This window comes from Drosophila gunungcola (genome assembly GCF_025200985.1).
Source record: "Drosophila gunungcola strain Sukarami chromosome X unlocalized genomic scaffold, Dgunungcola_SK_2 000038F, whole genome shotgun sequence".
In the NCBI taxonomy this organism is placed as follows: Eukaryota; Metazoa; Arthropoda; class Insecta; order Diptera; family Drosophilidae; genus Drosophila; species Drosophila gunungcola.
The window spans coordinates 682,948-755,036 of NW_026453189.1; the positions used below are offsets into that span (position 1 = coordinate 682,948).

General features: G+C 37.0%; 1 protein-coding gene across 4 annotated transcripts; it reads left to right on the forward strand.

Moving 5' to 3' along the window:
• Positions 1-2,840: 2,840 nt before the first annotated feature.
• On the forward strand, positions 2,841-54,310 carry LOC128260753 (uncharacterized). 4 transcript variants are annotated; one of them, XM_052993977.1, is made up of 5 exons: positions 2,841-3,095; positions 4,350-4,640; positions 38,274-38,421; positions 48,059-49,826; positions 51,269-54,310. In XM_052993977.1, the coding sequence occupies exons 4-5, from the start codon at positions 48,144-48,146 to the stop codon at positions 53,468-53,470; spliced, it is 3,885 nt and encodes a 1,294-aa protein (XP_052849937.1). In that variant the 5' UTR covers positions 2,841-3,095; positions 4,350-4,640; positions 38,274-38,421; positions 48,059-48,143; the 3' UTR covers positions 53,471-54,310. The 4 variants fall into 4 exon arrangements, with proteins under 4 accessions (XP_052849937.1, XP_052849936.1, XP_052849939.1 ...); XM_052993976.1 differs by having other exon boundaries at positions 2,841-3,047; XM_052993979.1 differs by having other exon boundaries at positions 2,860-2,927.
• Positions 54,311-72,089: the final 17,779 nt, after the last annotated feature.

The window sequence follows — 72,089 nt, forward strand, 5'->3', positions numbered from 1 at the left end:
ACCTCTCTCTCAAGTGCATAGTAAAGAGAAAATTTAATATACAAAAATTAACCGTCATTAACATTAATAGCCACTTAAAAAGTGGCTAAATTATGGTAGAAAAAAAGAAGTTCTTTCGGGATTTTTCTATTGAGCTTCCAAATCATAATATATATCGAATCGAAGTGGTTTTGGAGCCTGTCCTACCAGTCAAACCTAGTAAGGTATAGTTTTGGAAGGATGAACATTCAAACTGAGGTCCACCGTAAAGCAGTTTACGACCTTAAAATCCAGAAGAAATTATTATTATGACGTTAGAAACAAATTTTAGAGATAAATATATGTTAAATGTGTTGTTCTAGTTGAGCATGTATAATGCCTATATACATATCAATGTATAAATAAAATTAACCCTGAAACAATAAATTTGTCCTATATTTGTTTTCAATTTCACCAAAAATTTTAATCTACAATTTTCGAAAACTAATGGCGCTTATTTCTATCACTTTGTGCAAAAAGCCCTTGAAGCAGGAAAAACTTTTCTAGAACTTATAAAAAAATGTGTCTTAATTGTAGGGCAGCCTACCATACATTTTAGGGAATATTTTTCTATAAATTATAAAAATTTATGAAAATAATCTTAATTGTCGTCTATATACCACCACACCACATACAGATCACATTTGCTTTTATTTTAATGTAAGTATTGTTGGGATATGAAAATTCCATTGTCAGCTGGAAGACTAGAGGAAATGAAAATGTGGGATAAATAAATAAATAAATTCTGAAAAGCAAAAAAAAACTTTCATTTTTATTTGGCCGTCGATGGGAATCGAACCCTGGCCTGTAGGGCGCGAGCTGGACGACTTCGCACTGCGCTATGGACTCTAATGAAGGAACCGCGGCAAGACGAAAGACTGTATTTTATTTTTGGGATTCGTTGCGACTAAGCTGCGGAAGTTCATGGTTTAGACAGTCGAAGCAATAGACTTTTTTTTTATGGTTTAAACAATTTGGCAATTTAAAAAAAAAAAAAATCTTTTTTATTCATAAAATGTCATATATTTTGACAGTCCAAACTTAGCTTTAACAAAAAAACAATGTAAAACAAAATAAAATAAAATCTGACGGCCGAAGGTTTTAAGTTTGTTGTTTTAATTTTTCTTTTAGTTCTTCGAGATATAGTCACGGTTTGATTTTAATTTGTCCTTAATCGGACGACTATACCATATAGCTCCCATGGGAAAACGGTATATTACAGAACAAAATTTAAAAAAATATTGTAACTTCTCTATTTTGGACCATTTTTTCGTTTCATTTTGATATAGTAATTAAAGATTAAATTTAAAATATATTTTGTTCGTATTTTAAAAAAATGCCCCTTTAGATAATTTACCTTTTGTTTCCAAAACGATTTTGTCTTAAACTTTTGCGTTAAAAATTTCCTTCACAGAAATCATTGGGGTCTTGAAATCACTTATACACTCAGAAAAAGAACCGTTCCCAACGGTCTCAAATTCAGTAGTTTCTTGCTCAAAAGTATATAATTTTTTCCCAGATCGATTCTTGATTTCAAAATTATTTTTTTCTTGACTTTCAAAAGTGAAGCCTTCTCGTTTCCAAGAGTACTCTCTTCTTGATTTTAAGCAAATCCGTTCTCAACCCAGATGCCAGATTCCAGAAACATTTTAAATTTTTAAATACTTTTTTTTATACAATTATTTAAATTAAATTATTTAAATTGAGTTTGTTTAATGGTCTTGAACTAACATCTCAGATTTAGTTTCAGATGTGTATAAAAATAATTTTTGTCACCCCTTGAACTTTTAAATTACCAAAAAGATGCAAATTCAATTATTGAAAGGACTACGACAACATATATATGAACTGATTTTTAAATCCTTCTCTACACCTAAACAAAAAAAAAAATAACTGAAAATTTCGGTTTAAGAAGGAGTCTAAAACTGTAGTTTTATGCCGTATTTTTAAACCACAAAAGTTTTATTTTGATACTTTCGTGATATTCACTTAATATTTTAAATAGTTTTTAATTCATGTACCAATAGTTTAGTTTCTAAGACAATTTTCCTTTGGCTGCAGTCACCATTTTGGCAGTCAATTAAAGACGAAAACAGCAAATCAGCATAACAATCCGGGGTACTACACAAATGCCTTTGAACCGATTCCTATCGAAAGTAAATACCAATTCATTTGAAAGAGGCCATTTTTTAGCTTTTAACAAGCATATCTTGAGCGTTATACATTTTGTCTTAAATATTTTCAATTTAAAATTATATTTTCTCCATCCAAACTTTAAATTGATTAAGATTTATACCAAAAAAATTTTTTTTTTTATTTTTAATTTTATTTTACCTTTTTATTTATATATGAGGATTGTGACTGGAAAAATAACCATTATTCGAAAAATGTCTTTCCATAAATAATTTGTAATGATAAATAATTATAAACCATAAAATGAACTGATAAGGAAAAATAATAATGTGACGCTATCGACCGAGGACTCTCTCTTTGGGTAAAGAGAGCGGTGGGGGTCGCTCTTTTCGGTTAATGCCTCTCTTAAGACTCATGCACTGCTTATCCACTGCTTGCTTTGGCTCTCAACTTGGGAACTTTGTGCAAGTGCGAGAGAGCCGGCAGTACCCAGCGAATGGACAGCCAGCGGGTGCGAGTGTGTGTTTGTGAATGGGGTGCGCGGCGAGTGCCGGTGTGTGTGTGTGTATGCGAGTGTCCAGAGAATATCGCATGTAAATAGAGGCGCTTCGTTTGTGTAAGTGCTTTGTTTGGCTCCCAGATGTTTTTTCTTTTTTTTTCTTGCGAGCGGAGCGCCAAGCGGCAAAAGCAGCAAAATCGACGGCGACGTGATTTCAAACAGTGAAGTCGACTTGCCGCTGCCGCATCGCATCGCACCGCACACCGAAATCGAATCGGTAATCGGAAAAAGCAAAAAGCAAAAAAATCGGATCGGAATAGCCAGCGGTCAAGTTTTGTTTATACAACCAACAACAACGACATCGACGACAACAACAACTCCAACCACAACAACAAAAGTAAAACCACACCTTTTGCGATGCGTTTGTTTTGCCGTCGCTAAAAGCGTTAGTTTATGTTTTGAGTTTTGTATTTTTTTTTATTGTTGTTACTGTTTCTCCAGTGCTAAACCGAAAAAGAACGAAAATACAAGGATTCGCGTGCAAAAGTATTGGTAAAGTGCTCCGCCCTTCGCAGGACATTGTGTGGGCGTGAGAAAACAGTGGGAGGGGATGGGATGGGGGCGCATGGTCAGGATACCAGCGAATGTCCTGCTTCGTGTGCCTGCCGTTTATTCAGTTTTTTTATCCTCTCGTTTCTGCATTCCGATCCCCGAGGCTCGCCGTCCCGCTCGCACTCGCTGCAAAGTGTCGCCGTCGTCGTTTGTCGCTTGTCGTTTTGTCGCTTGTCGTTGCGTCTTTTGGATTGGCTTCCTTGGTTTTGCACGGTGCGTTCGTTTTTTAACCACCCCACCCACGCCCACTTCTTGGATTGGATTACATAGCGCCCCGCTCTCTTTATTTTTTTTCCTGTTTTCCCTTTTTTGTTTCCCCGCATCTGCCGACTGCTCTGCCGACGCCGCAGTCGACGACGACGTCGTCATTCGTTTTTTGTTACTCGTTTTTTGGGTACATGTGTGCGTGTGTGTGTGTGCGAGTGCGTGCCAGTGTGTCCGTTTGCCTGTGTGTGTGCTCGCTAATATTGTCGTCGAGTGTCATTGGTCGAAAGGCAATCGTTGTGGCCGGGGAGGGGGGGATTTTATTAGAACGAGAGAGAGTGGGCAAAGGGGGCGTGGGCGAGTAGCCGAATGGGTTTTTGATTGTGTGTCGTCAGTGTATGTGTGGGTGTCAGTGTATGTGTGGCTGAGTGTATACTGCTTGTTTGTGTCGCAGGGCGTGCGAGAAAGGGAGCGCACCAACTGCATATGTAGGGGCACGTGCGAGTGCGAAGGAGCGAGGGCGAGTGCAAAGTGCATAAAAGTTTTGGCCAGCGAAAAATGGCGACATCGGGCGCAAAAGCACCAAAAAGCAGCAAAGGCGGCGGCGACAGCGGCTAAAAGCAGCGCCAATTTCGTGTCGTTGTCGCGCGATTTTATAACCGTTCTCAAAAGCGGCGGCACAGCGACCTCCGCCTGTCGCTTGTCCTCTTCGCACGGAAGAAAGAGAGGGGCAGAAGGACTCGAGCCCGGACCCCGAAAATGGTCACAGAATCAGGGGCTTTTAAGCCTCGCAATGATTCCGAAACCAAAACCAAAACCAAAACCAAATCGAACTCAGTGCCGGGACTTAACAATAACATGCCTACTGTCCATATATTTTTAGCCGAGTTATAAGTTGATCAATATGAACAGCAGCAGCGAAAAAGAGGAAGAAACCGAAGACGTGTTCTAATAAAAATAAGAGAACAAAAAACCAAAACCCAAAATTAAACAAAAATAACTAAAGAGAATATCGAGAACAACAAAGAAATCTCGTGCACACGCACTTCGGGTTGCATGTGTGCGTGTGTGCATCTGTGTGTGTGTGTGTGTGAGAAAGAGCAACTAAAACAGCATCTACAACTACAACCACAAAACTGCAGCAACGCACCAACGCACACCAACACCAATTCAGGTGAGCTTAGCTATGAAAATCCATTTCGCCAATTAAAACTAACTTATAAGAAAATTTAAGATTAATTTAAAGAATTGACTACACACTCCATTAAGAATTAAACAAGAGCGATTTACACATTTAGAGAAATAAAAGTTCGAGTGCATCTAAGGGATTTTAAGCATTAAATTTGGTATTAAATATTTTCATTGTCTTATCTAACCTCTATGACAATTACTTAGTGGGCTTAGAATTTATATAACTAACCTACAGCTACACTCAAAGAAAAAAGTCCAGAATTTCGGTGTCAAATCAAGTACAAATGGTGTCAAAAGTAGAAAAATTCGAATTTTTTTTTGATTCAAGTACGAAAGGCAATATTCAAGTACGAATTTTTTAATCCCGAAGTTCTGCATTTGAGAATCAGTTCCAAGTACCTAAAAGTGCTTGAAGTGCGAAAAATATTGGTTTGACTAGTTTAAGTTTAAAAATTAAAAAAAATTGTCTCTTTCCTTTTTTTTTATTTCTCTTTGATTCCATAAGAAATGAGAATGATAGGAAACATGATAGACTCTGATAAGGAAAGGAAACAAAAACCAAACTTATTTTGTTTGTTGCAAATCGACCCAACCGGGATTCGAACCGAGGCCTTTGGATTCGAAGACCCATTAGCCGGATACTATTTACTAAGCGCGTATAATAATTCAAACCAATTTGTATGCAATAGCTTTTATTAGCTATACTTTTGAGGTCAACCACATACAAATTTAAATAAAAGCAGAATGTTTGCAAAATAACATAAAAACTTTGTCTGGAATCTGAGCCCGAGATCTTAACAGATTACCCAATGTTTGATGTTCCAAGACAATTGCACCCTAGTCCAATCATTATAAGAACGAAATGTTCTTGTTTTAAATCAATAGTTTTTTTTTTTGGTAAATTAATAGAGTTTACTGTTTTTAATAATTCTGGGATTATTTACAAACACTATAAGCAGGATTAAAGCGAAAAATATCGTTTTCTCTGTGTATTATTTTTAAGTACGTCCGTACTAAAATTATTCGTACTACTTTTTTCTGAGTGTACTGTAATATAGTAAATTATGTATGGTATGGCTTGTTTTGTAAATTTGTTCTGTTGATCGCTGATTTAGCGAAAAAGTTCAAATTTATATTTGAACATTGGTATATTTTGGAAATACAAAATCCCTTTAAACTTGACAGCAGAATAATCTTAGATCCCGATTACTTAAAGAGAAAGAAACGGACATTGGCCAATAATATTTTAATCCGAATTAATTAATATAATTTAAAAACAAAATACTTCCGAGTTCTATGTATATAATTTCATTTATATTTGACATATGGGTATTTCCAGGATCGAGAACGCGACATTTGTACGTTATTAAAGAAAGAAAATTAAAATTAATGTTTCCAAAAATTTTTTTTACGCGATACATTCCCAAGTCTTATGGATTTGTAATTTTTGTGTTATTAAAAGAAAAAAATTGGGAAAGTCACCGAATTGTTGAAACATAATAGAATAATGTAGCTTTCCCGGATCATTTTGGCGTCTATTGTTGTGGTTGATTTTCCTTGCCAATTCGTTCAATTTATCGAGCCGTATTCTCAATCTCATTGCAACGTGTTTTAGGTACTTTTGAAGCTTGGTTAGATCTGTTTTAATTTTTTCTTTATATTGTCGTAATGCTTTTTTATGTATGTTTAAAATGTCCAAATTGCTATGGTAAGCGCAAAAAGCTTTTGATTAAAAAAAACATAAATTTTCAATAACTATCTTATCATCAATAAGAGGCTGACGGGTTAGCTTGGAAGTAACAAAATGCAGATGTTGAGGTGAAGTCATTAAACGACTTACACTATCGGCAGAATTACGATACATACACATGCAACTGGCTCCGCGTTTCATGTCAACTTTTCAATATCATGTGCAGCTAATGAGCCTATTTACGTATGTTGTTTCATTTGTTGTTGCTGCTAAACCGGCTTTTCGGGATCAGTGTTTGTCATAATGTTAACCTATCTCTTTAGCCCTTTCCTCGCTAGAGCTCAATGTAAAATTTAGACTTTTTTGGTCAAGTGCTACTTATTTTCCATTTGTATTCAAGGGGAATTACGCCTTTCCAAAACATTACTGAGTTGTCTGCAGTAAAAAAATTCCAATAAGTTTTAATACAATAAGTCCACCAGTTTTGTCAGAGGACCGTAGACAATTCCCTTATGACCATAGAAGGACTAAAAAGAAAAACGCAAAAAAAACTATGAAAAACTTGTTTGAATGACAATGTTCAAATGCAATTACAATTGACAAACAACAAAAATTACACCGTTATATGAAAGTGACTTTTCTAAAACATTTGGTTTAAAAAATTTGTTTAAATAAATGTCTAAATATTTAATAAGCAGTTAAAGGAAATAATTTGTATGCGCGAAATACATCAAAGGAAAACAATTTAAATGAAATGGATATACGGTCGATTTGGTCACCAAACTCCACCACTTTTATTTAAGGATATTCTTGTATTTCTCTTCACTTGCACAAAAGCGCAAAAATCCTTTTTATTTGTATGAAAACATAAACAACCTTTTTTTACATTTTCCAAAGATTGTCGTCTTGAGACTGAACAGGCCGCTTTATGCCAATTTGCTTGCTGGTTTCTGCCTTTCATGCTGTTTTTTTTATATCATTGTCCCTTAAAACCCCCCAAAACTTAGGTATTAAGTATTCCGCATAATGTGGTATCATATTTTCAAAGATATCAACACAGACATTTGATTCTTTATCAACTTACTCCAAGATAATGGACCTTCGCTAAAGTAAGAAAACACTAACTTTATCGTGTTAGATTTAAATGAGGTGTTATGTTCTGCATTAGTTGGTCGTATAAAGTACAGGCGTTGGCTTCAGAAATTAACTTTTGAACTTCTATATTATTTTCCATTACACCCAGAGAAAAGTCATGGGTAATCTAAATATTTTCACTTTGAATTAAATGTTTTCGGTACTGATTTAGCCCCGAGGATTGTTGCGTTTAAATCAAAGTGTGTAAAACTTTAATTTTTATTTTTAAGTATGAAAAAATTGAGTTTTAATTTAAAAAAAATTCCCTGTTGGATAAACCAATTAAATATGTTAATAAATACATTATCATTCTTTTTTTTTAGTTTTTTTTTAAGTACGTTTATATTTTGAAAAACAATGTAATATTCCAATATTGAAATGTTTGAATTTACTGTGCGTTGCATGACCCATAAGCAAACTTATTTTTTCTGGTATTTAAGCAACTTAATTCAATACTAGTATTTCCAATGGTGGAATAAAAAGCAAAAAGTTTTAAAGGGTTTCTGCTTTAATACAATAACTGTTAATGGTATCATTTTTTGTGCGGTTTCATTTTGCAACATGTTTGATAAATATTTTTATATATTGTAAAAACTGTTGGCATTGTCGCAGTAATGCACCTTTCTTTAGTAAGAAGCTATGCAATGCATGTGAAAAGAAAAGCAAATAATGTTAATACTGAACATTTTATAGCGCCAAAATAATTTTCCTTACAATGGTTCTATTTATTTTGCCGCAACTGTGTGTCCAATAATAAATAAACTTAAAAAAAACAAAAATATTTGATAATGTGTACCTGGTCAAAAGAGTTAAACACTTTAAGGTCTAGCAATTCTTCCGTGTTCATATAGTGTTGTTTGCCAAGGGGTGTTATTTTTAGTCTGGTCAAAAAATCTCTTTGAAATTATAAACTAGCTTGGTAACATTTTATGAAGTTTTCGTGCACGTTCCGATTTGTTGCTGTCTATTTTCCATAGACTAGTCGACATGAAAATACATATTTTAAACATTCAATGGAATTTGTTCATGGCTCAAAATATTGCTTAGGAAATAGCGTTTAAAGATTTGCATATTAGTGGCGATAGACCGAACTCATATATGTCACAAACTACATTGGATATCGAAAATTAATGGCCACATATTCCCAAAGGCATTGCAAAAATATGGTTATTTTTTTTTACTGCGTTAGCCTGGAATCCTCTTATAAGTCCCGTTATAAGCCTTAAACGCACATTTCCTTAGTGCCTCTTCGAAGCTCTTTCGTTCAGCCTTGAGTTTCCCTGAAACGAACACTCCCCATTTTTCCCAGCCATATCTTCCATCTGGATTTTCTCATGAATTAAACAGGTCATTTTCGTTTTATTAATTCTCTTTTTATTAATCTCAAGGTCGGTTCCGCGCATATTTTTGTATGTGTGCTCCCGTGTGTGTTTGTATTTGGTGGAGGTTTTGCCTAAACATTGATTTCCTATTCGCAGAAGTGATGAACAATAAATGAAATGTGGAAATATCTGAGTTCTTCATTCGGTAATGACAAATGAAGACACATGAGCTTCAGAACGGTAGCAACAGAATGAAAATGAGTTTGCCGTGCCTGTGTGAGTGGGAATATACCAGACAACAGTTCCAACATTTGCCTTTTGTCTTCTTGTTTGTCTCAACCTTTGTCAAATATATATGGGTATACGTTAAATGGTAAACATATTTATAGGTATGTTCATTTATATACATGTTTGCGGGCTTGTGTGTGGGCGCGAGTGCCAAGTCACAGCGGAGGCCATAACTATATAGTCATATAATCGGTAGTTCGTGAGCTGTAAACACAAGCATTGTAAATTTACACCATGCTTATAATTAGCAATAGAACGGCAGTTGAATTTTCCAGCTTTATTTACAACGCGGCACACACCTAAGCCTATAGTCACTGAGCCCTAAATTTCGCATCTTTTTACTGCAATCGCAATCGAGTACAGACATTCGCGTACAATGGACCGTTTTATCTTTGGTCATTTAATTATAAAATCAAATTACTCACTAAACATAAAAAAATTCTTCTTTTATCAAAAGTAATTATTTTGAGCTCTCAACTATTTATTAAAATACAAATTTTATAACTCTAAATTCTTATAATCATAGCATGGCAGACAAACTTGTAAAAGATGCGCGTTTACGTTTGTGATGTGATTTTTGTTTATTTCGATTTACGGATTTTTCTACATTAAATCGTTTGGTTTAGTTACAAAATTGGCTTGCACCTCACCTTTAAACATATTTAGAAAAACTTAATGTTTAAGTGGAGGTGGAATTTTGGGGGGATTCTTATTTCAGTGAGCAGTTTTAAAACTTATATTTTCCAACTTAAAGGCGCTTAAAGCATCATTTTTTTCTGAGTGGAATGGTAATGAGACTAAAAGCGAAAAGCGAATGGAGGGCTGGAACTGCATTGAGCACCCCGATTTTCCCCTTCCCATCACCTGAGACCATGCTTGGCTAACGGCAAAGATTGTCGCTCAGGCGTCGACAAAGGGCGCCAGTTGAGGCTGAGGCCAATGGCTCAGTGGCTCCAACTCCAAAAGACCAATCCGAAATCGCAAGGTAAACAGTGTTAAAGACGCCCTGACACTTGTCTACACTGCAACTAAATAAACCGGATTTCGTAAGATCTCTTTTGTTGTATGGTTAATTTGAAACTTTTGCGACCATTATTATTTTTACCATTACTAGATACTGACATCCGTTGTTCAGTATTATGTTTAACTAAAAAATGTTAAATACCAAACTTACGTGATATAATAGCTAGCTAAGGAAGAAAAAACAATTCAATTGTTTTTAAAGGATTTTTAAAAGACTTTACAAGGCCGTTTAGACTCAAAAATAACCAATTGTCCACAGATTGTCGTCTGGAGACTGAACAGGCCGCTTAATGGCAATTGCTTGCTGGTCTATGCCTTTCATGCTGTTTTTAATATCCTTGTCCCCTAAAACCACCCAAAACTTAGGTATAAAGTATTCCGCATAAAGTGGTATCATATTTTCAAAGATATCAACACAGACAACAAAACACTTCAATCGTTTTTAAAGGATTTTTAAAAGATTTTACAAGGCAAAATAAACCAAATAAATAAGACCAAAATAAACAAAAATAACCAAATTTGTTTAATGTTGGATAATTGGTAAATTTTATCTATTATTTTATTACGTTTTCCATAAAAAGTTTCGTTAGACTTTAAACATTACTAGTAAGCTGAAGGAAACTTTTATTGTTGCCGACTGTAATTACCAACAAAGATAGTCGGTTCAATTTACTTTTAAATTTGTTTCTGAGTAGAAAAAAAACTTGCTAAACATGCTGAAATTGTTTGCTGTGTAGAAAAAGAACTTGCTAAACGTGTTGAAATGGCTTTATGTATAGAAAAAGAACTTGCTAAAGATGCAAATTACGTAACAAAATGCTTTTATCTAAGCTTGGAAAATGCTTTGAGCAGAAGTAATTGTGTCTTTCACCTAGGTGTTCAAAGAACGCAATTTTTTATCAGTACACCTGGAAAAAACTAAAGATTTTCAAATTTAAAAGTTTTAATTCAAGGATATGCCAAAAGAAGGTCACTAAATCCTAACCTCTTTCACGAAAGTTTATTTTATGGATCCAGCTACCTACAATAATGTTTGCTGTTACAGAATATTTACTCATGATCTCCCATGAAGATATTTCGAAAATACAATTACTTCCCAAAAAGCGTGAAGGCCTAATTATTTAATCAAAGGTACACGTTTATTATTTTTTTCAATTTTAAACTGACTTTTTTATTTTAAAACATCATTGTTTTTGGAAAACATATATTGCTTTTCTGAAGGAAAACTTTTATTCAAAAGTATGGGTCGAAACAAATATTTTGCCAAAGTAGAGTAAGCTTAAAATGAGAAGGAAAGCCCGTTTAAATAGGAAGTGGGGCAGATATAGATCCGGCGATCTCAGTCACTCCTTCACTCTCCAGGACAGTAATAATTTTGTTCGCTTCCCCCTCTCTGAACACACGAAGTATGACTCCATGGTCCCTTGCCTGCGGTGGCATAAAATAAGATTGCAAAGGCAACGGCAGCGGCAACAGCAAAAGACACGAATGTGCAGATGCAATGGAGGACATGGGACATTGTTCTCACATCCACATCCACATCCACATCCACATCCCCATTCTCATCCTCATCCACATCCACATCCCAGACCGACCTCGTCATCGTAATTGTTGCTGCCCAGCGCCAGATCGTATAATCCGCCGAATCCGCTGGCCATCCCACCACCCCCGCCAGCCATAGCGTATAATTGCAAAGCAGCCACCGCAGCCGCACAGTGGTTCGGAATCAGCTTATTGCAATTTAAAGTTGCACCAATTTTGTCAACACTTATAATAAGAAACAACACTCAGGCCATGATATTTATGGTATTTGGATGGTTGAAGTTGCTGGCTTACACAGAAATTAAACAACAACAAAATGTATTACATGTATAACTATTTATATAATTGGGCAGTGATATTCAATAATCACAAAACATAAACTTTGCTTACAATTGCCCAGTTCACAATATAAAGCTAACTGTTTCTTCGGTGAAAATGCTAATTGGCTCCAAAAATAAAACCATTTTAAAATAAAAACTAGAATGGAAGCAATTGCAGCTATTGCAAGAATTAAATGTTCTTTAAAACATCTTAACTTGGAAACATTAAAAACAAGAAAGAAAGCAAACTTCGGCAAGCCGAAATTCATATACCCTTGCAGATATTCCAAAAATTAAATATTCTTGAAAACATTAAAATAACGATTTACTTGCGAATATGTCTAAAAATATTGAAGCTATAATGATGTGCAGCCCAATTATGCGATAGTTCCTATGGCAGCTATATGATATCGTTTTGACTAGCCCCAACATTGCGGTTTATTTGTGGAAACCCACTTCATTCATATGAATGCGATTTGCGGTAGGTCATCCGATCGACACAATTTGTCAGCACATTTTTGATAGTATGGTCTTAAATGGCCTTAATGGCATCTTCAATCGCTAGCTTTAGGTCGTATATCGTCTCTGGATGGTAGGCATAGTACTTATCCTTGACAAGACCGCTCAAAAACTGGTCCAACGGGGTCAAATCGCAGCTGCGAATGGGCCAGTTGACATCGCCTTTTCGGCAGACTATTCGATTTTCAAAGACCGACGTACGGGTTTTCGGAGCCCCAAATGCGGCAATTCTGCTTATTGTCGTAACCACCGAGGTGAATATGAGCTTCATTCAAACATTTGATCTTTCGAACGGCCACCAAGCGCTCATCTGCCCATTCTTCGACCGTTGACTTAATCATATCGTAAGCCGTAAACATATTACTATGTATTTGAAACATTGGAAATGTCATTCAAGCTGACAAAGTCGAAATAGTAGGTACTTCAAGAATCAACCGCCACCCTGTACAAATATGTAAATGGATCCAAATCTGCACAAACTAGACCATCGAAAGCTTTGCAGTATGCCCGTTGGGAATCGAAATGGGCCTGCGATCGAAAATAAGGCCCACTGTGATCCAATAGGCCGCCGCCTCCGCTACCTCACAGCAAGCCACCAGATGTTCAATCTCCCGGTCGAATTGCTCGATCGACTGACTTGCCAACAGTTTTGGCCAGATCGCAATCGGAGGGTTCGGGTTCGGGTTTGGGTTTGGGTTTGGGTTTGGGTTTGGGTTCGGGTCGGGAGTACAGACTTGTGTATCTCGAACTCCAGGTCGATCTCCAGGTCTCTTTCGGGGCTTTGGCCAGGCAGATAAAGACGACAAGTCGGAGCTTATGTGTCAGGTGCGCGTCGTGCCGCGAATGTAACAATTTATTGCACTCGCTTCGGCAGTGTTTTTTGGCCTTTTGGTAGGGCCTGTTTCTGCTGCTCCCGCTGCTGGCACCAAATTGAATTTTCTACCGTCAGTGGTGTTTTCGGAGTGGTTGTTTCTTTAACAAGACTTTGGCGGCCAGGAAGCTTCGGTTTTGTACTCGACCGTTCTGCCACTTATTGTCCAATTTTCATTACCATAACGAACTCTGAAATAAACCCGATTAAAGGAATTGTTGGACTGCATGGCGGCGCCCCGAAGAACAAACGCAAAGAAGTGGCAAAATATAAGTGTTATTCCCAGACGTAAGATCGATTCGAAAACGGAAATTAGTCTGATGATGAAATACGGAGAGATGTAGAGCAATCTAAACGTTGTAAAATTTAATTGAGTTACGTTACAATATACTTCATTTGAAATGAAAATGATGAAAATGTTTCCTTCAATTTTTGTTCAACTAACATAAATAAAAAGTTGTATGCTGTTATGTAGTTTTGTTGAAAAATGTGTTTTAGTTTATCGGTAAGCTAGTAATAATTTTACTATAAAAGGGCTTAGTAAATGTTTAAATATTTAAAATAAATTATTAACTTCTGACGGTTTGAACAAACTGACGAAAATCGATGATGAATATGTCTGCTTTACAGCGTTCCAAGCTTGTGATCAAATTAATAAAATATACAACTGAAAACTAAGATTTGAGGAAATTTTTAAACAATACTTTTGTATACTGAGTAATTTGTTCACCAAAACTTGATATCCAATATATTTTTCGTATTTTTCTTTCCCGCTTTTTTATTTAACCATCACAGTGCTTGATGTGTATTAATAATTAAGGCATGTTTGACCTTGCCGACTGGCTGGTCAGAGATCTTTCTCAGCCTCGAAACTGGCCTGCAACTGTGATCGGTTCCTCCAGACAATGGAACAATTTGATTTTCTTGAAACGAAAGAAATAAATATATAAGTGGCTCCACGATTGCGTCTGAGGTGGGTTTTATAATTTCGCGACTACTATTGCGTCCGATTATTATTATTAGACGTTCCTTAAACAAAAAAAAATTATGGGCTAGCAGTGACCAAGAATATTATATAAGTGCCGCGCAGCATAAATTTTAGTTATTTGGGAGCATATCTACTAAGACAATACGTACCTATGGTAATATATAAGCTGCAGTTATTAAAAAATTTCTACTGAATATCCTGTAAATTAATGTCCTAACTTTGTTAGTGGCTAGTCAGAACCAGGTGGGTATTATAAATTTACAAGTAATGAAAACACACTCATTACGTAGTGCAATTATTTTGATAGTTTTTTACAGTAAAAAAGTAAACAAAACAACAACAGAATACTACATGCGATGCAAAACAAAAATAAAACTACTATGTAGGGTCGCAAACACTTTCCACCTTTTGTTTTCTTGTGCCGGTACACCAATAAACGCTTTTTACCTTCTGAAAATGGGGTTGCCGGGTTGAATTGAAACGGAACTTTATATAACGGGAAACTTCCCCTCCGTCTTACATACATTGCAACTAATATAGCATATCCTTGCACCGAATACATTCATTAAGCAACACTTTTCCCTCTCTGCACGGTGATTAGTTTTTGTACATGAAATTGACATCCAAATCAAGGCTTTGCCGTTCCTTGAATAAGATCCATTGCATTGTGTTCGGACATATTTTTGGCGAGAAGAGGATCGGTTCGTAATTCAATTAGCATCAGGTGGCTCGATCGTTTCCCATTGATATCGCCATCAGACCGGTGATCCAACAGAAAACCTAGGAATCAACGCGATCGCCTTAACTTATCTCGTCAGGTCTTCTTTTTTCCATCTCTGCCCCTCGTAAAAGTCAATCTATTTGTAGCAACTGAGTGGCGTGAGTGGAAAAATCTCACAGAAGTGGTCATTCGAATAGGGCTTTGTTTCTAGGTTACCAAATGTTAAAGCTTAGTTTTAATTTTTTTAAGTAAAAATCGACCGGACTGTTATAAAAGGCATATTTTTTGTAGCCTACGAACCCTTGTTTTATAATAATAATACGCAACTGCATCACTAATGTGGATAGAGTTACAATTTTAATTTGCTTATTGTTAACTACTTAAATTTCTTGAAAACTAAAAATTTTTAATCAATTCATAATCCCTAAAATATATTTTTATTTATTTATTAAACATGAACATAACGAGGATTTTTACCCTTAATAAAAATCATTTATTACCAGAAGGTTTTTGGGTAGCTTTGATCAAGGTCAACCATAGATTGTGAACAGAAATTTGCGAAGTTTGAAAGTAATATTCTCCAAATCATATATGTTTTATAGTAAATATTAATCTGTGTTAGCTCTAAAATAATTTGTATTAATAGTTTACCAATAAGGGAATAAGTTGCTATTAAACAAATATCTATCTTAATATTTTAAGTGTTAGGGAAATAAGTATTTAGCTGAATTTTAAAAAAGTTTCAAGTAGGCAACACATAGTTCAACAAAGTTGTCAGTAGTCAAATAAGCATAAATGATAACTTCTAAAAATAAAGGTAATTGTAATATAAAATATTGCTCTTTATGATCTAAAATCATTCTTGCAATTGCAGGCAAAAAACCTGGTTGTACCTTTAACCGTTTTATTCCTAAACAAATTTGCAGTCTACATTGCATTGTTGAATGTCGCATTCGATTAATTTATTATTTTTTAAAAAAGTTTACTTTTCAATTGCTGACCGTGCTTACGTTGTGATGCTAATCGTGTGGCGGGCGGTATGCTTTTGTTTGTCGGCTGGGTGTCTCTATTCTGATGACTTATTCTGCTTTGTAGCTTTTTGTGGGTTCCGTGTGATGTCGGCTGCGTCGCGATCTTCTGTCTTCTTCACTTTGGTTGGGCACGAAAGATTAAATGTTTTTAATTTCGGCTAATTTGTGACATGCGCGACCTTAATGGCTTCTTTTCACATAGTAAACCTCGGCGAGCTTAATTGCTCTCGAAAAAATCATTGTCCCTCAGTCTCTTCGACTGTCTCCCATGTGCAGGCCCAAACCCCAGTTGACAATTCTCTGGGAAACTTTGGGAACTCTGGCTAGCCCGAAATGAATTAATCATGCATTTGAGGCCTGAGAAGTTAATGCCTGGACTTGGAAGCGCTGGTGTAGTCGTCATCTTGCGCTGCAACGCGTTTTAATATGTTTTTATATTTAAATTATCACGCACGCCAAACAGTTTCCATGAACGCAACTGCCGTAAAAGTGAGCTTTTTTTCACACAGATTATAATGTTGGCCCTGATATCAAAATACGAATCGAATGAATAATACGTATAGTCACTTGTTATGCTTATTTTAATCTTTCTTAAATATCCTATAAATAAACATTAAAAATATGTACACCTATTTAAAGGAAAGGTACCCGCAATTCACTGACTTTTTACAAAGAAGTCTAAAATAATAACAAGAATACAAATAAAAAAATTGTGCCAATGAGGCATCTCACACCCTATTTTCCAATGTTCTAGCTTATAGGTATTTTTCTCCACTAGTACGAGTAAGAGCATATGCTTTTTCGCTGTTCATATGGCATATCAATAATAAGTTTGGGACTTTGAGCGCCGTGGAGTCTCGCCTTAATGAGCCATACTGATGAATGCCATAGGCTAGCGGCCGGTGTTCATGTTTATGTTAGAGCCAAAGATTTTTGATTGCCCCGACCGTTTCCCTCACTCAGACACCTTTTCATAAAACCACGGGTGCACTCGGTCCAAGGTCTGCACTCAGAGAAATAAGTGATTGGGATGTTGGCTCAAGGAAAAAATAATGGCTTAAAAGTGTCATGAGTAATAAATAAATTATTCGAATAAAATCTAATCAAATGTTAGGATAGATGGAAGATATTTCTACATATCATCGATCAGTTCAAAATAATAACATTGAAAATTGGCTTCCAACTTCATCCCACAATGGGGTAATGCAGGTACATTTTGGGAGCGATGCTTCAAGCCAAATTAAAACGGGGAATATACCGAAAAGCACACTCCATGGTTTACACTGCTTACGAATCAGTACTTATTGTTATATTTAAGTGATAATTTTGATTTGATCTACGGTTAATTGGATCAACACTTTTAGTCTGTGTTTCCCCACTGTGCAGCGGACGGCGCACATTTCGCCTCCATTTATTGATGTGGACAATTTGTAATGGCATGCGATTTCCTGCCGACCTGCACAACCAGTACCAGTCCGACTCAGCTTTCGAGGTCTGGACCCAGCCTGTAATTGAACGCTGGCAGCTGTGAGCTAATGACAAGCCGAGTCCGAGCAAAGCGTATTAGCTGGGCCCAACTTTGGCCCGTGATCCGCAGCCCGTTCCTTCACCTTTCGCCTCCCGGTATTCCGTTCCCAGTTTCAGTCCCTGATCCAGTCCCATTCTTAGTTCCAGTCCCTGGTCCAGTCCCAGTTCCAGTCCCTAATCCAGTCCCAGTCCCAGTTCCAGTCCCTGCATAACTAGCATCTTCATGCTTATACCCAACCCCCTACATCGTTTTTTGTTAATTAACGTTAATTTTTCAGAAAATGTCAAGCAATCAAAATAGAAATATTAGTATAATAGAAAATACATTAAAACATATTCCGCTAGATAGTTTCTTCAATATATAATGCATAGCTGTCATTGGGAGGATCGGGTCATCCTAATTCGGTAAAGACCAAAGATTTAAGCAACCTAAAGCTACGGAAAAATATGTGGACTTGGTCAGATGGCTACTGTTCTGATCCAGAAATGATTTCAATTATAATACTTTACTACTATAATAACAATATAAAAATCATACTTATCAGCATAATCTTGACCTGGCAACTTTTTATTCATCTAATAACGACCGATAATTTTGTATGGAAATACGGAAGTAAACTATTCATGGATTGTGGCAGGTTGAACAATTAGTAGCTCAATAAACAATTTTGTTTTTGCGTGCAGTGCGATTGAACCTTTTCTTGATGTTTATTAAAATTCTTTCTTTTCCTGCAAAGTAGTTGGGTGGCATATAGTTATATATATAGCATATAGTTATATATATATATAGCACCATCTTTTTCCGAATTTTCCCTTTGAAACTTGCATTGGGAGAGTTACTATTATAATGACAATGACAATTTGGGCTGCAGAATATGGCGGATTTTCTGAACAGAGAAGTGCGATTCAGGGCGGCTTTCGTCTGCGTAAGACTCAATGAGCATCAGTCATCAAACTCAACAACTGCGGCAGCAACCAGTTAGCCAGGCGAAGCTTGGGATTAAGAGGAGAAGAGTGTGGAAGAGTGGCGGCTGAGGAAGGTGCATGTGGCATGGCAGGGCATTCTTGACATCGGTCGGTGGATACTGTACGTTTTCGCACTGGCCGTTGTTTAATATTTACACCTCGAACAGGCAAATCCATCAAAATATAGCAACTCGTTATGTGCCACGACGACGACGGAGTAGATGGAACTGTGGGATTAGCGCTTCCCCGAGAGGAGATGGGGGCGTGGCCCCAGGGGCGGTGACGGGTCGCCGGAAGGAGGGGGCGGACACAGTGGCGGACTGAGTTGGCCAACTGGAGGGAACATCGGACCAAGTTCAGTTTCAGTTTCTGTTTGATTTTATTTAATGGCATGACAAGGTCAAGTCGCCACCACCACTACCACTTGGCCCGACTGCACAGCCTCACCACGACCGCAAAAATAGGGACACTGCGAAGGAAAGAGTTCTGGAAGAGATGGTGGACGAGGTGGAGGTGGAGGGGGAGGGGGAGGCTGAGGTGGAGGTGGAGGAGGGACCTTTTGAGTGGAGTCGGCAGCTACCTGCCGACTAGCAATCGGTAAAGCGGTGAACGCGCAAGTTGGGCCGGGCCATAAGTCACAAAGCAATTACAGTGAATTGCTTTTTACAGGCTCAAGTCGAAGTCGAAACCGAAGTTGCAGGCCGGGATCCCGACTCCAGCTCCAGCTCCAGCTTTAGCTCCAGCCATCTAAAATAAATGGAGGAGCAATAGAGCAGAGCCCAGCGGCATGGACGGCGAGAACGTCCAGAGAAATATTGAGAAATGGAAAAGCGGGTGGACCACACTAAACAAAATTTTCCACTCGTCTGGGAACTTGGACAGTAAACCAAATGACATGACACATTTTAGATTGTCACTTATGATACAATAAGAACAACAGAGCAAAACGAGACCAGCTTTAGATTAAGTTACTTTTCGTTGGACATGCATCACAAAACTAACAAAAGGATGTTTAGTACACAGATGTGTGTACTTTAAAAACAACACATTTTTACATCCTTGCAGAGTAATATATTTTTTTTAATGATGGAGAAATCGCTTCTTTTTAGAAAGGAGGAAAAGAAGTGGCAGTCACGCCACACTCAAAAAAAAAAAACCGCCCTAAATGTTAGAAAAACTGCCTTGGATTTTATTTCTTAAATTAAGTGCGAATCCCTGAAAAAATTTTTCATTTGGTACATTCTTAGCGTCGTATTGCTAGTTAAGCCGTCCGAACAATAACCTAAAATTACTAAGGCCCAGGTTTTAAATCCTTTCTGTGTGACTTTCAAATTATAATTTCTTTAACAACAAAATTAGCTTTTTTTAGCATTTCGTTATTTTCCTTACTTATTTTTTTTTCTTGTCTTGGATACAACCTTTAAAATATATGTAATTGGTATGCCCCCCACTGGTCGAGAATACTTGTACATCCAAATAAAATTTTTTTTTAAATAATTTTACATTTTTTTGTTAGCCTTTCGTTATTTTTCTTATTTATTTATATCTTTTTGTTCAGTTTAACTCCTCGATAAAAACTTTTAAATATATTTAAATTGGAATAAAATGTAAATGGAATGCGCTTCCATTGGTCGAGAATACTTGTACATTATTTAGGCACCTCGTTATAAGAAGCCGGCATGGTCGATTGGTTTGAAACGTTTTCTTCTGGTACGGGCGGTCGCGAGATCAAAATAAATTATTAAATGTAAATATAAAACGTTTTAAAAACGCCCTTGTTTTTAGAAAAGCTTTCTTAATTTAAAGAATGTTTTTGTAAATTGTTTGATTATTTGCCGTACATTTGAGATAATGTTAATGTTAATGTTATTGTTATTGTTAATGTTATTGTTAATTCTAATGTTAATGTTAATGTTAACGTTAATATTAATATTAATGTTAATGTAATGTTATTATGTAATTTCTAAAATCAAGGGAGATATTTTTTTTCTGAGTGTATAAAGTATATATAATTATAATCGTGATGCACTGTCTGTTCGTCTGTCTGTTTCTACGAAAAATAGTCTCTTAGTTTTAAAGCTATCTTGGAAACTTTTGCAAAAGTCTTTATCCTGACAAGGTGTTTATAAGTCGAAACGGGCCGTATAGGAATAACTTCCATTGAAAAAAGCCAAAAAATAAATTAATAAAATTTTAGCTTCATTGTTTTTAATTTAGTTGGATAAACTTGGAAATACAGTACTATTTCACAATTACGGTATTAGGTTTATCAAATTAGGACAACGGTATCATCACATGCAGCTTTTGAACAATAAATTAGTCCTTTAAACATCCAAATTTTGATTTTTATGCTAAAATGTTAAAAGCATTGAAGCTTTTATGGTTTTCAGCTAATTTACTTGATCGTTCCTAGGGCAATTTTTGTTAAACAATTACAATTTCCAAAGGAACAAAAAAAAATGGAAAATTAGAATTTACATTTTTTTTTGTAATACTCAAATTTTTTCCATGGGAGCTATATAATTAGTCGTCCGATTCAAACCAATTTTAAACCGTAATTCAGAAAAAATAAACGATTATTACATCTCTAAAAACTAAACAAAAATTAAACAAGAAAGGAAGTAAACTTCGGCAAACCAAAGCTTATATACCCTTGCAGCTATTGCAAAAATGAAATATTCTTGAAAAGATTTGATTTACTTTGCCTATATGATTAAAAATATTTTAGAATTACGGTTTAAATTTCATCAAAATCGGACGACTATATCATATAGTTCCCATAGAAATAATAAAAATATATAAAATAACTATCTAATAATTGAGCTGAAAATGATCATAGCTTCAATGTTTTTAAACATATACGCAAGTAAATCTTAATTTTAATGTTTTCAAGAATGTTTAATTCTTGCAATAGCTGCAAGGGTATATGAACTTCGGCTTGCCAAAGTTAGATTTCTTTCTTGTTCTTTTAGAAACCGCCGTTTTGTCAAAAAATTGTATGTTGCTTATTCTTTTGATTATTTACTAGATTTAACATTACTTTAACAAAATCTGTTTGGTTCTATAGTTTCGGAGGATCCAGTTCAGAGATGAACCGGCCGGTTTTCACTCGGAAGTGAATTTGATAACAGTTTCGGATTTCCCCTTAAAAAATTTCCCTCCTTTTGGTACCTTTTGTTCCCTAACAAAATTAGCTGACGGCAGCTGTCTCCTATTGACAAAGGCTTTTGATATGACAACGTGTTGCTGCCTCAGGGCTACTTAAATTTTGGCCGCTGGTGTCCCTCAGCTTATGAGATTGGCGGCCACAAATACAAATTTTCAAATTTTTTTATGCCGCGTAAAGCCAGTGCTAGAAAATGCTGGTGTCAGTGTTCACAAGTAGTGTTGCGAACCAGAGTTGCCAAAGGCAATGAATATGGTCCCACAAATGGAATATTAAATGAAACGGTAATAACAACGAAAACACTTTTACATTTTACTTTGATTAAATGCCTATATTACCATTTTTAAACGAACACAAAAAGCTTGCTTAAAATAAGTCGCAAACAAATTCTTGTTATTTCTAAGTACCATGACAGCCCTTGCAGCCTCCCCTTCAATTCGTTCGGAAACTAGAACAGGGGCGGCGGAATTGCAAAAATGCCGAATTCTAGAATCGAATCGATTCTGAGACGCAATCACAAAATAATTTGTAATAGGTCAACTATGATTTTATAAACCGAATTTGTCAAGCAATAATGTTCTTTAACCATTAAAGAGTAAGGAAAATATATCATCTGCACTTTTACTTTTGCAAAGTATTTCAAATCATTTTATTTTTGTGCGGAATTAAATCCGCCAGCCATTTTTACGGAAGTTAACAGATAATTGACAGAGTGAATTTAGATTCCGTGTGAATCTTTTAAAAGTGAAAACTGGAACATGTCTGGAAAATGCGAATCCGTGTGAATCTTTCGAGATTTGATAGAGGTCTCCGCAAAACTCTTTTTTTGAGAGGAATTCCCTGAGATCAGATGTAGCTCCTTTCCCAATAAATATTTTTACTGATACTAGGTCTTAATATACCTTTAAAAGATAATATGAAACACAATTTTTAGATCAATAAAATTAGATTTAAAAGTTTATCGGCCTTCTAGCTGTATATAACCCCTTAACCTACAACCATTTTTTATAAAATTTTCCTCACCAAATTATTGGTGCATACTTTTGGGAGAAAATTCTTGCCAAGGCAGCGTTAACTGCTCTAAGCTGAGAAAAGTTGCCGTTATTGTTGCTTAGTAACTATTTACCAAGTTGAGGAATCTCAAGGGCTACTTGATAAAAAAAATTTTAAAAAAAAAATTTTTATCATTTTACTTAGACCAATTATGTTACGGCAGCGTGATTAGTTATTGGCAATACCTTTTTAATGACATATATCATTAGCTTTACTAGTTTAGAAGTTATAGCCGTGCAAAGTTTAGCTATTTTTAGCGATTTTCTCTAAATAAGCTAGTGCTCAACACATGAAATATTATAAAAAACGTGGTAAAAATCCATGGAAATTTGGGGCATATATTTTAATATTCTACGCTTTGGTTAACATGACTGGTCATGAAACAGTCATTAATAAAGACATAGCTAACATTGTTGACAGCATAGCGTAGTGTTGCGCTGCTCAACTCTCGCGCGGAAGTGCTTGGTTCGAATCTCGCCCACGGGAACAGATTGGAGTTAACAGAATGTACTTATTATCAGCAATTTACTAAATATGAATTGAATTATAAAATAATCAACATTTCCTCGCCCCTACCGTTTCAGAGACACCTCCATTTTAGGAATGTAAATTAATATAAGGCGGTAGCTAGAGCTGGGAAACTATCGATGTTTTGGGAGGAAAAATTCGATACTATCGATAGTATCGTTTTTTGTTTATACAAATTAAAATTATAAGCAATCTCAAATGCAATAGTACTTAAAACTAAAACCACCACCACCGCCAATTTATGTTGATCTAGAATATATTTTTTTAGAAAGGTTAATATTTTTTTTGTATATTTCCTACCCAAAATTCTGCAACCAAGCCTCGTATTTTTTAGGTTAAGTGATGTAAAAAAAGGACTAGGACCATCGATAGCGACAAAAAACTATCGATGGTGGCTCAGAAATGTAAAAATTCGATACCTCGATAGTGCCATCGATAGTTTCCCAGCTCTAGCACTGGTCGATTCACAAACTATTAACATGCTCTGTCGCTGCTCTGTTAGTGATACTCTGTGTACTTAACTATTTTGTGGAAAAATTACCATTTCATGGGAAATTAAGAATTTTTCCTAGGTTGGGACGGTTTTAACAATTAAATTGTTCCGCCCTTGCTCCTGAACCAATTTATTTTTCTAAAGTCTTGGTATGCGTCCCCTATTCTTTTAGCGATAGCTTTCGATTGATGTATTACTCGTTACGATCGGACCATCACAGCAGACTTTTAATTCTACGGCTATTTATAGTAGTCTCCTACGCACACGCTCTTGGTGCGCATAGTCAACACATGTACTGCTATAATTTTGTGTATATGGTTCACTTTTTTTTTACAAGGTATTAGATCTTCAACTAATATTTAAATACCTAATTATGAAGATAATAAAATATTTAAGGCCATGATATACTAATTTGTATAAAACTACAAAGATTTGTAAATATAAATATTTTTGTTTGGTACTTTACATAAATGTATTTTCCGAAACAAATTTTAATTTAATTTGTTTGAAGAAGGGAAACACCTAAGTTTTTAAATGTAATTTTTAATTACTCGTTTTGAAATTTCTCGGCCAATGATCTGAATAAAAAATGTATCTTAACTGACTGCAAAAGCAAAAGACTCTACCATAAATGTGGCTTCATTTCAGCCCGCCACATTTTATACGATCCGATCCACAAATTTCTCCTTTTCGATTTCCGAACAGTGTTCTGAGAGGGCACCGATTAGGGCAAGGGCATGGGTACCATTACCATCAGCCCAATCCGACAGTCCACCCACCGAGCTTCGAACCACTCTTCCTTTTTCGAATCGCCGCTGAAGGTGATGACTGGGAAGCGGATTTCATAACACTATAAAGATGAAATTGAAACCGATTACCGCACTCTTGAAAAAACGATCAAGTACCACGAATGCTCGCGGACACATTTTACTCATGTAATTTTATTGCGGCTCCGAATGATTGGCAATTCTCGCTAAAAGATAAAGCAAAGGGGAAGGGTGGCCGATGGATGGATGGATGGATGGCCAGGCATCGACTGAACTGGGATGCCTGCACAGATGGATGGCGGATGGTTGGACGGTCGGTTGGTTGGACTGTCGGATGGATAGACGGAAAACCAGTTTCCGAAGTTGCACAATGGCGAGGCAATGTAATGCGACGGGTCCATGACTGCGGCTTGATAATGCCAAAAAAGGGGATTATCAAAACGAGCAAGAAAGACAAAGGCAAACGAAATCAAACAGTTAGACGAGACACCTGCCATAGAGACTGCTGCTCCTTCTCCATCTCCATGGAGATCCACTCCATTTCCATGGGTCGGACATTGCCGAGCCTCTCCAATTCAATCACTCAACGGAGGCAGAGCTAGAAAGTATGGCAATCTCGGGCCGTCATAAAATGTGCGAGTAAGAACTGAACCCGCCATTGCCTTGAATGTGAATGTGGCTATGGCTGTGGTTGTGGATGTGGATGTGGATGTGGATGTCCGCGATCACATTCCCGTCCGCTGGCAGTGTCGTAGATCAGCAGGCATTTTAGGAGCAAAGGAAAGACAAAAGCACTTATCTTGTCTCAGGCCCAATAAGCCAACCTGTCAGCAGGAGCGGGAAAGGTAAAGGCCATGGGAATGCAGATGGACACTGACTCGGAGCAGGGACAATTTTAACTTTTTTTATTTATTCGTAAAATAGTCATGGCTATTATTTCAAAATTACGGTTTACATATGGCTTAAATTGGACTAATATAACAGATAGCTCCCATGGGAAAAATCGGAATATAGCAAATAATAAATATTAAAAAACGGTGGACTTCTCTGTTTTTCACGTTATTTTTTTATTTTTCTATAGTATGGTTTAATAATTCATAATTTCGCTTTTAATTTTATTACAATCGGAAAACGATATATCATATAGCTGCCATAAAAGCGATTGAATAATTAAGCTGATTTTGATCATAGCTTCAATGTTTTTAATATTTCATTTTAGCAACAGCTGCAAGAGTATATAAACTTTGGCTTGCCAAAGAATATATCTAATCAGAGACCCCAGTTGTTATTATAGGACAGAGACTGAATATTATAACTATGTCCTGTTTTGATCTGAGTCTGACAGGCTAGAATAGTTTTGGAAGCTCTGATTTATGAAATAAACATTCTGAAGATTCTGTTATTAAAGCTTTTTGAAAATTTCAAAAATATTTGATTTTATAAGAGAAAGCCAAATTTAATAAATATATAAGAGTCACTTTGTTGTTTGTATCAGTTCCTCTTTCAAAAATTTTAGTATTGACCCTGGATTTTTAACGCCCTTTAATTTTTTAGCTGTTTCTACCTTTAAGGGCAGGTAATACAAATTTTCACCCAAAATCGCCCCAAAACTACGAAATCGTCATAAAAAAGAATCTAAAGGGAGACCTAAATTTAAAGCGATGTCTCTTAAAAAAAAATAAAATTCAGCATGGACATGGCCTTACCTTTTTCTCGGAAACTGTTATCTAATAGATATTTCAAGTATCTCTTTATATTGCTTTTAACATACATATATCATATGGAATACATATGTTATAACGTATACATATACAAATGTGTAATTCATATGACTTACACATAAATATAAATGAATATACTGTAAATGATAATAAAACTGTATGACTAGAAAAATAAATACATGAAATCAAACATCTTACTTTTTTGACAAAAAGCCTTCTGTGCGTGGCAGAGTCGAAACCTGTATTCTGCCAGATGAAAAATCTTGTTTCCCATTAAATAATCTCGCAGAACCCCGATTTCAACCTAAAAAATCACACGTTACTTTCAAAAAATGAAATTTCTATCTTAAGAGACGGAAACATATACTAAAAATATACTAACTGAAAATTAAAATTGGTATTCGATATTTTGTAGTCTTATTAGATATCTTCTGTATTTTTTTATTTTTGTAGAATGAAGCACACAGTGTTAAATAGCAAAAATCTCAACTTGGGCATCGAAGTGGGAAGTTTAAGCTTAAACAATTTAAGAAACAAAAACTTAAATAAATATTTTGAAAAAAAAAAAAATAATAATAAATATTTTGAAAAAAATCAATTTTTGTAACGCTTTGTTCCCCAAAATCACAAATTTTATTTCAATATTAATTCCTTTAAGTTTAAATTTATTTAATTAATAATTATTAAATAACAAGAAAGGAAGCAAACTTCGGCAGGCCGAAGTTCATATACCCCTGCTGCTATTGCAAAAATTAAATATTCTCGAAAGCATTCAAATTATGGTTTACTTGCTTATATTGTCTTAAAAACATTGAAGTTATGATGATTTGCAGCTCAATTATTCGATAGTTCCTATGCCAGCTACATGATATCGTTTTTCGATTTTAATAAATTAAAAGCGTAATTGTACACTGTAAAATTATTAATAAGTCAAAAAATTTTTTTTCAAAAATTACAAAATGAAAAAGTTTAATTAAAAAACAAAAATTTTAATATTTTTATTGTTCTCATGGGAGCTTTATGTTGTATTCGTCCGATTTTGATGAAATATAAACCGTAATTCTGAATTATTTAACAATTACTGTATGTCGAAAAACTAAAAAAATTAAGAAACAGCAAACTTATAAGTTTTTCATTTATTTTTCCGATTGTTCCTAGGGAGCTATATACTATAGTCTTCCGATCCGGCTCGTTCCGACTTATATACTACCTGCTATAGAAAGACAACTTTTTCGCATTTCGCTAACAAATTGTTCCGACAAAGTATAAAATAATGTACAGTTACAACATTAGGTTGATATATGAGTTATTCAAATACTTTTAAATTCAAATAACAACTACAAATAAAGAACAAGAAAGAAAGCAAACTTCGGCAAGCCGAAGTTCATATACCCTTGCAGCTATTGCAAGAATTAAACATTTTTGAAAACATTAAAATTATGATTTACTTTCGTATATGTTTAAAAACATTGAAGCTATGATGATTTGCAGCTCAATTATTTGATAGTTATTTTATATATTTTTATTATTTCTAAGGGAGCTATATGATAGACGTCCGATTTTGATAAAATTTAAACCATAATTCTGAAATATTTAACCATTGCTATATGTCGAAGAACTAAACAAAAATTAAAAAAACAGAAAAGTTATAATTTTTTTCATTTATTTTTCCGATTGTTCCTATGAGAGCTACATGATATAGTCGTCCGACTTTGATGAAATTTAATCCGTAAATCGGAAATATTTAACCATTACTAAATGTCGAAGAACTAAACAAAAAAATAAAAAACAGAAAAGTTATAATTTTTTTTCATTTATTTTTCCGATTGTTCCTATGGGAGCTATATGCTATAGTCGTCCGATTTTGATGAAATTTAAACCGTAAATCGGAAGTATTTAACCATTACTAAATGTCGAAGAACTAAACAAAAAATTGAAAAACAGCAAAGTTATAATTTTTTTTCATTTATTTTTCCGATTGTTCCTATGGGAGCTATATGCTATAGTCGTCCGATCCGGCTCGTTCCGACTTATATACTACCTGCAATAGAAAGACAACTTTTGGGAAAGTTTCATGCAGATAGCTTTAAAACTGAGAGACTAGTTTGCATATAAACGGACGGACAGACGGACAGACGGACGGACAGACGGACATGGCTAGATCGACTCTACTAGTGATGCTGATCAAGAATATATATACTTTATAGGGTCGGAAACGTCTCCTTCACTGCGTTGCAAACTTCTGACTGAAATTATAATACCCTCTGCAAGGGTATAAAAATGTGCAGGGTATTAGACCGCTGGATTGAGAAAATAATATAAACATCTGCTCGGATGTAATCGACCTTGAATTAAGAAAAATTCCTTTTTGACAAGGCTGTGAATATCGTTCCTGTAGCATGCTTTTTGTTTAAGATCAGGCGACTCTTGGCAAATCAAAGCTTATTCCAACAAAGTCAAAAGCGCCGCCTTCAACCGAATCATCGGTTATTTTGCACGGGCTAGGTGTCGAGCTGGACGACAAAGTTGATGCGGAATCAGAGTTGATGAGAGTGTCTGGAGGAGAATCGAGGAGCTGGGCCGGGGGAGATCGAAATGGCAGGGCCCAGAATCGATCTGGCCGGCAGGCAGGTGAGCATGGTCTGCGTCTGATTTCGCTTTGGGGGCCGAGCACTGAGAGCAGTGAGTTGGCACCGTATGAGGTCTGCTCGGAGGAGAATGGTCAAGGGCCGAGACTCGCCTGCTGTTTTTGGTTCACAGCCCTCCGTTCCTGGACTTATTATTGCCGTTCTTGGCGGTGGCGTCTCGGCGTTGGCGGGGGCTCTCATTCTGGAAAACATGGTCGGTGATACTTTTACGAGCGAATATTACCCAATATGACGATTACAGACACCCATTGGGGCGGCCATATGGCAATTTGTTGCCACCCTACTTTCGCATCCTATTGCTGACACTGCAGGGATTATTGTTTAGATACTGCCGCTGGTGCCCTCGACTCGGACTCAAAGATCATTTGCATCCTTGACCAGTTACTCCCTGGGAAACCTTTCAGCTGCCATTCGTTTAGGAAAAAAGCCAAGTTGGTCGAATCTAAGAGTCGTACATTGAATGCTAACTCGTCGTTCGAAGCTCTTGGGTACACTTATAAAAATTGTACCCCAAAATGGCTCCGTAATTAAAGTTTATCAATCGTACATAGGTTATAAATCAATAAAAAGAAAAATCTATTTTTTAAACTAATGGCATATTTCACTTTAATATAACAAAAGACTTAATTTCATTTTTAAGAAAATGAATGTGAATGGCAATGTTTTTATTAGGGACCGCAGCGATTTTAACTTTTATGAATAAAGCTCGAAAATAATTGCTGTTTTAGATATTTATTTAAAAAAATCAAAAATAATTATTTTTTCAGATTTTTATTTTGACAAATGACAGGTAATCGTTAGTCGGGGTTTTTATATTGACTAATGTCATATAATCGTTATTTGGTATTTTTATTTATATAAATCTTATATAAAACTATATTTGCTCTTGTCTTCTTAGCTTGCATGCAATCGATTGAAAATTTTATACAAGTCACTATTGCGAGTCGGTCTATGAGTGTATATAAAAATCAGATGATGGCCATTGTATGTACTCGAATAACGGCATCACAAAAGCGGCTTTGCCGTTCATTAAAGTTTATTATAGATCATAAGAAAGCCGTTTGATTAAGTGGTCCATTCTTCCTAATTTTTATACACCTCATTGAACAACTCGCGATAGTGGCCTGTGCAAAATTATCGATCGATTGCAAGCAAGCTAAGAACACAAGAGCAAATCCGGTTTTATCTGAGATTTCTATAAATAAAAATCCCAAATAATGATTATTTGAGATTTGTCAAAATAAAAATCCCAAATACCGATTACCTGTAATTTGTCTAAATAAAAATCTCAAAGACCGATTTTCTGTGATTTGTCAAAACAAAAAGCTAAAATAACCATTTTTTCAGATTCGGTTAGGGGGTCCCCCATGCGACGGTTTCAAAAATTAAATTAACCATATGCAGAATGTGTGGATCAAGCTTTTTTCTATATATTCGTAAACTATAAAACACTAAGAAGTAAAAGTGTTCTAGCAGGTTGTTCATGGCTTAATTGGCACATAAACTTTCAAGTGCGTTATTTTCGAAACCATGTTTTTTGAACTGACGACCACGATTTAGCAAAATTTGACTGATTTCGTTAAAATTAATAGAGTGTACAGCACACGTGTGGCTATCGTCCCAACCTCCAAAATTGAAAAAGGCCAAGTCGTTTTTTTATACTCAAAAAACAAAAACACAAAAAATCGAGTAATTTTATTAAATTCAAAACTCTTGTCAAAAATCCAATATTTTGATATATTGAAAACTTTGATTACATGCTTTTTTTTGTATAGCCAATCAGTTTGAGTCGTGGCGCCAATGGACCACGTTTTTTTTTTAACAAGGCCACTTTGAAGCTTTATAATTCTCAAATAATTAAATACTTCAAAAGACAAAAATGTTGTATTTGTAGTTAAGATGTTACTTAATATAAAAAATAGTTTAAAGTTACAAGTTTTCCTGGTACCACAACAAAAAATCCCAAAAAAAAGCTTAAAAATGGGTCGTCGCATGGAGTGATTTCTTAAATAAAAATCTTAATAACAATTATTTGAGATTATTTTCATAAAAATCAGTTACATTTTGTATTTTAGTTTTAAAACATGGCGAACAAAATAAGTTTTCGTGTATTAAAAAACGCAATAATTTTATGAATGCAATAATAACATTTAAGCTTTTTTAACGAATACGAAATATCTTAAAATTGAAAACAAGACTTTTTGGGTGCAAAGAAAGGGTCGGACACTTTGAAAAGTAAAGCGCTCCATACAAACTTTCAAATGCAATTTTTTTTATGGTATTCCGATACTGAGCAATGCCCCATCAAACAATCAATTATGTCTCTTCTTCGGCTGAAACTGCTGCCGAGTGTGGTTCTTAATCAAATCGGTTCGGTTACATTTCGACCTGTATGAACATCGGTATCAGATTTAGAAGTCGATACCAAAACGAAAACGAAACTGGACATAGGGAAGATGAATGCTAACGCGAAGACGAGGGAGAAAAATAACATAAACACAAGAGACAGACCAGACAGAAACAAGGAGAACATGCCCCCTAAAGTATGAAATTCGCATAATTTTCAAGACCGATCTCAGTGGCATGACAGAGCCAGATAATCATTTAATGCCCTCCGAGCGGAACGCCCCTGGATCGAAACTGGTACGAGAAGCTAATAACGTTGCGCGCCGATCCAGCTTCGGATCGAGCTGGGAACGGGAATGGGAATGGGACTTGGACTGGGACTGTGACTGGGACTGGGGCTCTTGCCTCCACTCGACTTGACGCTACCCTTGACTTTTTCGGCTGTTTTTATTCTTCTTCTTGTTTTGTTGTTGGTTGGGTCTCCGTCCGCCGCCCATTTGTATATACCTTATTCGCTGGCGTTTCTCGGCTTTCGGATTGACAGCTCTCGAGTGTCTCTCGCAAGTGTTTTCGGGCGACACAATGCACCTACCCCACCTGCATCACTACCATACGCTATACTCCATACTCTACACTCCACACTCCACACTCCATACCATACTCCATACCACACTCCATACCACACTCCATACTCCATACTCCATACTCCACGGCTCCTTTGCGGCCTCGGATTGGATTGGAGGAGGCGACGAACTATTTCTCCGTTAACATGTTCACTTCTCGAGTGTTTCCTTTGTGAATCGCTGACTTGACTGACTGGCTGACTGCCTGACTGACTGTCTGCCATTATGAGGCCTGGTTGCTCGCCCGGCCGGCAAAACTACTGACACCGCCATGACGGCTGCCTTTCAAAAGGAAAAGAAAAAAGCCCAAACCCAAACGAAAACGCGAACCCAATGCCAGGTCCCCAATTGCAGTCCCAGTCCCAGTACCAGCCTTTGTCCTTGTTATGTTCCCTGCGAGCCTCGGGCCAGTGCTGACAAAAGAGTTAGAAGCCAGAAAAAAGCTAAAAAATTTCATCATTACATTGTACAGAAAGTAATACGATTTTTACCCTTCGAGTTCCATCACAAACTAATTAGATAATAGTCATGCAGTAAAGTACTGGGCAGCTTACTTATATGGGTTTTATACATATATTATATTTTATACCAAAAGAAAAAGCTCCTTTATCCAAAAACAGAATTTTGACCTTAGTTTCTTGAAATGGCAGTGATTTTTTAGATCTGTATTGATAAATCGCAGGTAAAATAATTATATCTTACATTGTCACAAAATAAAAATGATATGTATTTTGGTATTTTGCAAATGAGTATGAAACAAAGTAACAAAATGTTGTTATCGATTAATTAAACATTTTCTTTTTGAAAAATTTCCTCCCGTTATTTTGTATAGCCATTTTAAAACGCAACTCTTTCGTGGGCCACTCTGTACTTTTTAGAAAGCAATGACACTAAGTTTTCCAATAATATTGTTACAGTTTGCCAACAAAACAAACATAGTTATATAACTAGAAATAAAGTTTAAAAATACCCAGTTCATAGATGCTGATAAATAAATTGCTTTAACTACGAAAATGCTTATTTTTCTTAGAAAATTAAATTTCTAAAACCACTCTGAAAGTTTATATACCCTTGAAGCTATTACAAAATAAAATATTGTTTAAAACGAATAAAAACAATGATGCTATGTTGATTTTCCGCTTTTTACATCGGTTCTTTGGCAGCTTAAATTTCGTCTGATCTTAAAAAAATAAAACCGTTATTCTGAAATACAAATCCATTACTTTGCCTCGAAGCAGGGATTACGGTTGCAACCAATATAACAATTTCGACTACGGTTTTAGTTCAAATTTTGTATTTCGTTACGGTTACCGGTATTGCACCAGTTAAAAAAAAAACATTTTATGTTCTCTTCTATTTTTTTCTATTATGGCAAAAATAAAATAAGCTTTAAAACTGAGAGACTAGTTTGTATACAAACGGGCGGACAGACAGATATGGCTATATAGACTCTCCTGGTTATGCTGATCAAGAATATTTCTACTCTGTGGGGTCCGAAAAATCTCCTTTGCTGCGTTGCATTTTTATACCCTTGCAGGGGGTATTATAATTTCCGTCAGAAGTTAGCAACGCAGTGAGAAGACATTTCCGATCGGACGACTATAACATAAAGCTCCCATGGGAACAATAGAAATATAAAATTTTTTTTTTTTTTAAATGTAACTTTTCTATTTTGAAATTTTTTATTTTAATTCTTTGTGACTTAATAATTTGACAGTTCAGAATTACGCATTTATTATTATTAAAAACGGAAAACGATATCATATGCTGCCATAGGAACTATCAAGCAATTGGGCTGCAAATCATCATAGCTTCAATGATTTAAAACATATACGCAAGTAAAACATAATTTTAATGTTTTCAATAATATTAATTTTTGCAATAGCTGTAAGGGTGTATAAGCTTCGGCTTGCCGAAGTTTGCTTCCATTCTTATTTCAAGTAAAATAAAAAAGAAATAAAAAATATTTTTAATATACAATTTTTTGTATGGTTTTTATTGTCATTTTAACAATACAAAAAAAAAATATTAAAAAACAAAAACCCAATATTAGTCGGGATTAACCTGTAGAGTGGGGTCTTCAAAAAGTAGCTGCTTTTTAGTAAAGATGCCGTTATCGGGTTGACCTCTTTAAAAAAAATAAATAAATAAAAATAACACAACGGCGTTAACTTGAAAACTTAAAATATTTTTAAACCAATTTTTTCGATCTTTTTTTAAAAATAATTATAATCAACAATTTTCAAGTCCGAGGCAGACGCGATAGAGAGTAGTATTTACAAAATATATACCAAATTTCAAAGGAATCGGCTCAGCAGAACATGAAATATTATGTCAACCACCTCGAGAAAAACGCGTTTAAAATTTAGGCAAAAAATTCTAATGACTCAGACGCCACGTCACAAAATTTTCTGTGTCTCCGAAAATAATTCGAATTTTGAAAAATCCTTTTAGGATCATATATTTAAAAGGTATGCTTTCAAAATATGAAAAAAAATCGATTATTTCAAATTTATAGAACAGAATTCCCCCTTAAAACTGATAGACTTGTTTGTGTACAAACGGGCAGACAGACAGATATGGCTATATAGACTCTCCTAGTTATGCTGATCAAAAATATATATACACTTTTTGGGTCCGAAAAGTCTCCTTTGCTGTGTTGCAAACTTTTGACTGAAATTATAATACCCTTTGCAAGGATATAAACTGGTACCGTAGTGAAACAAAGCAGTTAGCATTTATAAAAATTATCTCACACCAAAACGTTGAAAAGTGTGGTAGAAAAACCACAAATTCGACAAAGATATTTATTTTAAGCGTTAGGCTCATTGAAATATCCTTTTCCAGTAAATCCGCCATTTTGCAGTTGACAATTACCCTTGTGCCATATTAGGGGTTATGGGGAGTTGTCATAAAGCCAGGTCTTCAACGGATCAACTGCTAACAGATTGCCTGATCGGATAACTTGCTTTAGCACCGGCTATATGTACATGTATATAAAGACGGTGACAGGGACGGTTTACCATAGGGTTAATGCCGAATTTCAAGAGGCCTTAATGAAAAGTTCAGCTGATTTGACGTCCCACTCGAAAAATCGCATTCAAGTCAAAGTCACCAGTGTCATGTCCGTCCGACTGACTATACCATACCATACCATACCATACGATACCATTCCATACTATGCTATATGCGCCAAATGCGGAGGAGAAACGACAAAAAGCCAACCTGGTCGAACGCGAAGTCGAATCCGTGGCACGACAACACGACATCGTTTTGTACGTCACTCAAAACGTTCGAGGGCTGTCAGGGAGACAGTTCAAAAATGAAATATGTATATACCCGTACACATTATAACAAATTCTAAAGGAGAGACACAGGCGAGGAAAGTCTGCTAGTCAGACAGGCGGTCGAAGTCATTAATTGAGCATTGACGTTCGCGGAGGGAACATCAGCCATATCGGAAAGCCCAAGCCCGCCCGTTTGTGTCACAGAATTTCTGGGTGTCACAGAATTTCTTGTGTGATTTCCGAGTGGTTCATAGGCCATTTTATTGCATATGGGGCTGCTTATAAAGGTTTTCATGACCTTCAATCGACACTAGTTTGATGTTCAGAAGACATCTCTGGCATTCTTTACGAGGATAAAAGGGCAGCGTTTAAAAAGAATTGGTTTAGCGTATTATTTCCAGCTTATGTCAGCTTAGAGCGTTAAGCACCATTTGACCTACAAATATAAAAGCCTCGGATGAAAACTCAAATCGTATACAAATTATTGAGCTGATATACCAAAATATCAACAAAGAACTAATGAACAGGGGTAATATTTTTCTCTCCGTGTACATACATATGGAATAGATCTGAATTGTAAGCCAAGCCGATTCCTACACCCATACACATACCCAGTGGAATTCAAAAAGGGGGTCCGGCTTACTCTCAAGAGCCGGCGATGGTGACGTTGCCGTTCCTTGTGCTGAAATGATGACACGATGACACGGACAGCGAAACGAATACGGACTTGAAGGCCGAGACAGACATGAGCAAGGGTCCTCGTCCTCGTCCGTGTCCATATCCAGACGAAGACGGACTCGAAATCCAAGTGTCATCGTCATCGTCCTGCATTTTGATTTTATTATTGATTCAATTACATTGTCAACGGCGCACCAGCAGCAGTCTTGCTGGCTCCGGTCAAGGATAAAACCACCGAGGAGGGAAGTAAAAGCACCGGACACATCAAATATTCAGTCGAAAAAGCAGTTCATTAATCAATAAAAACTGGTTTTTCCTGATAACTTTTTAAATATATCATTAGAGACGGAATTAGAGTTAGGATTTGTAAAAATCTGTGACCGAAGGTAATAGGTTTTTAAGATTTTTTTATATAAGAGACCAGGTTTATTACTTTTTTTTTGCTTCCAAGTTTATTAATCTTTACATACTTTATGTACAAGAGTTTAGAGTTTAATTTTGTCATTTATATATACAAATCATATTATGACTTATATTCAGATACATATATCGTCGGTCACATTAAGTTTTAAAAGAAAATCTATTCTTATAAATGAGCAAACTGCCACGGCTGTAGAAGCCGAATGTTTCTGATCGAAATGTTCTGATTTGCCCATTAAGCCTGCGTGTAACTATATACGTGCTTGGATGATGCAATTCGGAGGGACAGTGTTATATATTTGACGTCCGTTGATTTGCCTGGTTGACAGGCGCTGCGGCCAAATGTAATACGTGTTCGGAGCTGATAAGTCCGCTAATGAGTTGCACTAATGTTTGCGTAGTTAAAACTGTTAACTGTCCAAGAGTTAAGCCCACGATGGGTAAATAAGAAACTCTGGATATAGAACGCCGATAGAGGGAATACCCTGCCGACCATGAATAATTGTCCAATACCCTTAGATTAAGTGTGATCTGTATTTTAAGAAAATCTACCTAGAGTAATCAGTTTTTTTTTCAGAGAAAAACTTTTTTACCAATTTGTAGAGTACACAAACATTTTACGCACCCATCACCATTGGTTTCTCTTTACAAACACACAATGGCCATAACTGACGATAACACCTAAATGGTACTGCTAATAAGCCGTTTAAATTTGTCTTCTTCTCTTTCCTTTGTAGGTGTTGTTGTTACCGGTGCTAATGGCAATAAAATGATTAGCTTGTTTAATTGGTTTTCTTTTTACGCTTTTGTGTCAAACGCTGTCTTGCTTTTTATGTCCAACAGTCTACACCAGTGCTGACACTTTGTGCCAGATTTTTGACGTTATCTGGAAAGCTGTTCTTTATTCTAAACTAAGTTTACGATCATAACTGAAATTGACGCGAATCGGGTTTAATCAAACTGATTTTGGATACTGTATGTGCTGCTACTGCTTCCTGGGAATGTAGCTTAAAAGCTATGATGCTATTTTTTCTTTTTTTTAATTGTGGGCTGTAATTGCTTGTTTACTACTTCAAGTCGCCTAAAAATCATTTAAATAATTTAAGATTTATTACGTATACGAATAGCTTTAAACAATGCAATGCAAATACTAAACTAAACAGATTCTTGTTCTTCTTTATCCACAGAATATAACGATATACTAAATATAACTTATCAAAATTATACTTAATAGTAAAATTTTATAACGACGCAATTTTCACCGATTTGGAAAATAAATTTTTTTGATCTTTTTTTGTTGGTGATCTGAAGTTTTTTTAATTAGCTGCTCGAATCACAGCTTGATATTTATATTTGTTTTTCATACATTAATGGCTAATTTTTTGTGAAGTGGAAAACTTTGAGTGCCCTTGCTGTGGGCAATACGGTAAACGAAAAATCTCAGACGTTTTAAAGCAAAACATTTTCAAAATGATAATTTTAAAAATTAAATACCAATCACTGTTTTTGTCGCATTCATTAGATAATCGCGTACCTTAGTCGGCTCAATTCTCCCCCAAAAATCGATCAGACGATTTTTGTGCCCCAAGGCACTTCTCACATTTTTCGTACCTTTTTAGAAATGACTCGGATTAAATTTTATGGTCGTTTATTATATTTTGTCATTTGATTTAAATTAACACAATTTCTTAGGGGAGGGGTAAGAGGGGCTTTGAAAGTACAAATAACGTTGACTTCGGCATTGCGGCAGTCCCGAGCCGATCTTTGGGAGCTAAGAAATTTGGTTTTTGGCATTCATGTGTGAAATGTGTCGAATTGTTGATGTGTGCCCAAGAATTTGACATTTTGACGGATGTGTTGGCACAAATCATTAAAACTTGTTGTGAGATCGTGATCGACCAGACTATAGCTAACCACTCGCTTTTCTTGGCTTTCCTCTTTCAGATCTGCCGTGAAACTACTACTACTACTGCACCCGCCAAGGCAAGACTCTATATATATATATCTAAATAAATATATATAAACATATATTTATTTAATATATATTCAACCCACTTCAGGAAGTCGGGCCACGTCCACGGCCCCCAAAGACGTAAGTAGATATGGCTTTTCTCGACTTCCTCATACCGGTCACTTTTGGGCCATTTCGACAATGTCTCGGCAGACTATTTGTATATCTCTATCGCCCGCCGAGATGACTCTAGATTTGGTTGAGATACAGCCAGCACAATAGAGACACAAAGCTATTAAAAACTGATATAAATCTCATTAAACGCGATGCTTGTAGCAGATGAACAAAGCCACCGCTTCAGCCTCGGTTGTGCCCACCACTCAGAGCCTCTGTCTCCTTGCCCTTCCTTCAATCAATCGTTGCTCTTGCTCCCGGCTACAAACAAGAATGGCTTTTGTGGCTCAGTTGAGATCAGTGCGGCGCACTTTCGGTGGAGACTCTTTTGGCCAAAAACGCTACGGACAAGCCTTCGCCAAAGATGGCTTGAATGGCTCGTCCGCATTTGAATTCGCAGTTTGGACATCATGTTGGTGACGCCCCGAAACCGATAAGTAAATAAACAAACAGCGGGCAGATCGCGAGTGTCCCTTGGATTTGCTTACCGATAAGAAAGTTGAATCACCTGATGGGAAAAACATTTGCCAATTATAGTTGCAACACCATAGACCTCTCAGACACCATCAATTTATAGGGGAAGGTTTTCGAAAGAATTACATTTTTGAGAATTAAATGTGAAAAGCGCCTTGAGAACTTCGACTAAATTTACAAACCATAAAATGATTAAATCTTTTGTTTATTAGCAACAATTACAGAACCTCAGATTCTATTGAAAATTATTACTAATGATGTTAAAGCTTTTTCTATGACGCCTTTGAGAACGTGGTGTGTGTATCAGAAAGAAATAGTCCTTGATATATAATTATAACATCATTACGACGGCTTATGAATGTTGGACAGAAGTGCGCTAAGTTTGAAGTTAATTAGTTAAATAGAGCTTAGATAAAGGACTTTTAAAATTGAGAATTTCAACTACTCAATATTTAGACAAAGTAATCTTCTTATTTTTGTATGTGCAAAACTAAAAAAAATTAAAATTTTCAAGCATTTTGTCTGTCAAAAAAACCAGTCTTCACACAATATTCCAAGCTTGCACTAAATATCCCTGATTCTCCCTCCTAAACACTTCCAAAATGGGAGCAAAGTTCGTTGAGGTATGCGCAGATGCTACACAGAAAGCCCATAGATCCAGTAGCCCCAACATCACACTTTCCAACGAATGATGTTGATGCGGATTCGTGTCTGCGCTTGAGGGCTAACCGACCTATCCACTTAAAACACAGCATAAGCCCCGGATTACGACCATTCTGGCAGACTGAACCAGGTCCAGGTTTCGGGGAGCTGGGGAGTACTCGGAGCAGACCCCTGCTATGCTGGTCGACCCAAACATCACGTCTGATCGACTACGACAGTCGGCCGAGGTCCCAAGTAGCGCCAGAGTATACACAGAAACAAATTTCTAGCAAAAGTCAACTAATTTTAAAGCTAAAATGCCCCAACCGTTTGTTGAATCTTCAGCGATAGGATATAGACTTAGCAGTTTCAATGCTTTAACCAATACCAATTTTCAGCAAAGACCACAGTAACTGTATATTTGTAGCACTAAAACTGTCAAATTACAGTGTTAATTTAGTATCTATGTTTTTTAAATTTCAGGTAATCGAAAACCTTTTTAAATTCTGGAAGCACTTGGCTTAAGCCAATTTTTTTTTTTAATATTCCGATTGTTCCCATGGAAGCTATAATATTTAGTCATCGTTTTAATTTAATTAAAAAGCGTTATTCTAAAATAATTAAAAAAAACATTAGAGAACGTTATAGTCAAATTTCCCGACTATTACTCAGTCAACAAACATCGAACTATTATTCTCCCTTCAAAACAATCGAAGATTAGGTGGCGCCATCAGTCGAACTGCATAGACAACAGCTCTGTTGTTCTCTCCCTCTCATATCTGCTACCACCAGCAGAGCAGCGGCCGATCAATGGCTGAGCAGCGGCAGAGGGCCAGCAGTGGCGCGATAGAGCGGATGCAGAGGACTTCATAACCTTCATAACTTCTTAGATAATAGCTCGATTTTGAAAATATTAGTGTCTACCGATAGATATAAACGAAACATTTCTATTTCGAAACAAACTATTTTCTATCATGTATTGGAGTGCCAATACATACATTCTCGATTTGTAGGCGTTAGAGTGGGCGGGGCTCCATTTTGAAATAAACTTGCGCTGCCTAGGAACTACTTGAATGAAGTGTTAGAATCAAAATAAAAGAAGGTAAACAAAAAAAGTTAAAAAAGCTTTTTTTAAAATGTGCTTACTCTAACGCCCACAAATCACATAAGTCTGTCATGTGACTCTGGGACTTTGTCGAGGTTAGTTCCTGGGCTGTGTGTTTTTCTGTGTTATAATGTTTCGTTAATCTTTCTATCTAGTCTATAGGTGTACCTATTCTTTCTGGGGGCATACCTATTTTGAATTCATAACCTAAGTAACGGTTATCTACAAGTCGGGGCATTTAATAGATTTAACCCACACTCAGAAACAATAAAAAACCAAAATGAACTAAAAAGTGTTCCGATTACTAAGTTTTAAAAAAATTATTTTTATATTAAGGTAATTTACCTTAATTTGGGTAGTTTTAGATTATTTATACACTTTTTAGGTCACCATTTCAGAAGTGATACTATATTTTGTTTTTTTAATGGTTTCTGAGTGTACGATCATGTTCACAGAGTACGTTATTCGTAGAGTAAAACGATATATTGCATTCTTTGAAAATAATGTAACAAGTAAAATAAAGCGTTTTCGACCCTAGAAAGTATTTATATTCTTGTTCAGGATCAATAGCCGAGTCGATCAAGCAATGTCCGTCTGGCTGTCCGTATGAACGTCCAGATCTCGGAAACTATTAAAGCTTGAGATTTAGTTATTCTTACGCAGCGCAAGTTTAATTTAAAACGTGGCCACGCTCACTTTAACACCCGCAAATAACGAAAATTTGTCATGACATTCTAAGACATGGTTGAGATCAGTTGTTCGGCAGAATATGTCTGTTTCGGTCATATCTATCGGTAAACACAAGTTTTCCAAATTTTAAAATCGGTCTATTATTTTAGAAGCTATTGAGTTATTAAGTCCTCTGCCGTCGCTCTGCCGCTAGTACCCCGGCAAAACACTTTCCTATGCTTGTTAGATTAAATTACTCGCAGCTGAGTAACGGGTATCTTATGGTAGGAAGTCTGGATTATTGTTTTCTTTCTGTTTTTTTCAGCATTTGTGTTCTTTTTGTAAAAGCATCAGGAAGTAGCCGGTAGATCCTAGTCGGGGCTTTTAACTATGGCGTTTTTTTATGTTTATAAAACGTTTATAAACGTTGTTTTTAAGCGCACCATTCGCAGAATATATAAATATTCCATTTACGCGATGGAGGAAACCTACTAAAAAAAGAGTAAGAATACAAATAAAAATAGGTAAACATAGACAAAAAAATTAAAAAAAGGTTTATTAATTAAAAATGTTTTTGAAAAACAGAGTTTGTGCATAAAGATCAGCGGAGAGCATAAAATTTGTCCGAGTACTTGAAATTGTGAAACTTTTTAATGTGACTGTGCCGACAGCGGCACTATACTGTTCGTGCTCTGCCGCTGCTCTGCTTAAGATATATCTGCTGATAGCGGGAGTGGGGGGCTGCTCGTTCTTTGCTTGCAGTGTTGTTAATGCAGTTCGGCAGATGTGGCCAGTTTAAGCCCATTTGTTTTCTAGGGGAATATTTGTTTTAAAATTTGTTAGCTGATTAACGGGTATCTAATAATCGGGGATCTTGACTAAAGAGTTCCCTCGTGTTTATCTTCTTTTCTCTGCACTTGTCGCAAAATCCCATTTTCAAACCCATTCCCTGTCCCTATGCCTGTACCTGATTTGGGTCCGGATTCGAGTCCATGTCCCATGTTCGTGTCCTGCCGTTGAACACTGCTCGAAGTTGGCGCTTTCTCTGTGGTTTTTTGTTTTTTTTTATTTGCCGGCGGGGCAACCAGCGGCTTTCGTCAACGATCCCACAGTGGATTTGCATATTTAACAACAAAACGAGAACAGAGCGCTGTTTCTGTTGGAATCACTTTGTTAAACCCTGTTCGGCGGCAGTCCGACCGATTCAGAGGCGTTCATAATCAGAACTGAAGTGGTGCCAGTGCCACGACGCGGGTCTATTGGAGATGGAGATGGGGATTGGAAATTTGAGGGGCTTTGACTGAGACTGCGCAGCGTTAGCCTCCAACTCCTCCGGTAACTTGCCAAACATATCTCATGTGCGGCAATCCGTGTTGACACTTTTAATGTGTTTCATAAATACACTTTTACAAAATAGAGAGGGGCTTCGACCGGGTCTTTGTGATGTGTGGGATCTTTGGGATCTTTGGGATCTGTGAGAAAGCCGGGACGTTTAATGGTTGACATCTGAGGTTTCTGTTGTTCAACCTTAACACGCTTTTATGACCGCTGCTTTATGGCTTCGGAAATGCGTTAAGAAAATGTTCCTTATGACTGCTGCCGCCGATTCTATGCGGCAAGGCCAATAATAATCATGATTGGTGTCTGGAATGCCATTTTTCTCCTCCTTTGTTTGAGGGGATTCGAGCGATACGAGCGAACAGCTCGCAGCTTAGCGGTAATTTTGTTATGAGACGAAAATGAGTTTCATGTGAAATCCGAAATTAAAAGGAGTCCTCGTCTCGGACAGATTCTCGTCTGTCTGGTGGCAAGTCTTGCTTCATAAATGCCGATGAATCTTTGGGGTACAAATGGCCCCAAAGCATCGATTGATGGTAACGAGGATACATGCATACACTGGTCACCAGTGTTTTAGAGAGCTGAATATGAGTGAAACATCTGTTAAGAGTGCTGAACCTTACAATTAGGAAACAATCTGCATTATGAGCATTATTCTTCTTTAAACTAAATAAAATATGATTTTTGTCAAAAGCCTGATCCTTAGCATCTAAAACTAAATTTTCAGTCTATAACCATCTGCAATTGCGATGTTTGTTAAATTAACTAATTTTTGTACTGTATAGGCGTTTTAATTAGCCACAGAATTGGAAACATTCGTAGCATCTTGTACACGTAATATTGTAATACTGTAGGAACTACGCAAAATGCTAACTCTTTTTCTCCCACTTGTGAATTTATAAATCCTAACTGGTGCTTGCGCTCAAAGCACCCAAAATTCAGACACTGAAATTTTAGGACTTCAGTGCTGGAAGACAAGTTTACTCACACATTCAAACAGTTTGGCATTGACTTAGTGATAACATAAATTAACAGTCTATATATTTCTGTACTTCTCAATATGAGCTTACTGTAAGCATTGGTAAAAGATTGTTCATCTTAACTATTATTCTTTAGTTGAAAAAAAAATATTATCAGCAAAGTCTAGTTTAATTAACTGTAAAATGGTAACAATTACGTATAGAAATACGTTACATTTACTTTTGATTACTCTTACTTTTCTGTAAATTCAAGCAACAATTGTTGTTATTTTCGGGGAAATTTTTTGTGCAAATACTTGTCTAATTTTGATTTGAAAGAGAGCACATCATGTTAACGAAAGTTTAAGTCAATGCTATAAATATTGAAAACATATATTTCTACCTTAAGATTATAATTTCCGTCAATATTTTGCAACGCAGTGAAGGAGGAATCTCCGACCCTGTAAAGAATATATATTCTTAATAAGCATTAATAAGCACTAGGACAGTCGATCTAACCATGTGCGTCTTTCCGTCTGCTTCTACGCAAACTAGTCTCTCAGTTTTAAAGCTATCTGCATGAAACTTGCCCAAAAGTTGTCTTTCTATTGCAGGTAGTACATAAGTCGGAACGAACCGAATGGGACGACTATTTCATATAGCTCCCAAAGGAACAATCAGAAAAATAAAGGAAGCAAATTCGGCAAGCCGAAGTTCGTATACCCTTGCAGCTTTTCAAAAATTTTAAATAAAAATTGTTGTTCAATATTTTTATTGTTTCTATGGGAGCTATGTATATGATATAGTAGTCCGATTTTGGTGAAATTTAAACCGCAATTCTGAAATATTAAATCATTTCTATATGTCGGAACGTTTGGAAAAGTTTCATGCAGATAGCTTTAAAACTGAGAGACTAGTTTGCGTAGAAACGGACGTACAGACGGAGAGACGGACATGGCTAGATCGACTCGCCTAGTGATGCTTTTATACCCTTCTACAAGGCTATACAAAATTATAACTTTGCACTTTTTTAATTTTCTTAATTCTTCACGAATCGTTTAATATTTCAAAATTACGGTTGTATTTTGATTAAAATCGGGCGAATATAACATATAGCTCCCATGGGAACAATGGACATATTCTTTAAATTTTTCTTTCCTATATTTTTAGTTTTTTTTTTTTTAAATTAAAAAGTTTAATAATTCAGAACTACGTTTTTAATTGTATTAAAATCAAACATATCATAAAGCTGCCATAGAAACGATCGAATAGTTGAGCTGAAAATCATCATAGCTTTAACCTTTTTAAAAAGATACGCGTATAATTCTTGTTTTAGATGTTTTAAAGAATATTTATTTATTTATAGCTGCAAGGGTATTTAAACTTCGGCTTGCCGAATTATTTGGAGTAAATTTTAGATTCCTTCCTTACAACCTTAAGCGTTACTGAGAATCTAGTTAAAGTAAGAGAACCAAAATACTTTCATCATTGGTGAAAAACACAAATTGGTAACATGTGCGCTAGTTATAAAAGATCTTATTTCGCAGTCGAGAAATTGAGGCTTAAAAGCGGTCCAGCTACTGCGGACTATGGACCCTAATTATAGGCAGTCATCAAAACTCCAATAACCCTCGCTGCAAACTGTCACTTTTATGCAATCAGTGCTCACAGCAGATGGGCTCAGATTCAGATATACACAATCGCACTTGCGATGCCGAGGGAAAACTGGTTTGGTCACAACCGAGATTCGGAACGTGTCAAATCACAAATGCACGAACAAAATAAGTAAGAAAAAATTAAATACCAGCCGAAAGCAATTAAAAGCTGCCGTTGACGAGACTGTCGCTTCGTGCATCTCCGGGCAGTTCCTTGTTCAGAGTCGAATAGAACAGAACAGAACAGAACAGAACAGAACAGAACTGAGCCGAACTGAAACGTAATCGTAATAAATGTCATTACAACAGCAGCCCGAACAGGTGCCACTTAAAAACCAATTTGTATACCATTTAAATTACTTGCCAAGATGACATATATCATGCAAAGTTCCCCAATGCCAAATGGCGCAGAGTCCAAGGGCAGGCGGGGAATAAATGATAATATTAAGAGCGGAATTTTAAGGAACTGGAATTTTTGATACACACTCAATCGCCATAGTTGTCATTAACCATATTTTATCTAATTTTGTGAAAGACAAATTCTTGAAGTTATTCAATAACATGTTTATAACTTCCTCTACAAGGACTATTGAGTAATGACTATTTCAAAAAGAAATTGAGTAAGATAGGAAGTTTTGATTCACTCTCAATGGTCTTTATTGCCATCTACCAAATTTCACCTAATTTGGCCTTTAATAAAAAATGGGCGTATGGGACTATTGGTAATGACTATTGAGTAAAGACTATTTCAGGGAAGAAGGGTTTTCTGTTTGTGCGTTTGCACTTTAAGAACTAAGACAAACTTTGTGTGTAAATATATTAAATGGGAAATATTTTTGAGACTACTTGTACAGCTTTCAATGCTGCAAAATCAGGATACCCTAGTACTTTACGAGTACAAAGCACAAAATAAGTTTAGTCGAGACCATCATACAGATGCAAACATACAAATACAGATCTATGTCAACCAAAGTATTCGTCGCAACGGCACCACTCATCACATCGGATCATCAAGAGGTCACGTAATGATCGCGATCGCGATCTCGGCCTCAATATTGATAGAAGTGGTACCAAGTTGAGTATCACGATCGGTTTGGTCCGGACTGGGACTCGGATTCGGGTTCGGAGCTGGGACTCGGATCTAGTCGGATCGGATCGGATCGGAGCGGATCGGATCGTATTGGATCGGCGGTCTTGACTGGCCATCGAGATCGGCTCTTGTGAGGTGTGTTATGGTGTGGTGGTGGCTCAGAAGAATGTGACACGGGCACTTCAAGTGGCCGTGGTCGACAGCGCGAAGAGCGTCTTCTGCACACCGGCACATTGTCATGTCACGCCGGACTCTCCAGCTCTCCAGCTCTCCAGCTCCCCAGTCACCCAACCATCCAACCATCCAACTATCCAGCAGTGTGTGTGTGCTACAAGTGTCCCTCTGCTCGCCAACTCCGACCCTCCAGACACTGAAGTGACCACTCAGAATTTGTCACATCATTATTCTTATTTTTATTTTCAATAATCATCCGAACTCGTGTATGCACGGTGTGCCCAATGTGAGTCTGGGAGGTCTGGGTGGCCACTTCGTTAGGCTGTTTCTGTGGAAACTCCTTGACAATGTTCGAGATGGAAGATAGTTGTTGTGAGGCGCTCCCAAGTTCGGTTGATCAGTGGATGCCACATACCATCAACTCGGGCAAATTAATTCATTTGTGCCCGGCATAAAAATGGAAAGTTTGGCACGCTGCTAAAAAAAGTATTTATAAAAAGATAAAAGATGAAATTTTTCTGGCAGCAAAGTGCCGCACTAATTAAATAATTCCTTTTTAAAGGGGCTCTTTGATCACCTGAACGCCTTAAACAGGAGATACCATATCGAACAAGGGCAAAGTCGACCAAAATTCAAGAACAATTACTGACCCTTTGTCATTGTTATCACTACATTGTTATCACTACAAGCTAGGAGTGAACAGCACGCGAACACTTCTTTCAAATACATGAACTCCGTTTTTTAAAATGCAGTATCGTGATAATATAACTTTAGTGCCAAAAACTTCTTAAATAATGGTTTGATTTTGAAAATTTTTTGTGTGTCGATCGATAAGGCCTGAATAAACATATAGTGCCCAAAAAATGGCTCTGAAATTTATCAGAGTAATTTCACACTTTGTGGGCGTGGCCAAGTTTTGAATTCAGGCGTGCTAGATCGCCAATCTGTGCCTTTAATTGTTTCGATAGACTCGGATTGAGTCTGATGAAAAATATATTATATTTTATCTCAACTGGCCTCGGAAAATTTTTGTTTCACCTGCCAAACTCCAATAACCACGTCATTTTTAAATAACCATCACTTACATCGCACTTATGATTTATAATGAAATACGCACTAATTTTGATTTTATGGTAAAACTATTTTCCCCTTACATTGCTTTCAATGTCTATAAAAAGACGAAAAAGACAAAAAAAAAATAGAGCGCAACTTCCATTGTTTTCCACGACAATTTTTAGTTTATTTTTTAACGCCAAAAGTGGATCAAATATCTGCTGGAACAAGTACACAGATGAATCAATGAAAACTTAAAACCTTGGAATGCTAAAATAATCTTTCATTTGATTCTGTTTCTAATAACGATCTTAGCTCGATTAGTGATAACATTTCTGTATTTAATCTCATATCTTAATGAAATAAATGAACCTGCACTTAGGGGTCTAATATTGACAACTGGTACTTCTTTAAAGTAATATTTGGATTTTCTCTTATCTTGCAGCCAACGCACCTGAAACATTTATGCTGCATCTAGTCGAATGTATCGTCAGAAGTCTACAGGTTAACAGGTGTTCCTAAGCCGCTTGATGAATATTGGCCACGAAAAGCATCCGCACTTTCATCCGCATCCTCAGCTGCAGTCCAGCAGTCGCGCCGCAGAAGCGGTCAGTCCGTCGAGGTCCTACCTGCCCAACCGCCACCCCCTGTCAGGCCATGAGCGGCCACAAACCGCGCACCCCCACCAGCACCACCCCCCGCACCTGCCACAGCCGCCCGCCGACGAGCGGACAGGAGCGGACCGCGACCGCGACCGCGACCACGACCACCTGAGTTCCGATTCCGGCCCGATGGTGATGACCCCCAGTCGCCGCAACTCGCCGCCCCTGCCGCCGCTGCCGCTGTCTCACCCCCACGCCCACGCCCACCCGCTGCCCCTGGCGCTCCCGCTGCGCCACCCTCTCGCCCTGAATGCGGGCGCCGGCGGCCAGCAACACTCGCCGTCCCGCTCGCACTCCCACTCCAGCCAGACGCCGGCGCAGTCGATGAGCGCCCACTTCTCGCAGCTGGCCCATGCCCAGCTGCATCTGCAGAGCCAGCTGCAGCAGAAATTGTCCGCCAGCCGGAGCAGCGCTGGATCCGGATCCGGATCCGGATCCGTAGTTGAAGCATCGCCGGACCATCTGAATCCGCTGAACCCTCTGAGCGACCTGCAGAACATGCAGCCCTTTGACTTTCGAAAAATCAGCTCGGCGGCGCTGGGCGCCTTCACCGGTCCGCTGCCGCTGCCCCCAAGTCCAACGGAGTTTGGGGGGCACCACCACCAGCAGCATCAGCAGCATCAGCAGCATCAGCACCACCTGCACCGCAGCAACCAGTTCTTCAACGCAATGGCCATGGCCTACCACCTGCCGCCGCCGCCACCACCGCCCGAGTCGAGGTCACCACCACTGCCGCCGGGAGTGGCCCAGTACCCGCATCAAGTATCGGGATCCGCTGCCGAGGAGTCCACCGGCAAGCGGGGCAGCGACAAGGGGTCCGTCTCGGGCTCCGCCCCCAACTCAGGCTCCAACTCCGGAGCGGGATCGCAGCGCATGACCCGTTTGGCGTTGTCCTCCAACATGCGCGCCAGCCGGAAGACGCACTCGCCGGGCGGAAATGGGGCAGCCGGAGGCGGTGGCGGAGTTGGGGGCGGGAAGCGCCAGTGGGGCTCCATGCCGGCCAATCTGGGCACCCAGTTCATCAATCCCGTCACGGGCAAGAAGCGGGTGCAGTGCAACGTCTGCCTGAAGACTTTCTGCGACAAGGGCGCCCTCAAGATCCACTTCTCGGCGGTGCATCTGCGCGAGATGCACAAGTGCACCGTGGACGGATGCAGCATGATGTTCAGCTCGCGCCGTTCGAGGAACCGGCACAGCGCCAACCCGAATCCCAAGCTGCACTCGCCACACCTGCGGCGCAAGATCTCGCCGCACGACGGCCGCAGTGCGCAGCCGCATCCGCTACTGCTCCAGGCGCCCAATGGACTCATGGCCGGATTGGCGCCTTTCGGCAGCTTCCCGCTGCTGACGCCGCCGCCGGACCTGCGCCACCACGCGATGGGATCGGGGACAGGGGGTGGCGGGGGCGGAGTCGGAGCCCTGGAGCTGAAACACGGTCAGGACTACCTGCAGCGGTCCTACTTGGACGCCGGTCGCTTCGAGGGACAGCGGCGCAAGCTGACGCTGGAAAACGAACACACCGAGGACGAGGACGACGACGAGATCCTCGAGGTGGGTATACCCTTGCAGAGGGTATTATAATTACAGTTAGGGGTTTGCAATGCAGTGAAGATGACATTTCCGACTATGTTCTTGATCAGCATTACTAGGTGATGCGTCCGTCTGTCCGTTTCTACGCAAACTAGTCTTTTAGTTTTAAATATATCTGGATGAAGGTTTCCCAAATACCAAACTTTTTTCGGTTGCAGGTAGTATATAAGCTTCCAATGGAAAAATCGGAAAAAAAGGAAAATAAATATAGCCTCGCAGTTTTTCAATTTATTTGTACATACATCGAGATATAGTGAAGGTTGACTATTTCAGAACAACGATTTTAAGTTCTGTAAAAACCTAATAATATTAACTAACTAAAACAAACTATTAATATAACTGGCATTAACACGATCGAAAAATTCAGCGGTTAATCGACATAGCTTTAATTGTTTTTAAGCATATACGAGTATGCCTTGAAACCGAAATAAAGATTTTAAAGCTGCAAGGGTATATATCATTCGACTTGCCAAAGATTGCTTCCTCTATTTTTATGATTTTTCTTTAGCATTTTCAACCAACCGTGGTGCTTAACAATTTTAATTTTTTTTTTAGTTCTTTGACATATAGTAATGGTTAAGTAGTTCAGAATTACGGTTTAAATTTCATCAAAATCGGACGACTATATCATATAGCTCCCATGGAAACAATAAAAATATATACGCTTTTTTTTTTTTTTTTTAATGTAACTTTTCTATTTTGTAATTTGTTTAAAATTTTTTTTTTGATTTATTAATAATTTGACAGATCAGAATTACGCTTTTAATTTTATTAAAATCGGAAAACGATATCATATAGCTGCCATAGGAACTATCGAATAATTAAGCTGCAAATCATCATAGCTTCAATGCTTTTTACACATATACGCAAGTAAATCATAATTTTAATGTTTTCAAGAATATTTAATTTATGCAATAGCTGCAACATTTTTTAAACATTCTTTTGGTCATAGTAATGGTTTATTAACAAAGAATTACGCTTTTAATTGTGTAAAAATCAGAAAACGTTATGTAATAGCTGTCATAGAAACGATCGAATAATTGTGATGAAAATCATTATAGCTTCAATATACGCGTATAAATAGAGAGTTGAAGTTTTAAAGAATATTTAACTTTTGTAAGAGCTGCAAGGGTATATAAACTTCGGCTTGCAGAAGCTTGCTTCCTTATCAACACGAACAATGCCTTTAGCTATGAGATTTTATTCAGATAAGCCCAGCATCAAAACTTGACATGACATTGAGAAGTCGGCCCTAACGTTTTAACTTAAATGTCTTCTATCAAAAACTGTATTTATCTAATACTTACTTCGTACTGGGCCTAAAATGGGAAAATGCAAAGCAAATGATTTGTTCTTATGACCGTTGACATTTTCAATTTTCCATCTTCCATTGTCCGTTGCAGGTGGGCATCCATATGGCCGGCGACGACGACGACGACGAGGCCGACGCCGACGAGGAGGACGACGACGATGACCCCGATGGCATCGTGGTGGTGGGCGACGAGCTAGACAGCATTCCGCTGGACCACGAGAACGACAATGAGAACGACGAGAGCGACGAGCGCTCCACGTCGGCGGTGTCCAGTTTGAGTCAAACCAAAGAGCAACCCAGTCCCGGCAAGGCCGTTCAGTCCGGCCTTGAGGAGTGTCACACTCATGCCCATGTCTATGCCCATGCCCAATCCCTTGGGCACTCCCATGACCACGCCCATGCCCATGTCCATGCCCATGCCCATGCCCATGCCCATGCCCATGCCCATGCCCATGCCCTTGCCCATGCCCATGCCCATGCCCATGCCCATGCCCATGCCCATGCCCATGCCCATGCCCAAGCCCATGCCCATGGTCATGCCCATGTCCAAGCCCAAGCCCAAGCCCAAGCCCAAGCCCAAGCCCATGCCCAAGCCCAAGCCCATGCCCATGGCCATGCCCACGCACATGCCCTGGCCCAAATGGCGGCCAATAAACGAAAGCGCAAGAGCCAAAACCCAGTGCGTTGTCCGGTGCAATCAGACGAGAACTCCGGTGAGAACTCAGTGGACTACGACGTGGCCGCTGATCTGTCCATAAAGAAGGTGCGTCTGCCCGCGCAGGCCGCCGCATCTGCCAAAGAAACGGAGGTGGGCGAGTCAACCAAGTCGATACCCTCGCCACCACTCACGCCGTACGGTGATCTCAGGCCGGTGGGTCTCTTCATCAAGACGGAGAAGGAACCGGAGCAGGAACCGGAGCAGGAACCGGATCAGGAACCGGATCAGGAACCGGAGCAGGAGCAGGAACCGGTGCAGGAGCCGGATCCGGAACTCAATCTGGAACAGGGTGAGGGTGGGGGAGAGGAGCAGGAAATCCGGTCAGCTGGCAAGGCGGCGAATGCAGATGCGAAGGAGCAGGCCGTGGACACCACCCTGGATCTTTCCCGGACAGCGGCCGCCATTAAGCTGGAGCCCCTGGAAGAGGTTGGCTACGAGGCGGACGAGAATCGCTATGTGCGCATCAAGCAGGAGCTAATGGGTGGCGATGAGTCCTTCGCGGGGGAGGAGGAGTCCAACGCCAAGACAGCCAGCCACAACAATAACAATGTGCGCAGGCAGAGTGGGAATGGATTGGGCTCTCAAGAGGCAGACGAGCGGGAAGCGGAAGCGGAAACGGAACCAGAACCGGAACCGGAACCGGAACCAGAGCCCGAACCGGAAACGGAGGTGCCCGAGGTGCCGATTGATCAGGAGAACCCGCTCAAGTGCACCGCCTGCGGTGAGATATTCCAGAACCACTTCCACCTGAAGACACACCATCAGAGCGTGCACCTCAAGCTGCACCACAAGTGCAATATCGACGGCTGCAACGCCGCCTTTCCCTCGAAGCGCAGTCGCGATCGCCACAGCTCCAACCTTAACTTGCACCGCAAGCTGCTGTCCACCAGCGACGACCACGTGCTGCTCCATGGAGGACCCGGTCTGTCCACGGATCCGCTGCTGGAGCTGATGAGTCTCAATTTAAACAACAACAAGGGTAGCGGCGGAGGCGGGGGGTTTGGCCACTCCACCTCATCTGCCGGCGTAGGCGTGGGCGTGGGCGTGCCTCCGGCGGTTGGCAGCATCCAGGCGGAGATCCTCGCACGCATCTGCGCCGGAGCCCATGCCCACGGGCTAAATGTGCCGCTCTGCTTCGAGGCGCTGCAGCACCGCTTTGCAGTCGGTCATGGCCACGCCTACCCGCTGGTGGACGGATCCGCCCCCAATCCCCGCCTGCTGCAGCTCAGCAACGGTGGCTCCAATCCGGCGCTCCTGTTCGCCGGACTACCGCGCATGCCGCGCTTTCCCCAGCTGACGCCCCACATGCTGGCCGCCGGAGCAGGTTCCGCCGGACTGGGGGGGCTGAGCCCCTTCTGTCGACGCACTTCCTCCGACTCGAACTCGCAGCACTCGGTCACGCCGCCACCGCCGGCGCCAAAGAGGTCCCGCTCGCGATCACCATCTCCGGACTGCATCCATCCGCATCCGCATCCGCATTCCGTTGAGGCGGCAATGGCAATGGGCATTGGCGTGGGCATGGGCGTGGGCGTGGAGGAGGCGGGTCAGCGGCAGAGCCCCGATCGCATATCATGACCATGTACCTCGTACTTTGCCAAGGCGTTGGCATTTTATCACTAAGAGCCCTTATGTCATGCAGCGCACACACTTTGAAAGTCAGATGCAGATATAGATATACGAATACATAGATGCATTGCTCATGCTCACGTCGAGGATCGAGGATCGAGTATCGAAGGTCGAGGATCAATGATAAGGATGCCGCTCATAAACACGAAAACACTTTCACTTAGGCTAATGCTAAAATAAAATATTAGATGGATCAACTAGCATTTTTTTTCTATACTTAAATATACATACAATATATATAAATACATATGTTTATATATATATATGTTTATATATATATATATATATGAGCCCCTTTTTTTTTAATTGTACTTATGAAAACTGATGTTTTGTGTACAAGTGTCGTGTTGTAGAGAATTTATAAATTGCAAAGAAATAACAAGTAAATAACTAATTAAATAAATAACGATACATATTGTTAGTGATACTCGATTATGTAAGTTATAATAGCCACTAAGCAGAGCCTAACTGGTATCGTAAGAATTTTTTTTTTTTATTCTAACTAAAAACATTAAGTGAGTTGTATATGATATGCCGATGGCAGTGGCGATGCAAAAGAATGAGTCTGCAACGAGGGAAACGCTTGATAGGAGGAATCCAACAAATTTAATTGCAGGTTGCCCAGGATCACTCAAAAATCCTCAAGATCCAAATCGATCCAGTTTTGTTGTATTTTTTATTACAAACAAATCCTAAAGTAATTATGTAGTCGGTTAGTTAGTTCAGAAACAGTAACCAGACAAATACCTTCAACTCATATTTAAGCTATATATGTTTGCAATAAAATATCGGAAAATTCTTAAATACCTTTTGTGTACTTGGGAAGGGGATGAAAAAGTGAAAATGGAAACATGCAGTATGTATGGACGTGGTGAATTTCTTACATATTTAAACATTCCTCATTAGAAATGTTTTATAGGGGGTGCCTCAGAAATCAAGCTGCTTATACAATTGCTAAGAAATCACTAGGTTTTTGAAATTGTGTGTCTGAGACATGGGCTTCGTCAGATGTTTAATGTGAAGAATATATATGCCCAACTGTCAGTACATGCATTCTTTAAGCATCTCCTTATGTTATGTAATTAATATATAAGTCAAAAAGAATTTAAAAAAATTACAAAACAGAAAAGTTACTTTTTAAAAAAAAATTATTTTAATATTTTTATTGTTTCTACGGGAGTTATATGACATAGTTGTCCGATATTGATGTATTTTAAACCGTAATTCTGAAATACTTACCCATTACTATATGTCGAAGAACTAAAAGAAAATTAAACAAGAAAGAAAACAAACTTCGGCAAGCCGAAGTTCATATACCCTTGCAGCTATTGCAAGAATTAAACATTTTTGAAAACATTAAAATTATGATTTACTTGCGTATATGTTAAAAAACATTTAAGCTATGATGATTTGCAGCTTAATTATTCGACAGTTTTTTTTATATATTTTTATTATTTCTGTGGGAGCTATATGATATAGTTGCCCGATTTTGATGAAATTTAAGCCGTAATTGTGAAACATTTAACCATTACTATATCTCAAAAAACTAAGAAACAGCAAAGTTATATAATTTTTTTAAATTTATTTTTTCGATTGTTCCTATGGGGGCTATATGCTATAGTAGTCTTTTCAGGCTCGTTCCGATTTATATACTACCTACAATAGAGAGACAATTTTTGGAAAAGTTTCATGCAGATAGCTTTAAAACTGAGAGACTAGTTTGCGTAGAAACGGACTACAGACGACGGACATGGCTAGATCGACTCGCCTAGTGATGCTGATCAAGATTATATATACCTTATAGGGTCGGAAATGTATCAAACTTGCAAACTTCTGACTGAAATTAATTAAACTAAATATTAAACTAATATTACAGTCAAAATGACTGACGCAAGACTAAGGGGCTCTTATAATTATTTCTGAGCTGGAAGGTCATTGCGTTGTAGACGGGTTCGGTTGAGAGCCCGTGTTAAACCCCTGGCGAGATGATTTGGATGAAAGGTTAGCTTGGTGTGATAAGTCGCTTTTTGTTTGGATATTTCACCTTTTTCGGGTAGAATACCCAGTTCTCGTTCCGAACATATGGGGCGCCAGTGGTAGTTCTTAGGATTTTGGATTGAGCGCGCTGGATAATGTCGATGTTGCTACTGCTGGCGTTCCCTCACAGCTGGGAGCCGTAAGTCCAGACTGGCTTAAGCTTAGAATTGTAGAGCAGATTCTTGTAGCATAGGCAGAGGGGAGTGCGGGCGTTTATAATCCAGGGAAGGCTATTGGATTTTAGTTTTAGATGTATTTTCTTAGCTTCGATGTGTCTCTGCCAAGTAAGTCGCCTGTCAAGGTGGACGCCGAGATTCGTTACGTCGTCGGCTTGTGGAAGATGCGTATTTTTCAGGAATAGTGGGGGACATGTTTGTCTGTTGAGAGTGAACGTTATATGTTTGCACTTTTGTTCATTTATTTTTATACGCCAGTCTGACAACCACTGCTCAATAGCACGAGCTGATTAGCTAGAAATGCTGTTGCTTGAATTGGGCATCTGGACCGAATAATGATCGCGGTCTGAGAATGTTGATGTTGTTAGAAGCTCATTCGTGGGAATATCCGCTGTGTATATGTCGAAAAGAATTGGACCAAGGGCGCAACCTTGAGGAATTCCAGCTTCTATTAGGTAATCGTCAGATATTTTATAGTTGGTTCTTCCTGAGAAGACTCAACTGTAGAGGTACGACTCAAGTATCTTGTAAATGTATTCAGGCAAGATCGTTTTAATTTTATACATAAAACCATCAAGCCAGACTCGGTCGAAAGCCTGTGCGTCGTTAAGGAATATTGCATTGCAGAATTCCCTATACTCGAATGCTGTCCGTTTTTCGGATGTTATTCTGTTGACTTGCTCTATGGTTTCATGACCCGGGAGTTTTCAAATAGTTTTGAGAGGCACGAGAGTAAACTTATTGGCCTGTACGAAACTGGTTGTGTATGATTGGGAAGTAGCCAGTCTTATGATCATTGAGTAATCAAGTCACCGCCTGGAGACTTTTTAGGTTTCAATTGCTCTTTGATGTCTTTGCCAACTTCGTTTGGCAGAAACATACCTATAATAAGTTAATAAAAAGACATTTATAAAAATATTAAAACTAAGTAAGGAGCAAAAATGTATGTTAAAATATTAGTTTTCAAAATAGGGATAGAGGTTGATGAACAAAGAAAGAAAGCAAACTTCGGCAAGCCGAAGTTCATATACCCTTGCAGCTATTGCAAGAATTAAACATTTTTGAAAACATTAAATTATGATTTACTTGCGTATTTGCTTAAAAACATTGAAGCTATGATGATTTGCAGTTCAATTATTAGATAGTTATTTTATATATTTTTATACCCTTGCAGAGGGTATTATAATTTCAGTCAGAAGTTTGCAACGCAGCGAAGGAGACGTTTCCGACCCTATAAAGTATATATATTCTTGATCAGCATCACTAGTAGAGTCGATCTAGCCATGTCCGTCTGTCCGTCCGTCTGTCCGTCTGTTCGTCTGTCCGTCCGTTTATATGCAAACTAGTCTCTCAGTTTTAAAGCTATCTGCATGAAACTTTCCCAAAAGTTGTCTTTCTATTGCAGGTAGTATATAAGTCGGAACGAGCCGGATCGGACGACTATAGCATATAGCTCCCATAGGAACAATCGGAAAAATAAATGAATAAAAATTATAACTTTGCTGTTTTTTAATTTTTTGTTTAGTTCTTCGAGATATAGTAATGGTTTAATATTCCAGAATTACGGTTTTAATTTCATCAAAATCGGACGACTATAGCATATAGCTCCCATAGGAACAATCGGAAAAATAAATGAAAAAAATTATAACTTTTCTGTTTTTTAATTTTTGTTTAGTTCTTCGACATATAGCAATGTTTAATTATTTCAGAATTATGGTTTAAATTTCATCAAAATCGGAAGACTATAGCATATAGCTCCCATAGAAACAATCGGAAAAATGAATGAAAAAAAATTATAACTTTGCTGTTTTTTAATTTTTTGTTTAGTTCTTCGAGATATAGTAATGGTTTAATATTTCAGAATTACGGTTTTAATTTCATCAAAATCGGACGACTATAGCATATAGCTCCCATAGGAACAATCGAAAAAATAAATGAAAAAAAAGTATAACTTTTCTGTTTTTAATTTTTTGTTTAGTTCTTCGACATATAGCAATGTTTAATTATTTCAGAATTATGGTATAAATTTTATCAAAATCGGACGTCTATAGCATATAGCTCCCATAGAAATAATAAAATATATAAAATAACTATCTAATAATTGAGCTGCAAATCATCATAGTTTCAATGTTTTTTTTTAGCACATACTCAAGTAAATCATAATTTAAATGTTTTCAAAAGTATTTAATTAATGCAATAGCTGCAAGGGTATATGAACTTCGGCTTGCCGAAGTTTGCTTTCCTTCTTGTTATTATTTCTGTGGGAGCTGTATGATATAGTCGTCCGATTTTGATGAAATTTAAACCGTAATTCTAAAATATTCAACCAACACTATATGTTGAAAAACTAAAAAAAAATTTAAAAACAGCAAAGTTATAATTTTCTTTGTATTTTTTTCCCGATTGTTCCTATGGGAGCTGAATGATATAATCGTCCGTTTTTAATGAAATTTAAACCATAGTTCTGAAATAGGTAACCATTACTATATCTTGAAGAATTAAAAAAAAATTAAAAAACAGTAAAGTTATAAAGTTATAAAGACAACTTTTGGCAAGTTTCATGCAGATAGCTTTAAAAACTGAGAGACTAGTTTGCGTAGAAACGGACGGACAGACGGACATGGCTAGATCGACTCTCCTAGTGATGCTGATCAAGAATATATATACTTTATAGGGTCGGAGATGTCTCCTTCACTGCGTTGCAAACTTCTGACTAAAATTATAATAATCTGCAATGGTATAAAAATATTATAATTATTATCAATAACACGAAAGGGTTCATGTAGGCCAAAATTTGATGTAAGTTAAGTTAAGAGGATGGTAATTGCGGGTTGGTCTAAAAGGTAAATCAAAAGGCAAGCTGCTTACCAATTCTATGGATTCAATATGGCCTCTAACAAGATTATGCATAAAAATAGTTCCAGGCATTATTCTACGATTAACAAGAGTAGGTAAATTAAGTAAAAGTAATCAACTGGGGTTCGACGGAAACCTTACATATTGATTCCAGTTTAAACACGAAGGGCAAAAAAGAGAAATTTTTTTTGTACCGACTCAATACGATCGATGTGAACTTGATATTTAGGAATCCAAACCAGAAAGCAATGTTCTTAATTTGAATGGACAAGAGAAGAACATAACAATTTAGTTAAGGATCATCAAATTTTGTTGACCATCGCTTAATAAACTCAAGAATTTTTATGGCCTTGTTAACAGTACATTTTTTATGGCAGTCGAATTTTAATTTTGAGTCAAGAAGAGCTCCTAAATTGTTGACTGAGTATATGCGGTCCAGTGGCATATTATAAAGAAAATAGCTTATAAACTAAGGCGTGCCCCTATTAAAGTCAGTTAGAAAGACACAATTTATAGTGAGCACTATCGATAGTTTCGGCTATCGATGGTGTTTACGATCGATACTATCGATAATATCAAAAATTGTTCAGCCTCAGAAAAAAATTAGAAATATTAATAAAAACTAGTCCAAACAGCGCTGATTAACAAAGAAAATTATCACGAGTTCATATTTTATATATATCATCTTTTAGCCCGGGATCCTAATAGCTACCCATGTTTATTGTTCCAAGACCCTTACCTCCTAGGCTATAATTTTTAGAAAAAGCTCGTATATTTTTTTGAAAGGCGTTCAACACATTGTTCAACTTTACTTATCGGAAGGCTTGTGTTTTTGAACGGTGTTCATTTTTTGATATTGTTCCCAATGATTCCCATAACATGGTCGTCCGATTTAAATGAAACTAAAACTGTCTCAGGGACCGTAATGAGTATTAGTGTTATTAAAAATATGACTTTTCAATGAATATTTTTCGAGTTTTACGTATAGGTATTCTAGTGGTATAGTTGGATTATTTCTACGAGCTTTGTAGACCATGTTTTTTTTGATTAAAAATTTATTAATAATGATTATATTCGGTCCCTCGTAAACAAATAAAATAAAAAATGCTTGGTTGAATGCTTTTTAGCCTAGTTTCATAGTTGTATTTGTATATTTTGAAAATGTTGGTATTAAAAAATTGTAAAGTTTTTTTTTAGGACCCTCTAATAATTTTTGATGTATTGTGCCGTTCAATGGAAAAAACATTTTTTGTACGACATTTAAAACCCAGCTAGTTCGGCGGAAAATTAGCTAAAAAAGATAAATTTTGTACACCCATTGCTTTTAAACTAGTAAAGCTACAAATAAGTGGTAAATGACTTTAAAAAGTTATGGTCAAATGCTAATAACGCTTAAAATATTTGGTTTAAACACAATAGTTTTGAAATAAAAACCAAAACTTTTCTTTAGATACACTTTTTTGCCTTTTTTTCAAAAACGGCACTTGGGATTTCTTCTTAACTTTTTATAGATATAGCAGCCCTCATAGGTATGCAACACCAATTTGGTAATATAAGCACATAAAAACAATGAAGTTATACATTTTTTTTATGTTCTATTGACAGCCACACAACTTACTCGTTAATTTTTATACCCTTGCAGGAGGTATTAAAACTTTAGTCAGAAGTTTGTAGCGCAGTGAAGGAGACATTTCCAGCTTTATAAAGTATAAACATTCATGAATAGCATTACTAGGAGTGTCGACTAAATAAATGCACTTTTAAAATGTTCCCATTCGGCACGCTGCAATAGAAAGTGCTTGTGTAGCCAAAATGTTCAAATACCTGGCTGAAGTGTATCTATTTTGGTTTATTTATTTTACGTCACCAAATTTGATATAAAAAATTTTGAAATTTGTAGGTGCAGCGGTAGACACCACTTTTTTACCTTGTTAGGAGGTCTTTTGTTTGATACAACTAATTCTGAAATATCTGACTATATCTTAAAAAATATTAAAAACAAATTTTTTTAAAACAGCCAAGGTATAATTTATTTTTTATTTTTTTTCCGATTGTTCCTTTGGGTGCTATATATTAAAGATGTTCAATAAAGCTTGTTCCGAATTATATAATACCTGTAAGAAAAGACGGACATGGTGATGCTGATCTACAATAAATGTACTCTGTATTGTCGAAAAACTCTTCTTTACTGCGTTGCAAGCTTCTGACCGAAATTATAACACCCTTAGCAAGGGTATAAATCTTTATTGTAGTTTCCGAGATCTCAACGTTCATATGGTACTACGGTCAGACAGACAGACATGGATAGATCTAATCGGCTATTGATTTTGATCAAGAATATATACACTTTATAGGGTCGGGAACGCTTCATTCTACCCTTTTATTCTTAAAGTAACAGATATAAAAACAGCGAAAAGCAACAAACAAGTTTTATTGCATGTGCAGGGAATAGCGTTCTGTAGACCGAAATGTGCTACATTTGAGCTAAAAACAAGAATGACTTCCAAAGTTTATACACCCTTTGCAGCTATTACATAAGTTAAATATTTTTTAAAACATCTAGTCTAATAGCCTGATTCCATTGCCATTGATTTTTTTTAATTGTGCCGGATTACATAGGCGCATTAGCACTTAGCTAATGCTACTCCGACATGTGAGTGGCACGAACAGCTGATCTGGGTTTGTTTACTTTTGAATTTTCGCAAATCAAAACGAATTGAATTAAAAATCATGAATATGAGCGAGTTTACAGATATCTTTAACACTTGGATGGCAAGGAAGGTGTTGTTTGACGGGTTTGCTATACACTGTATGTACCAGCAGTAACACATTGCGGTACAGCGACCAGGATTTTCTGCGATTGCTGTTGTTTTCAGTCATTTTTACGCAAAATAGATTTTATATTCAAAAGAAATTAAAAATTGCGCTATCCTTGCATATAGTGGTGTCACGAACAAAATATCGTTAAAAATCTGTTTTTTTCCGGAATTTTTTCTAAAAATGTTCGGGGCGAATGATTTTTAATCGCTTTTATTTAAATGCGGCATTTAGCCTTACGGGGTTTCCTGTGTAAATAAATGCGCATCAGGCTTAATGCGTTTTAATCCGCCAATGGAATCCGGTTATAAAACACTTTATATAGGAGTAGTTACAATTTGTTTCCCTTTTTTTTGTTATATTCCGATTGTTTCCATGGGTTTCCATAGTCGTCCGATTTGATCCAATTTTAACCGTAATTCCAAAATAATAAACCATCACTAAATATCGAAGAACTTTAAAATAAATTACAAAAGATCAAAGTATTCATTTTTTTTAATTTTTCCCGATTGTTCCTATGGGAGCTATATGATAAATATATAAAATATATAAATATATATATGTATTTATAAAACTTTCGAAAAGTTAAAGTTTAGAGTTTAAAGTTTGTGTACTTCATGTCAAGTTAGCAGAAAACAGGGTTTGTTTAAAAAAATTCATTTAAGCACGAGCAAATTTGATTCTTTTACGAATAATTTACGGATAATTAACGGCAAATCTTGCAAAATACAATTTTCGAAAAGTTACAGTTTAGTTTTGTGTACTGCTAGCTTTATATCATTACAAACCACTCTTTAAATTATTTGTCATACTTTGTGTGTACCCGACGTGTATCTGCTAAGACCAAATATTATATTTTATTACTAAAATCACTAATCTAGAATATTTGTTAAACAAAAAAATGGTGAACAAAAAGTTAGCCCGATTTGCTTGGGTCCTTTTGAGCGATAGTTTTCTAGAAGAAGAATTGCAAACTGTTGATAACAATTAGGATTGCAGATAGCTAAAATGCATAAAGGTGGAAGTTCGTTGTTTTTCGCCACAAAGGGTTGATTCCAGCAAGCCGTTTAATTTTAGATCGATTAAGGGAAGCTCGTAAATTTTTCTGCCCTGGCTGCGCGAGGGCGTTAGTGTCCAAATAAATAAATGCAGCGCCAGTATCTGCACATGTAGACCGGTCCGTAAGGTGTGCTCGTATCTTGTGGATATATGTGGGTGCCATAAGTGTGTGGTTGGCCATGTCGCAACCGGCCAACCCCAGGTAGTGGCAGTTACACCAGTAACACCATCGCCATTGCCATCGGCACAGCCATATCCATTGCCTCAGCCATAGCAATAGCCATTTCAATGACCTCCCCTTCGAGGGCAGGAGCTTGAGTCTAGAAAATAGCAGAGCCGGGCCAAGCCGAGCCAAACCCCGATGTGGTGCAATTTATTTAAAGTAACATTTTAGTGTTTCCTTCCGCTAAAATCCGCTCTCTTCCTTCCTGTTGGCAGGACTTGGACTTGGGTCCCTGTCTGTGCCACTGCTGTGTTCCGACTTTGACTACGACTCCAAGTCCTGGCGCTTGGTCTCGAGCTCTACGAGGAAAAACAACACTTTGTGGGTAAATAAAATTGCCATAATGTTATCGTCGAGCCTGAAGCGGACACGCAGAAAACAAGCGGCAAGGGCTGCAACAACAACAACCATCAGACATGGGACACGGCAATGTATTCCCTTAAATGACTCCTACTTTTTGTAACTTTAAACTTTGCAAAAAGTTTTTGTTTGATACGCATTATTATATAAGTAAAATTTACTTAAATGGAGTTTGAGCGCCGTTAAGCATGTCATCAACAATCTGTGCAACTAGTTCATGAAATTAATATACCTCTTCTAAGAGTGTTTTAATTCCACATTTTCATGTTTAACGATAAAGAATGCTAACTTCGGCAAGCCGAAGTTATATACCCTTGCAGCTATTCCAAAACTTAAATATTCATTAAAACAAACATATTCCGATTTATATGCCTATCAGCCCTGTTCCAGTTTTCACTTCCGAAAAATTCACACGGAATATAAATTTTCTCTGTTAATTCTCTCTTAGCTTTCGTAAAAATGGCTGGCGGATTTAATTCCGCACAGAAATAAAATGATTTGAAATACTTTGCGATAAGTTAAAGTGCAGCTGATATTTTTTCCTTACTCTTTAATGGTTAAAGAACATTATTGCTTTACAAATTTGGTTTATAAAAACATAGTTGACCTATTACAAATTATTTTGCGTCTCAGAATCGATTCGATTCTAGATTTCGGCATTTTAGCAATTCCGCTCCTGTTCTAGTTTCTAATGCAGCTTTGAGCTCCGAAATAACAGCAATTTATGAATTTTTGATTCATTCCATCCATAAACATAAACGATTTCATCGAAAAATGGCCTCGATTGTTGGTAAGGGAGCTATAGGATATAGTCGTCCGATCCTTAGATAGTCCCAACCTTCTAACTTAAAAATCATCAAAGTAATGGCAATTCCGAGCGTTCAGTTATGTCGCAGCTTTAGGATATAGTCGGCCGATCCTTATGTATTTTGTAAATCGGTTCAATTGATTTATCGCGTTTATTTATCGCATTTATTTTAAATGTGGCATTTAGCCTATTGGATTCCCTGTTTATAAATGTGCATTATGTTAAATGCGTTTTAATGCACCGATGTATTCCGGCTATAAAAAGTAAAATTTTGCTCATTCATTAAAGTTGACGACAAAACGGAATGAAAAAGCGAGGTACGTAATACTTTTTACCATTTAAAAATAACAACTGAAAACCTTTAAACCTTAAAATTAGCGGAATAAACAAAATCTGGGTATTCCCGAAACGTCTGAATCTCTGAATTGCTGAAAATTCAGCAGAAATATACTGAAATTCGGTCACCTGTTCTATACAAAATTCAACTGGCTGTAAGTTCAGCAGTTCAGCAACCCAGTAGCTGCTGAAAATGTTTAGTATTTTTTTTTTCTGAATTTTCAGCCATTCAGAGATTTTGACGTTTTGGCATTACCCAGAATATAATTAACAAAACAATAAAGTTTGAATTAAACGTCAAACAAAAGTGTTGAACAACTTCTGAGTAAAACAGTTAAGTTGCCCGATATAATTTAATTTATAAAATGTTTTTGCAAATTTTGGCAAATAAAGAGTTGAGGAGAATACAATTTATTCGTCTTCTACCAACCGGTCCTACCAACTGGGGGTGGCAAAGGATCACGATTTTGATTTTTCGGGAGTGAAAACTAGAACAGGTCTGGGAAATTTGAATCCGTGCTAATCTCTCAGAAGTGAAATCTAGAACAGGGCTTTATGCGTTTTTTTTACCAGTGTATCAGTGTAGTAAAACACAATTCGGGAGTGAAAACTAGAACAGGTCTGGGAAATTTGAATCCGTGCCAATCTCTCATAAGTGAAATCTAGAACAGGGCTTTATGCGTTTTTTTACCAGTGTATCAGTGTAGTAAAACACAATTTAAAACAAATAATAATAAAACACAACAATAAAGTCTAGTTTCACAACATTAGGTAACGTGACTTAGTTATTAGACATAAGAGTAAGTGCAGAACCGAGAATTCGACTTTCGTACGACTTTAAACATAAAAACATTATACAAATTATGACTTCAATAAGTGTTTGACGCGTTTCCGACCCTATAAAGTATATATATTCTCGATCAGGATCAATAGCCGAGACCATCTAACCATGTCCGTCTGTATGAACGTCGAGATCTCGGAAATTATAAAAGCTAGAGATTTGGGACTTACATATTATTGCATATTCTTCTGAGACATTTTAGAGCGTAGGTGATGGACTCTGTGTGTGTGTTTAGGTCATATCTATCGGTAGACAAAAATCGATTTAATATTTTAGAAGTAATAGAGTTATGAAGTCTGCTGCCGCTATTCGGCCGCTGCTTTGCCGGTTATTGCTGATGTAGAGAGACACAACGAAAGAACTGTAAGGGCGGGATGGGGGTGCTGCACGGTTTTAGCTTCTAGTGTTGGCTATGCAGTTCCGCAGATGGCGCCACCTCAACTCCAATTGTTTTGTAGGGGAATATTTATTTTGAAATTTGTTGGCTGAGTAACGGGTATTCGAACTTAATAAAGTTTTGACATAGACTCGTAAAAATATTTTCTTAAATACTAGAAAATCGTCCTAAAAATAAAATCGCCTTTAATTTATGGGCAAATTTTCTTCCTATTATAAGAAAAATTGGCCCTAAATATTCGAAAAATCTGGTTAACTATCTTAAAAAGAGTCTTTTTTATTAATTTTTCCAATCATATTGCAACATTATGTTCTTAATTTGAAGGCCAAATGTACAAAAGCTCAGCGGTCTAACGCCCTGCACTAAACCAATTTTGGAAGCTGAGAGGCATGTGTTCGGAAAGTCATGTGTTTTTTTACGAATTTTTTTGGTTTAGTGTTTTAAAAAATTTTTAAACAGCTCTTAATAGATGTAATGTTAAGTGTAAACTATTAAAATATTTGTTAGCGCAATGAAAATATTAAACTAAAACTTTAATCGAGCCCAGTCCATAAGTACATAACTTTTTAATTAATTTAATAAATATTTATTTTTAACTTTTAACTAAATAGACCACACAAAAATTTATTAAACTGGAAACAGATATTTTGCTTTGAGTAACGTAAATTTATTTTAAGGGGGTTTTCTGGTCTAGAAGCCTGAAATTTAATCATTTTTCAAGTAAGATAACAAAGAAATGAAAAACATTTTTATTTTACAATTTTTTTATGGTTTTTATTGACATTTTAAGAATAAAAAATAAGTTGAAACAAATATATTCCCCGAGATACAGATCTGTCAAAATAATCAATTTTTTTAACTAATATTTTCGACATATTTATTTAAAAAATATGTATAATCAAAATTTGCTCAAGTCCAAGGCAGACACTATAGAGAGTTGTATAACAAGATACAACAGTTTCCAGAAAAACGCTTTAAAAGTTTACGAAACATTTATAAAAAAATTCGAATTTTGAAAAATATTTTAAAGATCATATTTTTAAAAGTATAAGCATTCAAAATTCGTATTCGATGTTTTCAATTCAGTCGATGGTACCAAAATTAAAGAAAAAATTGTTTTTTTATTTGGGATAATAAGACTGCATATATCAACAAAATATCATTTACTCTTATAAAATGTTTGATTATTAGCTTCCTTAAGGGGCCTTACCAGTGTAACCCCCGAAAATATAGGCAATCTTTGGAATTTTTTTCTTATGAGAGTAGTAAATAGAATGTTTTGAAACTTTTTGCACATAATGTATCTTTTAATTTTATTTTAATTTTTTTTTACAAATATATTTTGAATTAAGGGGACTATTGACAGTCTGCCGAAGTTAAAAAAAAAACAGTCCAACTGCTGACATGATTCCGGGCGAATGAGTGGCTGAATTCGAAAAATTCAAAAAGATTAAGAAAGCTAAATATATTTCCCTACAATGACGTACTATCTTTAAAAAGTATCAAAAATCAACAAAAAAGTGTCGTTTTTGGGTTGTAAGAATTACTTCTTAAATTCTGGCAAATGGACAATTTTTAACCAATCCAAAAGCTTGTAGGTCATTGTAGGTAGGACCCATTTAAGATGACTGAGTGTTAATTTGAACCGATCTGTCAACTTGTAGTCGAATTATGATGTCAGCAATTTTCAAAAATGTCGTTTCCAGATAAACGCGGGTTTCAGGTGCAGCGGTACATGCCTGCGAGCGGTCGCTCTTTAAAACGCTGCCATTCAAAAAATATTTTAGGCACGAACCGGCCGCAGTATGTTTTTGAAATTGTTAACTATCGGTTGGGCAAACAAAAAATTGATTTAAAACAAAAAGTTAAAAAGTTAAGCTTAAAAATGAAGCTATATCACACAAGTTAAATGCAGCTTCTCCAAAGCTAACTTTAAACAAGAAAGGAAGCAAACTTCGGCGTGCCGAAGTTCATATACACTTGCAGCTATTTCAAAAACTAAATACTCTTGAAAACGTTAAAATTATGATTTACTTGCGTGTATGTTTAAAAACATTGAAGCTATGATGATTTTCAGCTTAATTATTCGATAGTTCCTATGTCAGCTATACGATTGTTCCTATAAGAACTAAATGCTATAGTCGTCCGATTTTGATGAAATTTAAACCGTAATTCTGTAATATTTAACCAATACTATATCTCGAAGCACTTAAAAAAAAATTAAAAAAAACAAAGTTATAATTTTTTTAAATTTATTTTTATGATTGTTCCTATGGGAGCTATATGCTATAGTCGTCCGATTTTGATGAAATTTAAATCGTAATTCTGCAACAATTAACCATTACTATGTGTCTAAGAACTAAAAAAAAAATTAAAAAATAGAAAAGTTATAATTTTTTTAAATTTATTTTTCCGATTGGGAACTTTTGGGAAAGTTTTATGCAGATAGCTTTAAAACTGAGAGACTAGTTTGCGTAGAAACAGACGGACAGACGAACGGACAGACGGACATGGCTAGATCGACTCTCCTAATGACGCTGATCAAGAATATATATACTTTATAGCGTCGGAGATGTCTCCTTTACTGCGTTGCAAACTTCTGACTGAAATTATAATACCCTCTGCAAGGGTATAAAAATACACAAAAAAGGTTCAGGTTGCAAGCCAATATTTCTTGGAGATCCAGAAGTTTTTGTTTAGGAACGAAATTATTATGTGCTTTACAGAACTAACGAGGAATGTTAGCGTCTTGCACGAATTTATCCATTTTCTTCTGTCAACACCAATAATAAAAAAATAACCTAAAAAATGAGAAAATTACCTAAAATTTTATGGAAACATGACCTTAAAAGGGCGCTAAGACCATTTATTTACTTTTACTTTTCAGGCCAGATATGACCTAAAACTAAAGAAAACAGGCCTATATTTTAAGTTATTGACAGCCTAAAATTTGTAGAACAAAATTAGGCTACTTAAGACCTTACATTTTGGGTAAAAAATTACCTTAGTTTTAGCCTACTGGTGAAAACTCCCAATCAAAGATGACCATAAAAGTAGGTAAAAATTTCATAACTTCATAACAATACTAATTTGGGCTAAATGTTGTGACAAGCTTTTGAACAAAATGTATGTTTCTCCTTCAAATAAAATATTGTCTTTTATAATATAAAAAATTTATATTTGATATTTTCAAATATAATATAATTTTGTTTATAGCGTTTTTGGAAGTTTTTACAATACGTAAAGCATTTAGCCGATAATGTCCTTCTTTTTATAGTTATGAATCAGCAAAATTAAAATTAATTTTATAAGCTAGCGAAACCGGCACATTTTTCTACTATAGTACTAAACGCATCTGCAAATATAGACGTATTAATATGGTAAATGTATACGGATAGAAAAACTTACCTTCGCCTATATCATATTCTTTTAATATGTTTAAAATTTCCAGGCTGTAAAGCTCCTTTACCCTTTCTTGAGCCAATTGTTTAAACTTTGTTTAAAATGTATTATTTTCCAAACTGATTTCTACGTCTGGGTATTTCAACTCAAAATATCTAATTATCTTGTAAGAAACATAAACATATTAAAACCATAATCGCCAACAAGAACTACAAAACAAACCAATTCATGCCCATGCACACATATGTAAATAACCACTTGCGCATACTTTTGTATGGTAAATGCGCATTAATTCGATTTTAGGAAAATGTATTTTAGTGAGATTTTGACCTAACTGCTCATTTGTATATGTATGTGAGTATGGATGTGAATAAGTGGCGACCAAGAAAATATCTTGTTTAAATCCGTTTTAAAAAACAAGCAATTAAATGCGTTTAAATAAAGTTATTTCGCGAGTACTTACTTGCAGATTTAATTATCTTCAAAACTTGCACTTTCAAGAAACTACGAAATGCGCGTGCTTTCTGTAAGTGATGGCATGCCACCGATTTTAAGGCGATAACGATAGCTTTAAATTTTCCGTAAATCTGTCTATCGAAATTTCGTACACCTCTAGCATACATCTTACAGTATAACATTTAAGCAAAATTAATCTTAAAATAATTCCTTAAATTATTAACTGTATAACAATAAGCAACTAATTCATGCATTGTATTGTTTACCAATAATATTTAATCAAAACGTTTTATAGAAACGGTTTGAAAGCAGCTAAAAATTTTTAGTAAAATGGACTACTTTTAATAAGGCTAGTGACCTAAAAAAATACTCCACCCTTAACCTTAAAAGTAGGAAAATAGTCCATATTCTGAGAGTTTTAAATAAAGCGATACCTAAATGAATTGTTTACCTATTGAATTGTTTAGGTAATGCATAGCCTAAAAATAAGTCTTCTATTTCTCTGGGTGTAGTCTCCTCCTCGTACTCTAAAAGTGCGCGTCTTCACTACATGTACTGCGTCTATTATAATAATACTTATAATCGGGCTCAATTTTCTCGACCCTAGTCATAAAAACCAGATATTTGAGGTCTTCATCGGAATCTTATGTTTGTTGATACGTCTATTGGAAAGAATAGCCATAAATATTTGTTTATTTCATGGGTTCGAATAAAAATATATTGGAATAACCAAAGTAGAGTTGCATAAAACTTAGACAAAAGTTTACAAAGTAACAGTAGAGGTGAATGTGATTTTAAAATATTTTAACTAAGTTTAAAGTATTTTAAGATTGGTCGCGGGAGTAGGTTCAGGGCAAACGCTTCGCTTCCAGATTCCGATTCGTTTCGTTTCGTTTCTTGTCTTTTCTTTTATTTTTTTTTAATGTTTTTTTTTTTTTTGCGGCCCGGCCTCTCTGCTTCTTAAGAGCACCTGTTGTGGAGTGAACGTTAACCCGGCTCTAATTCGCATTCAAAGCCCCAACGCATACCAGTGTACTCGTAAACGAGCAGTGTCATCATCGGCATCATGGTCATCATAGGAATCCCCGGCCGGCTGCCACGACTCCCAACCCATTCGTAATTTAATGCTGGCGGTCAATAGCATTACTGCAACGGCTGCTGCTGCAGCAGCATCTAAAACTGCAGCAACAAATGGCTTATGAAAAAGCTAATCTGATAATACAGAATTGAAAGGGGCGGTCACGGCACGAATTTCGCTACACGCTCTCGATACGATGGCAGTCTGAAGCTTGGAGTATGGAGTTTGGAGTATGGGGTCTCGGGTCTCGGGTCCGCAGTCTCCACCGCCCCAACATCCAGCTGAAGTCCGGCGATTGACGTTGGCAGCATCAACATCGTCAACCGAACTCCCATGTTGGTATAGTGCAGTTTGGTATAGTATATAGTGTAATGCAGCATACACCGCATGCGGCTTCAGCTTCAACGGAAGGGATCGATGGTCAGACGGTGAAATTGCCTTTGGCCGAGGCTAAAGTTGCAGCTCCACGAAGGCAGTGTACCTGTGTGATAGAAGGTTGGCTCAGAAGCAGCAGCAGCAGCCGCAGCAGCAGCTACAACAACAGCAGCAACAGCAACGACAGCAGAAACAACACCAAGAGTCCTTATAATCTTCTGCGAGATTGATGGCATGGGACCAGATGTCAATAATTCAGAGCAATGGCGGTAGTTTACTGTACCCACTGGAATAGTTGCAGTCAATCCTAAGCGACCCCATTGAATAAAAAAAAAGATAAACCTAAAAATAAAAGAGATAAAGTGTAATATTTAATTTTAAATTTTTTTTTTGTTTATTGTTGTTGGTATACGTAGGAGACTGGAAAGCTCTAAAAGACAATTATTTCTATATGTTTTTCTATTTTGAGACTATTAAACCAACTTAAAGTTATAACTATAAATAAATCAATTTGTATAAAAAATAAATATTAATTTATCAACTTTCAAATAAAACATGGTATATTAAGTTATCTTTACTTTGTAAATCTGAAGTGACTAAAGCAATTTTGTAAAAATACCTGTAGTTTTAGAATATTGAATACATCAAATCAAATTGAATGGAGTTAGGTTGCAAAGATGTACTCACTCAATTTTTGTACTTCTTATTTAGGTTGATACACATATTGTGCGTAATTATAGACGAAGACTATTTTGATCAATAAAGATTGCAAAAGGAGAGCTCTATTCGACTATGTAAAAACTGCATACACATATCGATTTAAGACATTAGAGGAATGTTTTTGAACAGCTTAATAATTGATTAAAGTGATTTCCAATTTCCGATTCCTTGACCCGAAAAAAAGGGGCTCCCCCTCGGTCACTCTTGCCTGAATCGCTGAAACAAAACTAGCAGAAGAGCAAAGAAAGGGATTAAAAACTCTGGTCAGCTCAATTATAAAATTTCATCCCCATCTCAATTCCCGCGAATCGTCGTCTCGTCCCAGGCTCTTATTATTGCCGTTCTGGCCCCACATCTTATGATCCCGATTCACTGTGCGTTTTGCTGTGGTCATTCGTCATTTAAAGTTCACTCAGTCACACACACAGCGTCCGGTTCTCAATCTTCCAGAGACCATAATCTGCCAAGCGAGTCTCAGTCGCCATCGCAGTTGCGGTCCCAGGCTCCAGGTCCCCAGTCATTGACACTGATATGTTTGGCTTTTGAAATGACAATCAGCAATTTGCTATACGGAACCGTTTAAAGTAATTTATTTTTCCCCGTCCAGGACGAGCTTCACGCCGCGCG

Bases quoted from the DNA above. Each gene is read 5' to 3' on its own strand.
- LOC128260753 (XM_052993977.1), top strand. From the start codon at position 48,144: ATGAATATTGGCCACGAAAAGCATCCGCACTTTCATCCGCATCCTCAG. The intron at 49,827-51,268 runs GTGGGTATACCC...TGTCCGTTGCAG, and splicing joins ACGACGACGAGATCCTCGAG to GTGGGCATCCATATGGCCGG.